The sequence below is a fragment of the Glycine soja genome, chromosome 9 (assembly GCF_004193775.1).
Source record: "Glycine soja cultivar W05 chromosome 9, ASM419377v2, whole genome shotgun sequence".
In the NCBI taxonomy this organism is placed as follows: Eukaryota; Viridiplantae; Streptophyta; class Magnoliopsida; order Fabales; family Fabaceae; genus Glycine; species Glycine soja.
The window spans coordinates 8,039,416-8,094,700 of NC_041010.1; the positions used below are offsets into that span (position 1 = coordinate 8,039,416).

The 55,285-nt window shown below is 33.4% G+C and overlaps 2 protein-coding genes and 1 long non-coding RNA gene across 5 annotated transcripts; 1 reads left to right on the top strand and 2 right to left on the bottom strand.

Moving 5' to 3' along the window:
• The first annotated feature begins 2,866 nt into the window (after window positions 1-2,866).
• LOC114368116 lies at window positions 2,867-5,794 on the top strand. Its single transcript, XM_028325471.1, has 2 exons — window positions 2,867-2,984; window positions 3,237-5,794. Exons 1-2 carry the CDS (start codon window positions 2,867-2,869, stop codon window positions 5,792-5,794), a joined length of 2,676 nt encoding a protein of 891 aa, XP_028181272.1.
• A 1,719-nt stretch (window positions 5,795-7,513) lies between these two features.
• Window positions 7,514-8,004, bottom strand: LOC114367668. The gene is made up of 2 exons (XM_028324857.1): window positions 7,774-8,004; window positions 7,514-7,704 (listed from the first exon to the last, which is right to left on the bottom strand). The coding sequence occupies exons 1-2, from the start codon at window positions 7,907-7,909 to the stop codon at window positions 7,529-7,531; spliced, it is 312 nt and encodes a 103-aa protein (XP_028180658.1). The 5' UTR covers window positions 7,910-8,004; the 3' UTR covers window positions 7,514-7,528.
• Window positions 8,005-29,741: 21,737 nt separating this feature from the next.
• LOC114367424 lies at window positions 29,742-33,402 on the bottom strand. 3 transcript variants are annotated; one of them, XR_003657191.1, is made up of 4 exons: window positions 33,067-33,342; window positions 30,503-30,588; window positions 30,260-30,368; window positions 29,742-30,156 (listed from the first exon to the last, which is right to left on the bottom strand). It is a non-coding gene; the product is annotated as an uncharacterized LOC114367424 (long non-coding RNA). The 3 variants fall into 3 exon arrangements; XR_003657190.1 differs by lacking the exon at window positions 30,260-30,368 and having other exon boundaries at window positions 33,067-33,402; XR_003657189.1 differs by having other exon boundaries at window positions 30,260-30,588; window positions 33,067-33,343.
• Between the last annotated feature and the right edge of the window lie 21,883 nt (window positions 33,403-55,285).

Genomic DNA, 55,285 nt, shown 5'->3' on the forward strand with positions numbered 1-55,285 from the left:
AAGAGTTAGCCAGCGTTCGACGCAAGGCACTTGAATCAATTGATGATTATTTGAACAGATTCAGACTCTTAAAGGCAAGGTGTTTCACCCAAGTCCCTGAACATGAATTAGTCCGAAATGGCTGCTGGTGGCCTAGACTATTCGATTAGAAAGAAATTAGATACCCAGTATTTAAGGGACATGGCTCAATTGGCTGATAGAGTTCGGACAACTCGAACGGTTGAAGGCCGAAAAGGCTAGAAATTCTAAATTCCACAAGAAGGAAAAGGTTGCTTATATCGAAACCAATGACAGTGACCAGGAGTTCGATATTATATATGAAGATATCGAAGACAGTGAGGTTGATTTAGCAGAATTAAAACCTGGACCTCCTTATGTTTGTAAACTCCTTAACCTTTCCAATGGAAAAACCCTGTTGAACCTAAAAATGATAAATTTTTGTCTAAAACTTATACATTTGACATAACTAAATGTGATGAAATATTTGATTTATTAGTCACAGATGGCCAGATTGTTGTTCCTAAGGGCTTGAAAGTACCCCCAATCGAACAACAGAAAAAAGGGGTTATTGTAAATTTCATAATTTCCTTGGCCATAAAACCTCACGTTGTGTTCTTTTCAGGGATTTGGTTCAAAAGGCTCTTGACGAAGGAAGGCTAAAATTTGGTGAGAAACCAAAGGTTGTTCAGGCAAATGCTGAAACATCCAAAGCTGCCGAAACTCTCTATGCGGAGCCCCAAGAAATAATGATGGTCGAAACAATGGAGGTGTCCCATGTGCAAGTTCAGATGTATCTGAAGAGGATTACAACGAACAGATGAAGGTTGTTTATCCTCAGGCTGAGGAGGAGTTAATTGATTTCTTGAACAGATGCAACTCGAAAACAAGATTGTGATGCTCTGCCCTCGCTGCAGTGCAGTATGTGATAAGGAGGCTACTGAGGGCCTCAAGAAATACCAAGTTGTTAACAAGGGGGCAAGGCAGAACCAACGTTTCGATAAAGGCAAAAGAGTTATGGTGCAGTCGAATACTAATCAGAAGTCGGGTCGAAGGAATACTTTCGCTCCTCCTGGTTCAGTGCCGGTCGAAAAATGGATGCACCAGGGACTCATAAGGTTCAACAAGGGATTATGGAAGTAGGTGGTTCGAGTGGAACGAAGCAAATTGGCCCCACAGGAGGCCAATAGGTACTCGTATAGGAACAATTACAAAGGAAAGAATCCTATGACGAGGACCCAATGGCGTAGGTTCCAGCGTCAGAAGAAATTGGCCCAGCAGAACCTGCAAATGGGCCAATATAAAGAAGTATCTAGGAGGCCAGTAAAGGAGAGACTCCTGCCTCCAGTGGATGAAGACAAGATGGAGGATGAAGATCTACTGGATTCTGAGCCAGATTTCGATGTCATCTGTGTGGGTATCTATCTTGCCATCTGAATATGATGTCCAATCTGAAGTTACTGAGATCGGAAAGTGAGTTCGATCATTTTGATATGGGCTGACCCAAAGCCAGTATGTTACTATGTTATGAATAATGGCTGTGTGGAAGAGCAATTAGCTTATTTCGAAAAGCCAGATTTTCAGATGAAAAGTCATCTCAAACCTCTTTTCATCAGAGCAAAAGTTGAGAATGTTGGAATCAACAAAGTGCTCATTGATGGAGGAGCGGCTGTCAACTTAATGCCTCGATCTATGCTCTACAAGATCGGGAAACATGACACTGATCTATCTGCCCACAACATTGTGCTTTCGAATTATGAGGGTAAAATTGGCTATTCTTTGGAGCCATTCAAGTAGATGTTGCTGTAGGCAGTATAGTTCGACCAACTCTTTTCCTGGTGATACAGTCTAAGGCTAATTTTAACTTGCTATTAGGAAGGGAGTGGATTCATGGGGTTGGAGCTGTGCCATCTACCCTTCACCAGAAGCTCATTATCTGGAGGAGGATGGGATTGTGGAAAATATAGAGGCGGATCAAAGCTTCTATAAGTCAGAGGTCGATAATGTTACTGCACAAACCTTTGACAAAAAGTTGGCTAACATAGCACCTTGTGGTGACAAGGAGGCTGTTGTCGAATCGAGTGACAATGTTGTCCACTCTGTCAAACTCCATCCTACCTATGGGTTTATATGGGAGAGGGAGGAAATTGATGTTGTTCCCTCTGAAGATGGAGTCATTCCACCAACTGGGTGGAATATATATGAAGATTAATATGACTGAGGCCACTGCATGGGCCAGAATTACGGCTTATATGGCCGAAAATAGACTAAATACGGCCTTTGAGGCTGAATTTCAACAAAATATGGCAGTTGAAGCCAAGATCGAAGATCTTGAAAACAAAGAAACAAAGGATCGAAGACTGGATTGTATTTATGATGATGAGCCGCTGGGTTTTGAGAAAAATCCCATAAGTGAGGCGCCAAAGATGCAGGCTCAAGATCCTTTGGAAGAGGTCGATATTGGAGATGGCTCGATTAAAAGGCCAACTTATATCAGTGCCAATATCACCTCAAGTTTAAAAGAAAAGCTGGTGCCTCTTCTTAGAGAGTTTAAAGACTGTTTTGCTTGGGATTACCACGAAATGCCTGGGTTAAGCAGAAAAATGGTCGAAATGAAGTTACCTATTAAGGAGGGAAAAAGACCAGTAAAACAACTACCAAGAAGATTCGCACCAGAAATCATGTCCAAGATCAAGGAAGAGATCGAAAGGCTGCTGAGGTGTAAATTCATCAGAGCTGCCAGGTATGTCGAATGGTTAGCAAATATAGTCCCTGTCATTAAAAGAATGGAACTCTTAGAGTATGCATAGATTTTAGGGATTTAAATAATGCTACACCTAAAGATGAATATGCTATGCCAGTAGCGGAAATGTTGGTAGATTCGGCAGCTGGTTTCGAATTTTTAAGCATGTTAGATGGTTATTCTGGTTATAACCAAATATTTATTGCTGAAAATGATGTGTCGAAAACAGCATTTCGATGCCCTGGTGCTTTAGGCACTTATGAATGGGTGGTTATGCCCTTTGGGTTGAAAAATGCTGGGGCCACTTATCAAAGGGCTATGAATTCCATGTTTCATGATTTTATTGACACATTTATGCAAATTTATATTGATGATATAATCATCAAATCCTCCTCAGAAGATAGCCATTTGGATTATCTTAGGCAATCTTTCGAACGAATGAGGAAACATGGATTAAAAATGAATCCATTAAAATGTGCTTTTTGTGTGCGTGCAGGAGATTTCCTTGGTTTTGTGGTGCATAAAAAAGGCATTGAGATAAATCAAAATAAGACAAAGGCTATTCTTGAGACGAAGCCTCCTTCGACTAAAAAACAGCTTCAGTCTTTGCTAGGAAAAATCAACTTCTTGAGGCGATTCATTTCGAATCTAAGTGGCAAAGCTCAGATTTTTTCGCCATTACTTCGACTCAAGAAAGATGAACCATTCAAATGGAATGAAGAGCATCAAAAGGCTTTCGATGAAATTAAAGAATATCTGATCAAGCCTCCTGTGTTAATGCCTCCTAGTCGAAACAAGTCTATGAAGTTGTATATTGCTGCGTCTGACAAGACCATTGGTAGCATGTTGGCTCAGGAAGATGATGATAGCATAGAACATGCAATTTATTATCTTAGTCGTGTACTAAATGATGCAGAAACTAGATATACTGCCATAGAAAAACTTTGTCTTTGTCTGTATTTCTCTTGTGCAAAACTTAAGCAATATATAAAGCCTGTTGATGTTTATGTGTATTCTCATTATGATGTTATTAAGCACATGTTGTCAAAACCGATTTTACACAGTAGAATTGGAAAATGGGCTTTAGCATTAACAGAATATTCTTTAACGTACAAGCCTTTGAAATCTGTTAAGGGTCAAATTGTGGCAGATTTTATTGTAGATCACTCAGTGGTCGAAATGTCGCAAGACTATGTCGATACAGAGCCATGGATTTTGTATTTCGATGGTTCGAAACACAAACATGGAACTGGAATTGGAGTTTTAATAATATCCCCCAATAAAATTCCAACTAAATTCAAGTATAAAATCAAAGGGCTTTGTTCTAATAATGAGGCTGAGTATGAAGCTCTAATTACAGGCCTTGAAATTTTAATTAGCCTGGGGGCAAGAAATGTTAATATAAGAGGTGATTCAGAATTAGTGTTGAGGCAATTAACACAAGAATACAAATGTGTTAATGAACACTTAGCAAAATATTTTGTTATAGCAAGTTCTCTTCTGAATCATTTCGATTATATTAACATTGAGCATGTACCTCGACAAGAAAACCGAGAAGCAAATGATTTATCCCAAATAGCTTCAGGGTACAAAATGTCGAAGGAAAAGTTAACTCAGTTGATCGAAATAAAAGATAAACTGGTGTTACCAGAGCCATTAAGCACTAAATTGCCAATGCCAAAACTTGTGGGGGCAAGTATACCACAAAATAATGAAGATGAAAGTATGAATGATCTTCAGGAAAAAATTCAAATTTTGGCCATTGACAATATGTTAGATAATGATTGGAGAAAGTCCATTATTGAATATTTGGAAAATCCAATAGGCAATGTGGCTCGAAAGATTAAATATAGGGCTTTAAATTACGTGATTATGGGAAATGATTTGTTTAAAAAGACTGCAGAAGGAGTGTTGTTAAAATGTCTAAATGAATCAGAAGCATACTTAGCAGTTTCCCATGTTCACAGTGGGGCTTGTGGATCACACCAAGCAGGCCATAAAATGAAATGGCTTTTATTTCGACAAGGTTTGTATTGGCCTTCGATATTAAAAGACTGCATAGAATTTGCTAAAGGCTGTCAGGAATGCCAAAAGCATGCAGGGATACAGCATGTACCTGCTAGTGAGTTACACTCCATAATCAAACCTTGGCCTTTCAGAGGATGGGCTTTGGATTTAATTGGCGAAATCAAGCCTGCTTCTTCTAAGAACCAGCGTTATATTATAGTTGGTATCGATTACTTTACAAAATGGATCGAAGCAGTCCCTTTGCCAAATGTTGATCAGGAAGCAGTAATTAGTTTCATTCAAAATTATATTATTTATAGATTTGGTATTCCCGAAACAATTACCACTGATCAAGGTTCAGTTTTTACTGGACGAAAAATGAAAGAATTTGCCCAAAAAACTGGCTTTCGATTATTAACCTCAACACCATATTACGCGCAAGCAAATGGTCAGGTCGAAGCAGCCAATAAGATTGTAATTAACTTGATTAAAAAACACATTGCCCAAAAGCCAAGGAATTGGAATAAAACGTTAGATCAAGTTCTATGGGCATGTAGAAATTCTCCTAAGGAATCAACTAATACTACCCCATTTCGACTGACTTATGGGCACGATGCTATACTTCCGGTCGAAATACATTTGCAATCAGCTAGAGTACAAAAACAAATGGACATTCCGATCGACCATTATTGGAAAATGATGTCAGATGAGTTAGTTGATTTAGACGAGGAGAGATTAAGAGCATTAGAAGTCTTGACTAAACAAAAAGAAAGAGTTGCTAAAGCTTATAATAAGAAAGTGAAGTCGAAAACTTTTAATGTTGGAGATTTAGTTTGGAAGGTTATCCTGCCCGTGGATAGTAAGGATCGAGCTTTGGGCAAATGGTCCCCAAATTGGGAAGGACCGTTTAAAATAATTCAGATCTATTCGAATGGTGCTTATGAATTAGAGGAATTAACCCCTCAGAAACGTACTTTGAGTATAAATGGTAAATATTTGAAAAAATATAAACCAACATTGCTCGAAGTTAAAATAAGCATAGAATAGAGAAATAATGGAAACATAAAAATGGCGATAACAGTAAAATTGCCACAAAAGGGCATGTGTCAATATTACATCAAAAGTAGAATCGAAATACAGAATTCGAAATAAAGAAATTATAAGTTCTACTAATGCATGACTAAGTCCTCATATAGTTTCTTCAAGGTGGCCATCTCTTTGCTCAAAACCTGGTCAGCACTCTCCATAGCTCTCGCCTCATCTGCTACCGCTTGAGATGCACTAAAGGCCTTCAGGCCTTCCCTCCCTTTTTCGGCAACCAGCTTCTGAATCGAATCAGCGGCCTTCTCCTGGAGTTCTTTGCGTTTGGCCTGCTCTGTTACAATTTTCTGCCTTAGATCATCGACCTGAGACAGCAAATTTGTAATAGTTACCTCCCAGGAGGAGATGTTATCATCACAGGCTTTGATCTCAGAAGATCCTTCTTTCGCCTCTTTGGTGAGACGCTCGACTTCACGTTGAGCCGCTCGGGCTTTCTCGAGCAGAAGGATATGTGCCTGTTTCTGGGCATCGAGTCTGGCGCCATTTTCGCGTTTTTTCTGCACAGTATTTGCAAATTGATCGATAATGGACTCGATTTGTATAACTTTGCCCAGAATCTCATCAGAAGTAAGGGGGTTATGCAATTTCTTCAAAAAGTTCAGGTGCCCAAAAGCAGCAGAAGGGTTCTCTTCAATGGATTTAAGTACGTCTGCCCGTGCGTATTCCATTGATAACTTCAAAAGCAGGCAATCTTGGCGTACTGTAGAGGTTATATCAGCATCAGATGAGGACGAAGCACCAGGATTCTTTTCACTTGAGGTGTTGGTTTGACTGGTGTTCAGCAGGAGTCGAAGGGCTGCAGCAGGGTCTTCGTCTTGCATTTGAATGAATGTATCCTCTGCGATCCCTATGCTAGCGGAAAGCTTAGATGTCGAAGACGCTGGGAAAATGTCTGAACCTCCAGCTTCAGCCTCTTGTATGGCCTCTTCATCGGAAAAGTGTTCTTCAGATGAACTTCTCTGACTCGATCCCTGAGGACTGCTGGCTCCAATACCTTGACCTTCACCCTGTTCCTCAACATTCACTGCATCCGTCTCAGGAGCAGGAGAGTTTCGAGCACATGAGGGTATTTCTTCTACAGAAACATTTTGTTGTACCTGATTCGAATTGTCATGGAAAAGGTTAACAAATAGTTTCGTATTAGCTATGATTAAAATCATATTAAGAATGATACCTCGACGGTAGGGTGTTCTTGTGGTAAGTCCGGTTGTTCGACAAGGTTGCCCATCTCAGCAATAGAGGGAGTAGTTTCTGTTTCAGCGCCGCCAGCATCAGTCGAAGGTGGTTGGACGTCAACAGGTTGATTCTCACCTTGTTCTTTTGAAGACTTGGTCTTCTTCTTTTTCTTCCTGACTGGCTCACCACCCTCGACCGTCACAGAAGGTTCAGGCTCGATCTGCTTCACTTTCTTTTTCTTCTTAGGCATTTGAGCCTGGGAATCGCCTGCCTCTGTTTGGTCAGCAGATTTGGTCGAAGTCTCAGGTGATTTTCTTTTTCTTACAAGAGGTCTTTCCTCTTCTTCCTGTGTTATGAGGGTAAAGAAATGTCAGAATATAGACTTAAAAGAGAGTTATAATATTGACATTAGAAATAAGACTTGCATCTTTTTCTTCGTCGAATTCGATGACCACACGCTTCGAGCGTTTTGAGGTCGTGGTAGTCTCGGTGCTATCATCTTTCTTATGACTCTGAAAAAATAAAGAAATATGAGGCAAAGACGTTAAGAGTAAAAGATAAGTTCAGAAGAGTTACCTTCTCTTCTTGTTTCCATTCTTGGATCTTCACCCCAGTGGGTTTCTTGGGTCTCACATCAGCTCGAGACGTTTCAGCAATTTTCTTTGTCATGATTGTTTTGCCTGAAAGTAAGAATATTAGAAAAGGCAAAAATACATATCAATTTAGAAAAATCAAAAGTAAGTTAGTACCTCGAGCTTGAAGGTTTGAGCGGATATTCTCGACCGTTGGTTGTGTAAAACCACTCTCAAGTCTGGAGATCATGATAGTTGTGTCTCCAACCGAACGGCCCGAATAATATTTCTCCCACCAGGTAACAAATCCCATGGTGCAGAAGTGGGAATGGTTGAACTCAAAAGGATGCAGGTTATAGTTTTCATCAAGAGAAATCTTCAAAAATTTCTTGAAAGTCTTTTCTGAAAGATTGGCCCCTCTTATGACGTCTCTAGGATCTTCGAGCAAGCTTTTGGGACGGATCTGCGAGAGGCCAAATTGTCTTGAAACCAAATTAGGCTGGTATCCAACCAGGCCTAAATAGTTCGATTGAACACCTGTACGACAGGACAGGATCTGTGGATTCAAGTAAAATGACCATATTTCATTCACTTCTTCTTCATTGTCTGGATCGACAGCAGGAAAATCGTCAGTGAACCAGGCCGGGCCGACCTCTCGACTAATGAATGGAGCATGTTGGGGAAGAAACTTGTCAAAACTCAGAAAAATCTTCATGTACTTGAGGAACAGCTTTTGTGGGTTTTGATCGAAGGTCTTGGGTGTTAATCGAAGTGCTCTCTGGCCTTCGATCGAGCGATTGGCAACCTCTTCAGCATAATCTTGTGGGATTATTAATCCCATTTCTTGTTCGAAAGTGGCATTAAGCCACAACTGGAGAAGCCACATAGGCCCAGATACTAAGAAGGAAGACCCATCCTTCGATTTCTTCAGGTCATCGCATGCCTCACCAAGCGATTCGTATAGTACTGCTAACAAGAGGCGTCCAAATCCAAAGCTCTGACCTTCATGAATTTGTATTGCCATTGGAATAAATCTTTTGGCTACTTGCAAGGATTTTGTGCAAAAGACGTAGTGAGATAGCCATAGGGTCAAGAAGGCTACATGCTCTTCATCAGAGACTTCCTCTTCGACCGATCCTTTGTGTTCAGCTATATATTTGGAAAAGGTGTTCTCCTTATATACTAGCTTAATATTATCACTAGATTTAGTGGGATCATAAGTTTCTCCGCTAGGCCTAAGGCCTGTGAGAGCGGCTACGTCTAAGAGAGTGGGGGTCATCATACCACATTTAAATTGAAAGGTGTTGGTAGAAGACTCGAAAAAATGCATAGCTGCTATCAGCATTTCTGGTCGATATTCAGGACCAAATCGAGAGAATTGTATTAAGTCAAATATGCCATATGTCTTCCAGAAATCCTCATACGCTTGTTCGACTCGATCAAGCCAAGGTATGTAATCCCTATGGGCTATTGACGGGGCGGATCGAAAGAGTTTGTGGGGTTTGCTTAAACAATTGAAGTTGTAAGGCTCACTATCAAAAATCCTAGGTTCGCAAGTTGGGTAGCAGGGGAATACCTTGTTCATTGAACTCGAGAGTGACTCTTGGTCTGGCAGAGGTCCACCGAAAGCGTAAACTGTCCTTTCCACTGCGAAAGGGATCATCACCTCCGATTCCCAGATTTCTGTGTGTTCGGCGTCACCTTGTGGTTCTGGAACCACCTTCTCTTCGTCGTTCCTGACTGTAAAACGGTGCCATTTCCCAGCAAACGGAACTGCTTGTCCTTGTGACATTGTAAATCTGAGAGAGGATGATTCTTACGAAGGGTTTTAACTGATAAAATCAGCGGGTGAGAGCTTGGGTTCACGAAGAACAATGGCAGAGCTCAGAGATTCGGTGAGTTTGATGATGAAAGGAGTAGCAAGTTGTTATTTGAGAATAAGGAAGCCTCGCCGGAGATAATGGATACGAATCAGCAAAGAAGAAGAAAGGTTTCGGGGTTTCGGAAGCAAGGAAGCTGAAGGGGTTTTCTCTGAGGTTTTTTGCGCTATTTATGGAAGTTTCACTTTAAAAAAGGGGGAAAATAATATAATAAGAATCAAGGGTCAGAAATCAATCACATCAGATTTCCCTTTTGACTCCCCAGCGTGACACGTGTCCCACTCTGCCTAGAAAGGTGGAATTAATGATGGGTAATGGAGATCGAGGCGACGGTTACACAGTGAACGTGCGATCGTGACGTCGTTTCAGGAAAGCTGGTAGAAGAAGAGAAAAAATGTCAACTTCTCATCTTCCTTCGATCTCGAATCGAAGCAGACATTTTTTGGGGGCAATTTGTTAGCCCATATGTTCGACGAGCTAAAATATGCTCTAAGTATGCATTGGATGTCGTCTCGAGGTTCGAAGCGTATTACAGAGCAAGAGTCTGGTCAGGACCTGTTCGAATCGAAAAGAGAGAAGAGTCTTTTAAGAAGGAATTCCCAGGTTCAAAGAAGTATTTACGAAGTACAAAGCTAAGACAAGAAAGAGGACTTCGAGCCATTGGGCAATTCGAACTGGTGTATGGACGAGTCAAAGTCGAGGCAGCAAGAGTTCTGGACTTAGCATAATTTCTGAACAAATCTTCACCAAACCAGTTCGACTTCGAGCAAGATGGATAACTGTTCTAAGGAGCAGTTATGTGCATGTAAGATGTACGTGGTAGGACACTTGGCATTCGGATAATGTTCGACCGTTAGGGCAGTTTATTTTCGAATGTCTATATATAGCAGTTTTTAGTTAGATTTCGGGGTCGCAAATCATTTCTACAGAATCCTTATACACTCAAAGTATCCAGCGTAGAGAGAAACGAGTACACAAGGAGAATGTATGTTTGTTTGTGAACCATTTTAAATTTCTGTAAACTTTACATTTCGAATGCAATGCAATTTACGCTTCACTTTAGAATTCCTGTCTTTTAAATGGTTCATTCGATCGAGTGAACTTACTGCTCCTTTACATTCTGCAATTTTCCTCCCTTGTTAATTTACTTCCAGCCTTTCGATTCTGTCAAAGAATTTTCCTTTCCTTGCCTAGTTATTTCCAGCATTTCGATTTCTGTTAAACAATTTTACTTTCTGCAAATTTCGAACCAGTGAGTGTTTGTTGCAATGATGAACATTAACGGTTTTATATTTAAAGCAAACACGCAAATGACATGCTCCTGAGATTCACTAGTTGGTCTCGCAAGCAATTAACTTAGACTAGCGGTTGTTTACCAAATTCCAGCGTAAACAGGTAGGTAGATGCAGTGCATGCTTCCTATGACTCGTGGCTGCGCTTTCTTCCAATTATTTGGTGCACCGCATGGCTACGTAGACCGTTGACTCTCCTATTTTACCATTATTTAATTTTGTAATGAATAAGCATATTTTCATTATGAGAAGCGACAAGACCCAAGAAGATGATTTGGGAAAGTTAGTGGGAAACCTTAAATGAGAAATAGTAGGAACACACCCTTATTTATTAAAAATAAAAAAAAATTATGAATCTCAAATCATATTAAATGATTTTTTCTTCTAATTTTATAATTTTTAATATATATCAACCAATTAAAAAGTAAATATTTAAATAAGTGTGTTAAAAAATATGTTTTTAATACTCTTCAACTTAAATATATTGTTATATATAAATAGATCTAATTGTGAACCACCAATAGGCTTAAATTATCTAATAATTTCCCTTTATGGAAGAACTTGGACCACTACAAGCTAGCATTATTATTTCAAAGTAATTTGTTAAATAATAGTAGTAAAAAAATTAATTAGCTAAAAATCACATATTGATGCTTTTGCATCAGATGCTCGTAAGTCTAATATGATATTAATTTACTGGATTTTGTACCCGTCTCTTGCACGCGTAACGCAATGCGTATTGTTTTGTTCATTGTTATGAATACAATAAAATATAAATAATTTTTAATTTGTGAATATATATATATATATATATATATATATATATATATATATATATATATATATATATTGGTAAACTTTATAAACAATATGTACAGAAATAATATTCTTTGTAGTAATTATTTTATCATAAAATTATAATAAATCATACATCAAACCTATAATTATATAAATTTATAAATTTGAATTACAATAATAATTTTTTAAAATGAAAAACCATATTAAATACTTAATGAAAAAACTTATTGTCCAAATTTATAAAATAATATAGTTTCACCCTAATAACTTAATTGTAAATGTAGTTTTAGGTAAATTGTTACTTCCCCTTGAGTTAAGTGTAAATTTTATACATCATTTAATAAAAAAATATTCATCCAAAGAGTTTGACTTAAAAATTCAGTTTTTCATTACATTAAAAAATATAAATTATAACTAAAATAAAAAATGTTTTAAAAGCCAAAATAATTTAATATATTAATTAAAAAGCTTCTTTCCAAAATTTGTTAAGATAATGTAAAATTTTACAATAAATCATGCATCAAAACTATTTTTTTTTATAAACTTTCCTACTTCATCTCATAAAAAAAATTCATTTCATATTAGATAAAATACATATTCAATAAATTAGTTAAGTCTCATGTCATTAATCAAGAAAATTTATATTTATATTAAAAGTACAATAACAAAAAAATAAAAAAAGTAATTTCACTCTAATAATTTAATTGTTAATGCAATTTTAGGTAAATTGTTCCTTCTTGTAAATAAGTGTAAGTCCTCCTACTTGATTTAATAAAAATGTTCATCCAAAGAGTTTGATTTAAAATTATTTTTTATTATGTTTAAAATATAAAACTGAAATTGTATAAAAAAATTTAAATGCCAAAAAAATTTAAATACTTATAAAATCTTTTTGCCTAAGTTTATAAAATAATGTAAAATTTTACAATAAGCCATGCATCCGACGTATGCTTTCATAAATTTCCCTTCTACATCTTAAAAGATAATGTTCATCTCATGTGTAAATAAAATAGCATATCGAATAAGTTAATTAAATGACATGTTAGTAAACAATAGAATTTTTATTTATATTAAAAGTATAATAACAGTAAATTAAAAAATATTAATTTAACTCTAATAATTTAAATGTTGATATAATTTTAGGTAAATAAATTCTCATTCTTGATTTAATAAAAAAATATTCATCGCAAGAGTTTAATTTCATACGTGATATATATGATTTATATATTACTAAATGTAGATATATAATATCAACCTATAAAGGAAAAAATAAATTTATTCATTTAAAAAAAAACTTTTATAATTTATATAGTACCAGTATAATAATGAATTAAATAAATTTTATTTAATCTAAAAATTTAAATACTTAAAGTTGCAGAGATAAAAAAATCTTCAATAATTATCATAGTTGAAAAGATAATATATAAAGAATAAATAATTATTTATGACAACGAATTTATATTAATACATTCAATAAATGATGGTAAGCAATAAAAACACATTTATATTAAAATTATTTATGAATACAAATCTATAAATTAAAAAAATATAGATTATCTCATCATCTACGTTTTATCAATTGAGAAATTCTAATCCTATTATTCAATTTGAACCCATCACCAATATAATGCCTAGATTATAGATATGAAAGAAGATTTTTACATTAATTTAACTTTAATAATTTAAATGTTAATGTAATTTTAGGTAAATTTTTCCTTCCCATGAGTTAAATGTAATTTTTCATTCTTGATTTAATAAAAAGTGTTCATCCAAGAATTTGATTTTATACATGATATATATGATTTATATATGACTAAATTTACATATATAATATCAACATATAAGGGAAAAAATTAAATTTATTCAGTTTTAAGAAAAAAAATTATAATTTATGTTCTACGAATATAATAATGAATTAAATAAATTTAATTTCATAAAAAAACTAAATAATATGATTTCAGCTAAATTTCTCATTCTTGTGACATAAGTGTAAATATGTCTACTTGATTTTTCAAAAAAAAAAAATATTATGTTGAGTCTAGATGGTTCAATGTTTCATAACTGGATGATTCATCCATACCCAATTTTTTTATAATTACAAATATATAAATTATTGATGGATTAATTGTTTATTCTTAAGTGAAATAGAACTTACTATATATGAGCACATATGGTAATGATATTTCATCTTAATGCTCTTATTAGTTATTGTCCATTCATAGCTGAAACTTATTTTTTAAAAGTGTTATATTCAACATCCAACATCCAACACTTTGTTATAAATAACCATCCAATTATTTGTGAAAACTAGTGTTTATACACTGGGCATTTAAACACATGTCCAAAGGACTTGTTCACTTACACAAGGCATTTTATATTAAGTAAAAGTGACATCCAACCACGTATTGGATTCACATTAACTAAAAAGAGAAGTGCTCATACCAACTCCTTTATACATTCCCAATGCCTCTCTTATTTGAATGTTAACGTTTGAATTTCGAGTATGTAAAAAAAAAAAGAGAATAGAAGAAATCATAAGAGAATATTTCTTAGAAGTCGTCACCGCTGAAGAGAGGAGGACATGCAATTATTGTTGAATCAAAGATTGAAGGCTTGAAGATTAGTCTTAGGTTTTTGTTTTTAATCATTTTACAATGTCAAACAAGTTTTAAAAGATGTGGTGTTTGTATGGGATGTTTTTAGACTAGGCATGATGGATGATTTAGTCTTAGTTTTCTTATATCCATGCTTAGTAGAAATCAAACATGGGAGATTAATGAATTGATCTCAAAGTTTCTCAGAAGCAGTGAGTTCAATATAATGTAATCGATTACAAAGTTTAATAATCAATTACAAAGTGTTAGAATAAGCAACATAACTCCCTTCTACTTGAAATTTGGCAAGAATCACCGAATTAATCAATTACCAGTTTCAATAATTGATTACATATGTAAGTTTCAGTAGAATGAAGACTTTATGGCTCAAGATAATCCATTACTACATTTAGTAATCGATTAGATTTTGTTTGGAAACTTTATTAGGAGTTCTTTGTGTGTTAAAATAATCGATTACCACATTTGATAATTGATTATTCCATAACCACAGAAGCTTGTGAAGTTCTCTGTGAAATGAGATAATCAATTACACGTTTTTGAAAATGTAGAACAAAAATGGATTTTAATGAATTAATCAATTACCCTCACTTGTTATTTCTCATTAGTGACTCTTGATATGATCTTATCTTTTATAAAAACACATTTTAAAGTCATCCAAGGGAATTACTTTGCATTTCTTTAAGAGATTCAAGTTGATCAAGATTCATTCACTCTTCATCATAGGTTGATAATCAAAGGAAGAGCTTGAAGATGTTGTGATCTACACATCAAGATGTATTCCATCCAATTTTGATTTCTCTCGACTTTCTTAATCTTGGTTAGGGTTACCAAGGGTTTTCCGAGTTGATAGGATTTCAACTCTTGGAATTTCTTGTTGTGGGGTTCAACAAGGTTTTAATTTTCTCTTGTAGGGTTCAAGGGAAAACTAGAATTTTAGGAAATTGCATGTGCATAGTGTTTGTACTTGATTCTCTAATAGTCAAAGTTTTAAGGAATCTTAGAACAACTAAATGTAGGCCTTCTTGAGGACTAAATCAGTATAAATTATGTGTGTGATTCTCTTTCTCTAAACCTTAGTTTTGCAAATCAATCTTGGTAATTGATGTAGCTCCATGTGGAGCTTGTAGGCCTTGGATCTTCTTCATCAATGGAGTCCTTTGCTTCTTGAAGATCAATGGCAGCGGAATGGAGAAGGAAAAAAGATGATTGGAGATGCCACTTCAAGGAGAAGATGAGTCAATAACAAGCTCAACACCATAGGAAGCCATGGATAAGAGCTTGAAGGTAGGAGAAGGTGAGTGGAGGGAGAAGGAGAGAAGGAGCACGAAATTTTATGCCTCAAACGAGGTCTGAACTTTGAAGTGTAATTCTCAAATGATCAAAGTTGAAAAAATGCACACATAAGCCCTCAATTTATAGCCTAAGTGTTACGCAAAATTGGAGGAAAATTTGAATTTCTATTCAAATTTCACTTGAATTTGAATTTAAATTTTTGGAGCCAAAATTTCACTAATTATGATTAGTAAATTTTAGCTATGGTTCAGCCCACTAATCCAAGATCAAGTCCAAGATTCTCCACTAAGTGTGCTTAGGTGTCATGAGGCATGTAAAGTATGAAGGACATGTACTGTGACTATATGATGTGGTAATGAGGTGTAGCAAGCAAATGCTCACCTCCCCCTTAGGATGGTCCAAAATTTAATTGGATTGGTTTTCTCTCAGTTCAATTAAATTTCTCTCCCAACACACACACATCAAATAGTGCACTTAATGCATGTGAAATTACAAAACTACCCCTAATATAAAAACTAGTCTCGGTGCCCTAAAATACAAGGGCTAAAAAATCCTACATTACTAGGTACCCTCCCTACACTATGGAGTCCTAAATACAAGGCCAAAAAATAATGAAACCCTAATTTAATATGTACAAAGATAAGTGGACTTATACTTAGCCCATGAGTCCAAAATCTACCCTAAGGCTCATGAGAACTCTAGGGTCTTCTCTTGCATCTCTGACCCAATCTTTTTAGAGTCTTCTATTCAATGCCCTTGGGAGGTAGGATTGCATCAGTAATGGAATTGACGCAAAAAGGCCATAAAACTTTGTTTTCTATGGTATTTTAATATATTGGTTTTATGTATTGTTGATCTTTCTTCAACAAGTCTTTTTGAGAAAACCTTAATTTGTAAAGGGGTATTGATTTTAATTGAATGTAAGAAATAATTGGTAAAATTTCAAAGAATCTATTCAATCCCCCTTCTAGATTCTCAGTTATTCCAATAGTTGTCTTTACTTTTATTCCTTCTTTCACCTCAAGCAAGCGACACATTGCCCAAGCCGCCAGTTCCGGGACAACGATTATATCAAGGAAGGCTCTCATCTTGTGATGGATTTCTTCACTAAAGTCTATAAAAGGCAACTCCAACACTACTATCAAAATAAAAAAATGAAGAGAAATACAATCGAGTGATATTGAAGTATTGAGATTCTGTCGAGTCATTGGACAATACTAGTCTATGTTTAAATAGTTATCCTCCACTTTGCAATGTTATTTGATTGTATTCATGCTTAAGTGCTTATCCACTCTGAGTGTTTTGAATTTTGTTATTCATTTCAAACCTTTGTTGTTTGTGAAAGTCAGAGCTTAGTGTTAAACAATATATGTGTGTTCTTAGATTTAGGGGGAGTTTAAGGTTGTGCCAAAAATGGCCTAAAGAATACTGTTGTAGTCAAGAGTGACAAGACTACTTATTTGTAATCAAGTTTTGATTAGTAAAACCCACATAAAGGAGAACTGGACGTAGCTTAGTTTGAGTGAACCAATATAAAATTAAGTGTTTCTATTTCGCTTGTTTTCTATTTAACTCGTATTCTTTTGTGCGTATTTTGACACACTTTGTCACACAAGTCTTCTTTTGAAAACCTTTGTGAAAACATCTTTTTACAAGAGTTGGACGATATTCTATATTTGCTTTTAACAAAGCTGTGTTTTTATCCATTGGATGATACACTCAAAACTTTGTGTTTGGCATATCTGTTTGTGAAAACCATACTCTTTGCGAAACGATTTTCATATTTATCTAACACACTATTTAACCCCGATACTGGTGTGATATTTGTTATTTCATATTCTTCATTAAATTTGTTTATATATAACTTCTATATTAATAAGTTTACATATACGTATAAAAGAAAACTTAAATTTGCATAGACAAAGAAAATTCTTCAATAATTAACATAATTGAGAAGATAATAAATAATGATTTATAACAACAAATTTATATTAACACATTCGATAAGATGATGACAAGCAATAAAGGACACATTTATATTAAAATGATTATGAATACAAATCTATAATATATTTTAGTAAAAACAATAACAAAGTCATTCAATTTTGAAGACAAATGTATAATGATTATAGTAATGAAAATAATAAAATCATAATTACAAATGTTTCCAAAGAATTATATACACCAAATTTCAACTCTCTGGTATGCAATTAATCTATACAATAACAAATCATTCCATGAAAGTCAAGACATAAAATAATGCTAACAAAAAAATGAAGTAATCAAGAGATACATGAAAAAGGGATACAAAATAATGTTGTCAAACTTAGGTTTTATTCTTTGTCAAATAGGATATGTAATTTGAACAATTTATGAACTCTTTAACCTTTTTGTGCAATTTACCTCCTTTATGTGCAAGTAACCTCAAGAGTTATTGTTCTCAACATGAAAGAGAAGAAAAAAATTAACTAATATAATTAATAAATAAGTTAACTAACAATAAAAAAGCTCAAATCTAACTACATAAAATAAAGAAAGATAATAGTGTTACATATACCTTGCTAGCTATAGGATTCATCAATTCTGCCAGTATCATGACGTGGTGACGATAGGGATATATTAGAATGAAATCAAATGTTAACAAAAAAAGAGAAATTATTATACTTAATTATAGAATGTTGAAGCTCAAGCTTCATGGATAAGTAGCCTTAAGCATTATGATATTTCCTAAAAATTTTCATGAGTATATAATGTAAATGTATGACTACAGGGTTTTGATGATGCCAAAGTATAACCAAACAAGATTGCTTCAAGAAACATTCAAGGTTAAGAAAACAGAGATTGCTTCAAGATTAATTCAAGGTCAAGCAAACAAGATTAAAAGAATCTCATTAGTTGATCAACTTTTACCTCTAACACATTGTTTCCAACAAATCAAGGCATTGGTAATCGATTATTAGGTAGTGTAATCGATTACCAGAAGACAAGTTTGCAAAACATCTTTTCAAAAGGGTTTTGAAATTTGAAATTTGAAAGCTGTAATCGATTACCATTGGTGTGTAATTTATTACCAGTAATGGAACTCCTAAAATTCAATTTGAAAAGTCATGATCCTTCAAAATATAACTATGGAATTGATTACTAGAAATCTATAATCGATTACCAGTGAAGAATTTTAGAAAAAGCTTTTTGAAAAGACACATCTCTTCAAACCATTTTGAAAAGGCACGATGGGCTTATATATATGTGTGTCTGACTTCAAAAAAAAGATAGAGAGTTTTAAAGAGAACTTAATTTTCAAATCCTCTCTAAACAACTCTTGGCCAAACACTTGCAAATCTATTGAGAATTCTTCTAGGAACATCAATTTGTATCATCTACTTTAAAGGAGAGAAATCTTTCTATTCATCTCATAAAATCAGTTGTAATCAAGAGACTAGTTGTCTCTTGGATTTTGAGGATCTTGAACACAAGGGTGAGGGATCCCAAGGTGTGTTCAATGTCTGTAAAGGATTTACAGAGATAGTGGAAAATCTCTAGTGGGTTGCTTGAGGACTAGACGTAGGCACGGGAAGTGGTCGAACCAGTATAAATTGAGTTTGAATTTCTCTCTTCCCTTATCTCATTTATTTTATTGCAATCAATTTTATCTTATATATTTAAGGAACGTCGATTAAATTGATTGTTTCTTCTTCTTCTGCATTCTGAGCCTATCATTTAAAAGGGGGTTAAAGTTTGTTAGTGGGAAAATTTTAAAACTTAATTCACCCCCCTCTTAAGTTATTGAGGCCACTAGTCCAACAAGTGGTATCAGAGCAGGATTCTTGTCTAAAGTTTAAAAACTTCAAGAATAATGATGGCATGTTCTAACTTTCCATTTCCTGAGAGAAATTCTATTAATAGGCCTCTTATGTTCAATGGTGAGGGTTATCACTATTGGAAAACCTGAATGCAGATATTTATTAAAGCCATAAATTTAAATATATGGGAAGCTATTGAAATTGGTCCCTTCATTCCTACAATGGTAGTGGGAAATGCAACTATAGAAAAACCTAGGGAAGAATGAGATGATGATGAAAGAAGAAGGGTTCAATACAATTTAAAGGCTAAAAATATAATCACTTATGCATTAGGCATGGATGAATATTTTAGATTCTCAAATTGTAAAAATGCAAAAGAAATGTGGGATACATTACAAGTAACCCATGAAGGCATAACTGATGTCAAGAGATCAAGATTAAACACTCTCACACATTAATATGAACTATTTAGAATGAATCAAAATGAGACCATACAAGATATGCAAAAGAGATTTACTTATATATTTAATCATCTTGCATCATTAGGAAAAATATTTCCTAATGAAGATCTCATTAACAAAGTGCTAAGATGTTTAAGCAGGCAATGACAACCAAAATTAACAGCAATTGTAGAATCAAGAGATCTCACTAATATGTCTCTTGACACTCTCTTTGGAAAACTTCATGAACATGAAATGGAACTTATGAGACTCTATCAACATGAAGAGAATGATAAAAAGAAGAAAGGAATAGCACTCAAAGCCTCATCATCTTCTATTCAAGAAGAAAGTGATGAAGAGGACTTGAATGAAATAGAAGAAGATGATGATTTCAAATTTTTTGTGAAGAGATTCAATAAATTTCTGAGAAACAAAAGAAATCAAAGGAAATCAAACATCAATCCAAAGAAGAAAGGAGAAGATTCCTCCTTAGGCCCAAAATGCTATGAATGCGATCAACCTGGGCACTTGAGATTCAATTGTCTTCTTCTTCTGCATTTTAAGTCTATCATTTAAAAGGGGGTTAAAGTTTGTTAGTAGAAAAATTTAAAACTTAATTCACCCTGTCTTAAGTTATTGAGGCCATTTGTCCAACATATAACATGCAAACCAATTTTCAAATCTATAGGATCAAATTTGAATTGATAAGAAAGAAAAAACTTTTAACAAACAAAAAGAGGATAAAACTCAACAAATAAAAAAACTAACAAAAACACAACAACAGAATTTCAAATAAAAATAAATTTTGTAATAATATAAAGATATGGTCAAAACATGATAACGAGCAATAAGCACAATATATATATAAAAATCTAAACATTAGCCTATCAATATAAAGATAAAATTAAATACAACAAACCAAGTGTTCCAGTAGCCACAAAGTCCTACATCGCTTAGGAACCGAGGTCAAGAATTGTCTATAAACACATTTTCCTCTTAATCCACCGAGGCACCTTTTACAAAGATAAAACCGTGACAGTCAATTGAGCACCTAAGGGGACAATACCTCGAATATGAGACCCTAACTTTGTCTGCAGACTTAAGGTTGGAACATTAATGCTAGAAGGAGGGCGTAAGTCACTCTTGCCCCTTAGCCTCGACTGGGGACCTTGTTCTAATAGCCACAAAGTCCTACATCACTTAAGAGTCGAGATCAATGGTCATTTATAAACATCATATCCTCTCAAACCACAGAGACGCCTTTTACAAGGATAAAATCGTGACAGTTGATAAAGCCTCTAACCGAACAATACCTCGAATAGGGAAACCTAACGATGTCTATAGACTTGAGGTCGGAACACCAAGTAACGATAAAACACAACTCTATTAATACAACAACATACCACTTGACATTAAATGATATAAAGATAAAATTTGAATTGATAAAAAGATATTAAATTCAATATATAACAAACTAACAGAAGCACATGAGAATTTCTAATAAACAAATGAAAATATTTGAACCTAAAACACATCACAATACTTTTAGATGATGTTTACAAAGGGACAGGTTTATGCTCGTAACAACATATAGAAGTGTATTTTGGAAGCATATCTTGCAAAATATGTAAAAAAAAAGCGTCAATTCATTCACCATATCTTGTTTGAGTAGCCGTCCACAAATACAGTTAGAGAAAGGAACCAATTCACTCACTCGCATTTTTAAAGAAACATGCTTTCTGTATAAAATAAAAAAAGGGTGGAAAAACAAAGGAAAAAAGAATTTCTTTAAGTGGAACGAAAACGAAAATGATAAGTATTTTTATGAGAAAAAAAAACGAAAAGGAACCAAGTCAAGTTTTTGTTTAAAGAAAAAAAGGGAAAGAAGACTTACATAATCATTATGGTAGTGGCAACATTTTGAAATAATGGAATTTATTTATCAATTTATTTATTATCTTGAATCAATCAGTTCGCTTTTTTTTTTAACATGATTATTTGAAATCTTTGTAAATTTGAAATCATGTTCCCTGTTTTTAAAATTTGAAATCATTTATTATTTATTAGATACCAATCAGATTTATTTAAAAAAATTTAAAAACAAAATATTTTTAATTTTTTTTAGAAGAGTACAAAGGAAGAAATTATACTAAAAAAATCACGTCAAAATGAGAAAGAGACAACTGACAGTTTTATAAAATTAACTCAAACTACTAAAAAAAAGTTTTTTAATGGCGGTTAAAAAGACCTTTTAACGATGGGTTTGAGACGTCGTTGTATCCAACGACGTTAAAAATCGAACATGTTTAAGGACGATTCTTACAATAACCGTTGTAATAAACCGAAGGTTTTTAAGACGGTTATTAACTCATAACCATCTTAGAAAGCATTGTCAAACATCGCTTTCTAAGATGGTTATTTTAAATAACCATCTTTGAATGTCTATAATGAAAGACTTTCTAAGAAGGTTGTTTCTTAATAACCACCTTAAAAAGTATACATTTTAAGACGGTTATTTAAAATAACCGTCTTAAAATGTATACAATGAAAGACTTTCTAAGACGGTTGTTTCTTAATAACCATCTTAAAAAAATATACATTATAAGACGGTTGTTTCTAATAACCATTTTAGAAAGTGTACATTCTAAGACGGTTCTTACAAATAACTGTCTTAGAAAACAATATTATATGTCCAAAGATGGTACATACAAACTAAATGTCAATATTAATTCTACAAGTCAAACAAATTAAAAACCTTAAAACTGATCCGTGCATAACTCCCATCTAGGGCAACAAGTTATTTTAGATAACTGATTAGAAGAGTTCAAGATGCTTTACTTCCTAACTCTATTAATAGAGTAACAAAAAATACAAATCAAGCTTTAGTCATTTAAGAACAAAGCAAAATGGGAACATAAAGTAGTTATTATAAATGATTTTGAATGCCTATCAATCATAAAATATCAAGAACATACCTTGTGGATGGTAAAAGGTGGCTGCAAGTATTTGAACCCAAGTAACGGAGCACGAGAACCCAAGTATAAGAAGCATACAACGCTTTTTCGGTTCAAAGCCTTTAATTATCTGTACACATTTGGCAGAAAGCTGAAAATAAATGTAGATATCTTAAAATTGGCATCTGCACAAATAGCATATATAGCATCCGATTACTACGCCTACCCAGCAAGACATGGACTCTTTTGAGCAATATTCACATATACAATATTAGTTATGCCTAAGTAGGATTGCAAATGAACCAGGCTGTCTATAGAAGGAGAAAAATTTTAGGTGTCAAGCCAGCATCAAACCAAGTCAAAATTCAAAAAACATGGATCCTAATATAAAACGATGTGAGTCATTTTGAATGGTCCTGAATCCTGATTAATTTTGGAAAAATATTTATAAGAATGAGATGGAAAACAACATGGATTTGTCTCATGGGTTTACCTTGACATACATAAGGTCTGGATCAAGTGTTGATAATTCATCAAGAAAGTTATATCGTCCCAATAGCTTTTCTACAAAAACATGGGAGAAAGAGTAATCAAGTAATATTCCTTCATATAGATCTTTACCCACTACTCTTCCAAGGAATTCAATCATTTGAAGACCATTCTCCAAATATCTAGTAGATGCAATTGGAATTAGAAGTCTGTTGAAGTCGAGGTTTGGGAAAAGGTCCTGAAAGATAACCAAGAAACAAAAGCAAGAAAGTACAAAATAGCTTGTCAAACTTACTCAGGAGAAAATGTTGCTTTTGATATGTCAGTCAGAAACTCTTTAGACAATCCACCATAGTCCAGGCCAGCCTCAAGAAGACCACATTCACTGACAAATGATACATGGATGGATCCCAAGCGAATTTAATTGCCAAAATCCATCTTCAACAATATGGTCCTGACGTACTACTATCTCAATGGCTCGTGAACCAGGTTCAGAAATTTCACCAGCCATTTTTCGGGATGCTTTATCCATCTTGATAAATTCATGAAACATCTCAACTCTATTTCAGGGATAAAACAACTGATTGAGTACTTTCTATAATCAGTAGTAGACTATATCATGTGTTACATACAAGACAAATGAAATGACAAGTCGCAATCAAATACAATTCAATCACTCTACTTTTCTTAAGAAACAAATCCAATTCAATCACATTGACAATAATACTCTCATTGACAATAGTTCTCACTTTTCAAAGTTAATTTTAATCGCTTTTCTTCAATTATGGCTTCCTAATGCTTAACAAATAATGTAGATAAATAAATGCAACCACTCATGTAATCAAATATCCACTATTTCATAAGATAAACGAGTAATATTCCCAAATGATTTTCCATGAACATATCAAATTTAAAATAGTTTATAAGATAAAGACATGACATATTGACAGTAATCTTTTAAGGTGAACTCATTTATTGATTCTCAAATCTCAATTTGATTAGTCAACTGTAGAATGAACAAATAAAAATAAGGTATGAAGGTACGTTGAAAGTTTTGCTGGATTAAGTTAATTAAGACGACCAGAGTGACTAGATAACCAAATTAAGATTAACTTTTTTTGCAACTTGTACTTTCTACTCACAAAAGAAAACTTGATATATAAATTCAGGCTGGCTGCAGCCCAGGTCATTTAGCTCTTTTTTACATGTATCTTATCCTTCTAAAGATCAATTGAATGTGACAGCTGAAATGTCACAAAGATGTAAAGAACAGAATAGCATAATTGCACAAAACATTTATCTCAAAAAGCAAGAGTCCTCTTAATGGTCATGGAGTTAGTAGTTACCTCTCCTCAAAAGGGAAAACATGAGGAACAATGGTGACAACTGAACCTACACTTAGTGAAGCTGATGAATCATCAGATCTCAGGTTGGTTGCTAAAACTTCCTGAGTTCTGGCAGCAACTGCAATTGGTGGCCGGCTTTTTCTAGCAGGAGAAAGCCACAAAGCAGGAGGGCAAAATAGGTGTCCACAAATTATGATTAAGAAGCTGCCAATTTGATCCACCTACCTTCAATCCTAATATTATGATTAATCTTTCTTTCCAGAACATTGTAAGATGGATCCATGACACATTGTAATACTCAATTTGGACCTTATATTGTGTTTGTGTAAAATAAGGTGAACTCAGCTGTTTCATAAAATAAAAAAGGCTCAATATCTAACTCTCTTGTTCAAAATTAAATAAAATTCTCTCAAAATTTGTTTTAAACCTCATTTATCATTGGATCTGCTATGCAAATGAGTACACACAACTAAGGATAATACAATATAGTTATGATTTTTTTAAAAGAAAAAATGGGTTCAATTGGAAAGATAATGAATCAGTTTAGTGTTTGGCCTAAACAAACTACAAATATGACCTCGAGAAAAATTGATTAAAGAACTAGAAAACCATTAAAATCTGGCCTAAAATCGACAAAACAAAAAAATAGTTCGAAACAATTCCGTTGAAAAATCTTAATACATAATAAGGAGTTTTGATTTTTTTTAAAAAGAAAACAAAATCAAGCTAAGGTATTTTTCATTTTCTTTTTTAATCAAGACTTGAACTTGTTTTTATTAATGAATATTGTATTGTATTTTTTTTAATAGCTATGTTGTGTATTGTAAAAATTAGAGTCTAGTATTTATTATATTGAAATGTTTGATTTCGACCTTTTTTATACGTACAAATTGAATATAAGTATTAGAAAATTTATAATAAAAGTTTGATTTGGATTTTGTTATATTTCTTTGATACTATTTTATGTATTATTTAATTATTACTATTATTTTATTTATACCTACTCGCATAAAAGTTTTCTCAAAAGGTTAAAAAAATTATTATTATTTCTCCAAAATAAGATTCATATGCTTATTTAAATATATATATATATATATAGTCTCAAAAATATTAATAATATTTAAATTATAATATAAATCATTTGGCCTACTTAATTGAGTATAATTTTTCCAGGCTAGCTACAAATACAATAGTCAATAATATTATCTCTTTCATTAAATTGAATTCTTTCATGCAACCTATAAATACAACAACATTTGTTTCTTCACCACTACATGTCCCAAATATAAAATAAACAAAGGATTAAAAATAGGCAAAAACCTACACTAGTTTTGAGTAATAAAAACAAATGATAGACTAAAAATGGGGAAAATTAGAGGGACTAAAAATTTAATATGAAAAAGTAGAGGGAATTAAAACTTAATTAATCTTATATTTTTTTATTAAAAGGAAGGAGTTAAACTCCGATATGAGAGAATTTATCATAGTTCATACATATTGATTAACCAACTGAGATAAATTTTCTTGGTTATTTTTTCTATATTAATGGAGCAATTTTAACTCATTTGTGTTAACATAAATTTTGACAAATAATTACATTTCTTTTTCACATAAATTTTTTCTCAAACAGTTATAAAATATTATTATTTCTTCAAAATAAAATACAACAAATGTACATATACTTATTTGAATATGTATATTGTCTTAAAAATATTTAATAATATTTAAAATATTATATAATCCATTTGACCTCTTTAACTGAGTAAAATTTCTTCCATGGGAGCTACAAATAAAATAGTCAATACCATTTATCTCTTTAATTAAAATAAAAAATAGTCAACAACATCTATCTATTTGATTAAATTGAATTCTTCCATGCAAGCTATAAATACAATAAAATTTCTCTCTTCACCGCTATAAGTCCCAAAGCCTTTCGGGTCTAGTGCAATAAACAAAACTCACACCTTCAAACCATGGGCATCTCCAAGGCTCTGCTAGGTTCAATCCTCACTTTTCAGTCATCCTAAATCTCGTGGAATCAAATGCAATGGTTTCATTTTTTGTTAATTTATTGTTTTATTTTTTTCACGTTACGCACAAATTCTAATTATATTTTTAAATTGTGACAACCTCATTTTTTTTTTTTCACTAGTCAGACTTCAAAATAAAGTATTGATGTATTTTTCTTTAAATATCAGGCAACTATGACCTTGGCGAACGAACCAAGTTCCAGCTCTAGAGATTGGTACTATATAGATCAGATATTTCAATAAAAAGATTAATGTTTGATATTGTATAGATTCGATATTTCAATAAAATGAAAATTTAAATTTTTTTTATTAGTCTCTTAGTTTACAAAATTTTATTCATTTAGTTTTCTGAAAATATAATCTATGTACTTTCACGCAATAAAAAAATATCATATTTTAAAATAATTATTCTAAAAATCATATTTATCATAATAATTTCTGATGTGTAAAAAATTCTAATATCAATAAATATGCATTAAACTCTAATTCTTTTTTACTTTATCCTTCCTTGCCACACACTTTATCCTATTGTTACTTTATAAAAACTAGAATTTAACAAAGTATACTTAAAATATGAGAAATAAAATATTGGACTCATATAATTTGAAGGATTAATTAATCTAAGATTTATTTAATTCCTTCGTTTCTCAGCAATAAAATTTTATTGAACAATAAACTATTTTTTTTAATTTGAAATTATTAATTGAAGTTGGTTCATTATTTTAATGTAATTAATGTAGATTGTGGTGTTGAATGTAATTGGAGATGTCAGTTACAGTGAAGGCCAAATCTATGTAAGAGCATGTGGGACGTGTTATCAAAGGTGTAATTGTGTGCCTTCAGGTACATCTGATTATTATGAAGATTGTCCATGCTATGCGAATATGACCACCCACAACGGAGAATATAAATGTCCTTAATAAATTAAATCTATTTGGTGACTCGGGTGCTTTGGGATTCACATGGAGTTATTGAGTTATTATTTTGATACCTGATTGTTTTGCGAGGTCCAATTGCTATTATGTTATTGGGTAGTTTTTTAAGAGTTAGTTTAAAGTTTTGATATGTTCTTTGTCTTCTTTTTTTGGCATATCATGTGCCTATGGTTATAATGTATTAATAAAAAAAATATTACACTAATTGTTTTTAAGCTAAATTATTATTTTCAACCCTAAATTATTTTTAAAGTTTTATTTGATTCTTTAATTTTAAATGATTTAATTTGATTCTAAAATTTTTAAAAAGATAAATATTTATTTTCGTCCCTGAATGTGTAGAATGTTGACAAATTCATTCTCGAAAGATAAAAATTCAAATTTTAGTCCCCGAAAATGAAAAAAGTATGACAAATTCATCCATCCATTAACTTTCGTCTATTACCGTTAATAAAAGAACTTATGTGACACAGAGAGAAGAAAATATCACAAAAATGATTGCCAACATAGTTGTTGAATAGTTTGGACCAATATGTCAGCAAGTTATCATTAGACTAAAATGTCAGGAAGTTATCATTGAATCAAACTGTCAGAATTTGTCCATTGGATCAAAATGTCAATAATTTTTTTTTTTGGACCAAAATGTCAATATGTTTCCATTTGACCAAAATATCACTAAGTTACCAATGAATCAAAATTTTAGTAATTTTCCATTGAACCAAAATGTCAATAATTTTTTTTTTACCAAAATATTAGTACATTTCTATTAGACTAATTTGTCTGATCTCAAATTTCGTTTCATTTAAAGGTAAAATATAATGTAATCTTCATTCTCCTCCTCTTTTTTTTATCGTTACAAGCATAGCATTATAATAAACACATAAAAAAGAGAAGCAAACATAAGTTAGAACAAACATAATAATAAACATCATATTGATTAATAAGCATAAGTAATTTAATAAATATTGTAACTCAAATGCAACCACAACAACACCAGTGACATATTTTTTAAAATTTGATTAATTATTTTTATTGTTGCTTACAAATTATTTATGTTAGATGTCACGTATTTGTAAGATGAAATTAACTGCTCTCAATCTGCTCCACAAGTTGAACAATCTCCTACTAATTTTGAAAGTACTCCAACTTCTAATGGTGAAAGTGCTTTAGCTCCAACTCCAACTACCACTCAAAGTGTTGTGAGTGACTTTTACACATAACTGATTAGTTATTGTTAAATTATGTTATCCATGACTAGTCACTATTTATAATTGTTGTAGAAAACAAGCTTGATACCTCTATCATTGTCAATTGTGTTTAGACTACCTTCATTTAGGCCTTCAGCACCAATTCGAATTATATTTCTAGATATACACTAAAAAAAAAGTGTATTTTCAATGATCAAAATCTGTCAGAAACCTCAAAAATCTATCGCTAAGTCAAAATTTCCGACGGATTTTCGATGGACCAAAATCCGTCAGAAAAATGGTCGTAGGAAATTTTAACCAACAGATTTTAACTATACGTTGGAAATTTCCGACAAATATTTCCATCGAAAATGCTATTTTATAAACAATGGTTTATATCATTTGTTTTTTTATTTTATCATTTACCATCGATAATTTAACAATTATTGTTTGCATTTATATTATTTAACGTCAAAATTTGAATTAACACATACATGTAATTGATGAAATGTTCAAATTCATAAATCCAAAACAAAGAGTAAAATACATCATTAAGTTAAATTGAAAATAAATGTAAAAGAAAAACACAATGCAATATAATTTTTTTTATTGCAATATAAATTCAAATAATTGATATATCTAAAATATATAATTTGACATATATAAAAATTTAATTTTAAATCAAAATGCTTTATGGTAAATTGCCAAGTTGGTAACTTCGTATGATTAGGCTCACTACAAAAAAAAGGGAATGCAAAGTAGTTAAATTAATTAACAAAGAACCACTCACTTGTCAAGAAACAATTAAACAAATTAATATTCATTCTTCTAAAAAGTTCTAACCCTCTAATATTTTTCTATTTTACAAGTACAAGTGACATTCCCATGGACATGCTACGAAGGCACGCAAGAAAAATTACGCTGCCAAAAACTTCTCGGTTCTTAGAGATACTTTCAATCGTAGACCTATATGCCAAATTTTGATATTTTTCAGTTGCAGTGAGTGGAATTTGATACACCCTAGAACTTCTTATCATGTGTTATGCACACAAAAAAGAAAATCCCTTTTAAATATAACATCAGTAGTTGTTCTCCTTCCCCAATAATCTATTATTTGCATTTTATCTCTTATTGATTTAAACTAGGTAAAATTGTACAATGTTTCTATCAGAAATCGTGCCTTTTCGGCCTAAAAATAATTCTGAAACTACTGGCAATATTCATATTTTACCTCTAACCTAGGGAATGCAAAGGCCCGTTCAGAACCAATTAGAAAATTATCTTTTTTGTGTGTGTGTGCAAAACAATCAAATTTCAAATGTTGGAACTTCAGAACCAAAACCATGTGTAGCTTAGTATAATAGTCGAGGCCCTATACCTCTGCAGGGGTCGCTTTCTCTTTTCTCCTTTAAATAAGCAATGCATCTCTCAACCTCAGATTTCACTTGTAAATATAACTCATGAGATTTTTGTCTGTCGTCTTTAAGTTCTCGTTTCCTCCCTGTCAAAAATATCTCATTAATTTTAAGAAGGAAAAATTATTTTTAACAACATTTTTCAAGGACATTCAGAGCTGTAAATGACTAAATATGAATTTAGCATACCTTCCATTTCCAATGGTTTTCCAAAATAATAGTAGAACCGACCAGGAACTTTAGGCAAAATCAAAGGCATATGCACTGGCTGATTTACCACCTCACCACCAGCATCACTCTTGGATTTCAAATATATAAGGGATATATAATAATGTATATGCATACTTATTAGAAGATGGAAAAGAATGACAGCAAAGATGTATATTTCATGATTTGGTAAGAATAAAAGAAAAACCACACCAAACAAGATACCTTAACTGCATAGCCTCATCTGTGAGGCTTTCTATTTCCGACCTAAAGTAAGGAATCTTCACCAAGTCATCATAATCAAAAACTACCTGAAAGACCAATGTGATATGATGTGTTATGGTAAATCCATGTCCAAGGCATCCATAGATCATGGGAAAATGAAATTCAAAGATGGACATATTCATGCATGTTGGCATAAGAGATTTAAAAAAAAAAAAAACAGAAAATCTTAAAATGCTCTCAAAAGAGACTGTCCAGCACTCACGAAGTTCTCAAAAAAGAGAAACTTGAAATCTGATATTCATACATTCATACATAGGGTGTAGCTGTTTTGATACAAATATATCTTACAAAAGTCAAGACCGAAGTTACTTCTACTAGTCCACTTAATTGCTCTTTCTACCAATCCACATAATACTTGTACTTTCGTCTTAAAGACTTTACTATTGCAGTAAGCATAAAATAAACACACAATCAGAAGATATAGTATAGGACATTAGAAAATTTCAGTAGCATTAACTTAACAAGAGTGTTCTGTTACTTGTAGAGCTGCAGCTAACCTAAGTTCGGTACATAATATGGAAATGTTAGTTTCTAAATATGGAAATGTCATCCTTACAAACTCCAATTGTTCAGGCCAGAATAATTTGTTTTCTTCACCCTGAAAATTATTAAAATGCTGAATATTTTAAACTACTCTGGTGTATTTCAAAGCACAAATAGAGAGACAAACAGATAAAGTGGGCCTAAAAAATAACCAAGCCCAAAAAACATTTCATATCAAGTGGTGTTTCATTTAAGTTACTTTTGAATATTAATCACATCCCTCCCCTTTGCTGCTTCCTGGGAGAGCTTTTGAAAGAAGAGATTATATCTCATGAAAAGTGTTTCCAAACAGGTAATGGATGTGAGAATGATACAATGTGCATTTGCTTTCATTTTATATGTCTGATTTTTTAAAACCTTAAATATACCCCTACATCTTATATGTCTACACTCGGTGTTCCAACTCAAAACTCTGCATGCGTCATGTGACATTAGTGATAGCACATGTAAAATATTGTTGTATCATGTGAAATATTTGCCTAAAATGCTAACCACCAACCACCTCAGCTAAATAAATCCAAGTCCTCTTTTATTCATTATGGAATAAACCTTAAATCTTTTCTGCATCTGCACTAGAACCACAATCCTAATAATATGATGTATTTAGACAATCTTTATAACTGAGTTAGTATTTCTAAATTGTCAAATCACGTCAAAGCTATATCCTCTTGAATTAGAATAAGTAAGAATCTACCTACTACCGAAACTTTATGTTTAAATTTGATTTTAATTTCAGAAGAAAAATCGAACACTCGATCACTAGCTAAAGAAATTTGATACCATCTAAAATATAAACACTTCAACATGTTGAGAAATTCCATAACTAGCTTATTTGATTAACATCTCTGACATAACTGAAAAGTCATCTTCCTAAAAGGTACAACACATTATTAGCAAAAGGAGATTTCTAATAATAGATACGAGGAATAAAGAAAGAGACACTTTCATCCAAAGCTGCAAGATTTTTCTTAACTTCTGCATAATTTCCTGTTTTAGTATGAATTCACCATAAACTCGTTTCCATGAAACAACCATAGACATTCTCATAAGACTTGTAATGGGGTAAGTTCATTTTCTGTTATAAAAAGTGCACGTGCCAATATATAGAACAACCATTAATTAGTTCATTATATATATATATATATATATATATATATATATATATATATAGAGCAAGGAAGTGGTTCAATTTCCCACTAGCTATCCTTGGTTCCTACTGTCATGTATGAACTTCTATTGTAAAGAATGGCCCACTGTAGAAGGCTCTCATTATTGTGGGAGTTTGGAGAGAGTCAAATACATGAACCCCATCAAAGGGGCACTTTCAATGACTTCAACATTTGAACAACAAGTTGAGCTACAAAGTTGGAGAGAAAGCAATGTATGATAATAGTGGTGAAAGAAACGTGGAATGGAAGTAAATGGTGATTGAGAATATTATCACGGAATGTTCAAATAGAATGGGACCACAAAAACAAAACATGTACTGGCACTTGTAAATGAATAATTAAATCGATAACCAGGTGTCTCTCTCGTTAAAAAGTTGGCTCATTTGCCTATAAATTGAACTTCACGAAACTGGTTTTCAAACCACAGCTAACAATCAACCAACACTCACAAATCAACACAATAACTCACTCTTTCCTCAGTCAAACCAACATGGCTTCAAAGCTTTGTTTCTTAATTACTCACTAATCCTACCACTTCTGTCTCACCGGGAACTGCATGCGAATCCACCCTAGATCCATCCTATTGCAAATTCGTTCTCCCTCCCCAAAACAGCAACATTTACGACTATGGTCGATTCTCCGTCAAAAAATTACTCTCACAAGCCCACAAGCTCTTAAACCTAGTTAATAAATAACTCCAAGGCATTGCACCAAGGCTTACCCCAAGCCAGCACTTCTACAATAAATGTAACAATGCATAACAAAATTCTGAAAAGCAAGGTAGAAAAAAACCTGACTTCTAAATTGGAGTGAAAATTGGAACGATATTGGCGGTGTGGACTCAAAGCCGTTGTGCAACAACATTGGTGACAAGACGACAGTGAGTAACGGCGGCACGGGAGGTGCATTGAGTGCGACTGCAGAATTGATATCAGATCGAAACGGGAATGAAAGAGGGCTAAGGTTGGCTTCCTTTTGTTTGGGTATAATTTTAAATTCCGACGGATGCTTATTCCTTAGATATTAAATTTCCGACGAACCTAACCGTGAATAAATTCCGTCAATAATTTATATTTTCCGATAGAAAATATGTCTAGGGAAAATTCCGTCGGAGATTCAAATATTTTCGACGGAATATAATCCTTCGAAAATTTAAATGATGTATCCGACGGACTAAATCCCGTGGAAAATATTATGTCGGTAATAAAGATTTTTCTTGTAGTGATACCATCTCATAGGATGAACCAATCGAATCACATGAACTTTATACTCACATCAGGGTATCTTGCCACCAAGATTCGAAGAAGTGAAACATGACATATGCATGTCTTTTGTTTATAGTAGATTATGAGTGATTATTATAATTTAAATAAATGTGTAATGATTGATACATTGTTACAATATTTATTTTTGTACATTGATAGAATGTTTATTTTCAAAAATTTCTATTGTGACAGCTTTAGGTAGTAACAAAATTAAGTTGAGTTTCATTTTTTATAAGGATTAACTTAATGATTATACTTTTTTGTTTGAGTCTCATATTTTGGGTAAAGTACTGTCACATTAGACATCTCATAACAATAGACAAATTATGCTTATTAGTCAATATTATGCTTATTATTGTGTTTGTTCTAACTTATGCTTGCAACGATAAAAAAAGGGAGAAAATGAAGATTAAATTATATTTTACCTTTAAATTAAATGAAATTTTGGGTCTGACAAATTAGTCCAATGAGAATTTACTGACATTTTGATCCAATGATAAGTGACATTTTAGTCCAAAAATAATTACTGGCATTTTGGTCCAATGAAAAAATTACTCACATTTTAGTTTAATGATAACTTACTGACATTTTGGTCCAACGGAAACATACTGACATTTTTGTTCAATTGTAGCTTAGTGACATTTTGGTCCAATCTATATCAATAGTCATGTTGACAATTATTTTTGTGACATTTTCGTCCCTCTGTGCCACATGGGCTCTTTAATTAACGACAACGGATGAAAGTTAACGGATGAATGAATTTGTCGCACTTTTTTCACTTTTGTGGACTAAAATTTGAATTTCCATCTTTCGGGGAAAAATTTGGCAGTGCCTTACACATTCAGAGACGAAAATGACTATTTACCCTTTTAAAATTGATTCAATTAAGTCTTTCTCCAAATTAAAACTAATGTAGTTAACATAACAACAACTTTTTTCCTCCACAACACAACACAAGCACTAATTTCACCAAAAGCTCACTAGAATTCATAATTTTGGTTCTACAAATAACACTCAACCCAAGTTCAAAATTAAAACTCAAAACCCCTCTGCAATTGAATCGTACTAAACCAAACCCACTCAAATATTCAATGGGTTTGGGTGGGGTTAAAGAGAAAGATGTTATTGTTTAGGGTGTCGAGGGTGACTAATTATTATAATTTGGATAAATTTGTAATGATTGGTACACTGTTATAATGTTTAGTTTAGTAAATTGATAGAATGTTTATTTTGGATAATTTTTATTGTGACAGACAAATTATGGTTGTCAATCAATATTATGATTATTATAATGTTATACTTAAAACGATAAAAAGGCAAAAATTTACCCTAAAATTATATTATACTCTTAAATAAAATGAAATTTGAGATCTAACAAATTAGTCCAATAGAATCATACTCATATTTAGGTCCAACAAAAAATTATTGACATTTACGTCCAATAAAAAATTACTAACATTTTGATACAATGAAAAAATTACTGACATTTTGGTTTAATAATGGTAACTTACTGACATTTTGGTCCAATGGAAACGTATTGACATTTTCGTCCAACAAAGAATCACTGACATTTAGGTCCAATAATGATAACTTACTGACATTTTCATCCAATTTATTAAGCATGGTCACGTTGATAATTAATTTTGTGATAAATTCGTCCCTCTGTGCCACGTAGACTATTTTATTAATGGTAACCGAGAAAAGTTAACAGACGGATAAATTTGTTGCACTTTTTACACTTTTGGGGACTAAATTTTGAATTTTAATCTTTCAGGGATGAATTTGTCAGCGAATTATACATTCAGGAGCAAAAATGACTATTTACCCATATTATTTTTCTTACTGTTTAACAATTTGAAGGAAAATTATTTTTTGTCAATAGTTGTTGGTTATTATTATTTGCACTTTGTTGTATATGTTGAATATTAAAAACCGATAAGATTATTTTTAAAAAAAAAATTAATTTCATTTAGTTATGATATTGTATTTATTTAATAGTTTTTATGCATAATTGTTCACATAAAAAAATTCTTAAAAGGTTGAAAAAATTATTATTTCTCCAAAATAAAATTCAAATATATATATATATATATATATATATATATATATATATATTCTAAACAATATTTAATAATATTTAAAATGTAATATAAATCATTTGACCTACTTAATTGAGAATAATTCTTCCATATCAGCTATAAGTACAATAGTCAATAGCATTATTTCTTTATTCATATAATACCACCCAAAAAGTATTCACCCCAATGAGATAAAATATTGTTCGTGATAAGAAATCGATCCCACGAATCGATTTTTCAACTGTAGTTTTTTTTTATGCACTTTAGAAATCGGCTCCCAAGGAACTAATTTTTAAAGTATTTTTTTAACCTAGTTTAGAAATCATTTCCTAGGAAATCGATTTTGAAACTAGTTTATTTTATAAAAAAAAAACTCGGTTTAGAAATTGTATTTTTCTAAACTGAGTTAATTTTTTTAATTTTTGTTTTTTGGTTTTTTATTTTTTTTGTTATTTCTTTTAAATTTTTTTCATTTTATTTTTTTTCCTTTTTAATTATCTATATGTTGTTATAGACAAAAAAAAAAACTATCATAAGTTGTTAAATGAAATTTTGTATAATGTTTGCACTTTTTTCTTAATACTACATTGTTATTCTATTACCTTGGATAATTCAAATCACTTTTTTTATTTTACTAAATTGTAATTATTCATGCCTAAAAAATGTAACTATTCATTATATATGAAATTTAATTAATTCTCTTTTTCTTTATCTTAGTCAGTTAGTCTTTTTATTACTTTTAGGTTTGCTTAATTTTAATATCATAGACATATTTAGGCACAAAAGATCAATAGAAATAGAAGCAAAATTTAAAGCAACATCATTCACCAAGTTTCTTTAAAGAAAAAAGTGCAAGATTTATGAATTAAAAATGTTAATTTCATTGTTATATTCATTCTATATAAAATAATGTGATTGAAGTTATAAAATGCTTACCGATAAAAAAGAGTTACAATATGCATAATATACTAACAAAATATTTTGATTAATTAATTACATATAAAATAAAACACGCTCACACAATCTTTTTATATACAATTAAATATCAAATAAATTATGATTATTTATTTTAAATAATAATTAAGGATATAAAATAATAGGTAAACTATTAGACACACTTACACATATTATGTTGAACAAATTCTTTCATATATTTTATTTTAAAATATTTTACTAATTTAAAATAAAGTTGATTTAAAAATAGTTTAGTTAAAAATAGCAATATTTAGTATTCAATTAATTTTACATTTTTAAAATAAATAAAATTGGACAACACCTCACCCTAACATATATTTCAATTCCTTTGTATTTTCATTTTATTTGATTATTAAAATACATATTTGAAATAAGAAAAATATATATGTAACCAACAAGTTGAATTGAACTAAAATGTTTAAATTACAAAATATATATAAAATTACCAACAATAGAATAAAATGTTTAAAATACAAAGGATATATATGACATAAATTTAACGTTGTTGGTTTGAGCCTATACGGTGGGAGCAATTTTTTTTGAATGACCTAGGATGTGACACACAGAACATCGCTTTGGTAGACCCAGTTCTCAGATATCCATTTCAGTGTGGATATGATAAGAGATAGAACGACCCTTAAAATTTCTTTTCTTGTCCTAGTCGGGGAAGATCATTGGCTCGTGACACGGTGGCCAATATACTTCATTGCGCAATTCTCCAAACAATCATCTGTATATGTTGGAGACACTTTTGAACGTATACACAGGATGTATGTAGTTCTAGTACTCATGGTGAGCATGCTTACAAGCAGCAACAATATGAGAACAAGGCATGTGCAATTTTCTGGAATTTGCCACAGACACACCATTTTAAATCTAGTCTGACCATGAAATCTTCAGCAGGTCAAACCTCTCTAGGTTTATTGTCTCCTGGACCAAGAACAATGTGTTGTGTCGATCGAACTCAAGAATAGTGTTAGAGTTTAGGACATTGTGCAAAACTAAATTTATCTCCTTTTTGAATTGGAATGGGGATGTTGAGCATTTTTCCATCGTGAATCTCTCTAGTACTTTATTGATATATTCTTTTTAAGACAAGCCTAAAAATCCTTGTGATCTATTTTGGAATATTTCTATCCCTATCACATAGTTTTCCTCACCCATGTCTTTCATTTTAAAGTTGCTAGAGAGAAGCTTCTTAGTCTCATGAAGAAGACCAAGATCATTAGTTGCAAGTAAGGTATCATTAACATACAGAATTAGAAAAATAACCATACTTTCACTGACCTTCAGATATATACATTGATCAATAGTATTTTTCTTAAATCCAAAGGAAACAATGTTATCATTAAACTTCAAATACCATTGGTGGGAAGCTTACTTAAGATCATATATTGATTTCTTTAATTTGCGCACCATGTGTTTCTTTCCTTCAACTGATAACCCCATTGGTTGGTCCATATAAACATTCTCCTTTAAATTAGCATTAAGAAAAGTAGTTTTCACATCCATCTAATGTAGCTCCAAGTCATAATGGGCTACAAATGCCATGATAATCCTGAAAGAACCCTTTCATAAGATTGGTGAAAATGTTTCTTTATATTCAATGTCATCTTTCTGAGTAAATCCCTTAGCAATAAGTCTAGTCTTATAACGCTCAAGGTTGCCATGAGAGTCACGTTTAGTCTTGAAGACCCACTTACAACCAACTTTCTTACAACCCTTTGCCAATTCTACAAGGTCCAAAACACCATTATGTCCCATGGAATTTAGCTCTTTTTTCATGGCATCTAACAACTCAAAATTATCACAACTAACAACTTGTGAAAACGAAACTAGATCATTATCATTGATGCTTAAGTCTGTTTCTGTTTCATGTAGGTATACTACATAGTCATTCGAAATAACTAGTCTTTTTTTCTCTTTGAGACCTCCTTAATGCTACTTCTTATGGTTCTTCCATAATAGGTTCATTATATATCATGGGCTCATTATTGTGTTGCTCTTCTTCATTATTGTTTGGAAGAACAACTGAAGGAGAAATCACCTTACTTCTAAAGGCACAAGTTAAAGGGACTTGCACTCTAACTTCTTTAATTTCCTCATCTCATGGAACTGTACTCCCACTGATTTCACCATTTTCAATGAACCATGCATTTCCAGTTTTGACAATTTTCATACTATGATTAGGACAGTAAAACATATACCCCTTTGACTTTTATGGATAACCAATGAAATATCCATTGATTGTTCTTGCATCCAATTTTCTTTCTTGTGGATTTTAAATCTTTATTTTTGTCTAGCAACCCCAAACCTTCAAGTGTCTCTTACTAAGTGTCTTATTCGTCCACAGTTCAAAAGGTGTCTTTGGAACTGCCTTACTAGAAATCCTATTCAACAAATACATGGTCATTTTCAAGGCATACATCCACAAAGATACGGGTAAAGTTAAATTGCTTAACATACTCTTAACCATATACATTAAAGTTCTATAACACCTTTTTGATACACCAATTTGCTGTGGTATATTAGGCATTATGTATTGCGCACAAACGTTATGTTTCTGAAGGAGTTTACCAAATAGACTTGGGTGTTGCCTAATTTCATCGTATCTTCTGTAATACTCACCACCTCTATCATACCTAACAACTCTCACCTTTCTATCTAATTATTTTTTCTATTTCTTTCAAGTAAATTTCTAAGGCATCCACTGCATGAGATTTTTCATGCAATAAGTAGACATAATTGTAACGTGAATAGTCATCACTAAATGTGATAAAGTATCTTTCCTTTCCAAAAGAATTAACATCAAAAGGCCTACAAATATCAGTATGCACAATTTCAAGAAGCTGAATGCTTCTTGTAGCTCATTTCTTCATATGTTTTGTTTGTTTCCTTTAATACAATCCACACAAATATTTAGATCCGTAAAATCTATATCAGGAAGAATTTCATTCTTTATTAATATTTCCATCGTTTCTCTAGAAATGTGACCTAAACATTTATGCCATAAGAAAACAAATTGTTCATCCACTAAACCACGTTTAGTGTCAACATTATGATACAGAGTTAAAATGGTTTCAGCATACAAACCATGATGTAAGCTCCATTGGAGCTTGTAGGCCTAGGATCTTTTTCATCAATGGATTCCTTTGCTTCTTGGAATATGAATGGCAGCGGAATGGAGAAAGAAGAGAGAGAGGAGACGCCACTTCAAGGAGAAGATGAGTCTAGAAGAAGCTCACCACCATAAGAGGCCATGGATAAGAGCTTGGAGGAAGAATGAGATGAATGAAGGAAGAGGAAAAGAAGAGCACGGAATTTTATTCTCTAAAAGAGCTCTAAAATCTGAAGTTTAATATTCAAATGATCAAAGTTGCAAAAATACACACATGGCCTCTATTTATAGCCTAAGTGTCACGCAAAATTGGAAGGAAATTTGAATTTCTAGTCAAATTTTACTTGAATTTGAAATTGAATTTGTGGAGCCAAAAATGCACACACATGCCCACTAGGTGTCATGAGACATGTAAAGCATGAAGGACATACACAAAGTGTGACTATATGATGTGACAATGGGGTGTAGCAAGAAAATGCTCACCTCTCCCTCTAAAATTTAATTGTATTGGGCTTCTCCCAATTCAATTAAATTTATTTACCAACACACACATCAAATATTCACTCAATGCATGTGAAATTACAAAACTACCCCTAATACAAAAACTAGTCTAGGTGCCCTAAAATACAAGGGCTGAAAAATCCTACATTTCAAGGGTACCCTACCTACATTATGGAGCCCTAAATACAAGGCCCAAAAATAATGAAACCCTAATCTAATATGTACAAAGATAAGTGGGCTCATACTTAGCCCATGGGCCCAAAATCTACCCTAAGGCTCATGAGAACCCTAGGGCCTTCTCTTGCATCTCTGGCCCAATCTACTTGGAGTCTTCTATCCAATGCCCTTGCGGGGTAGGATTGCATCATTCCCTCCCCCTTGAAAAGGATTTGACCTCAAATCCTGAGGTTCTTGAAACTCTGGGCTTTTTTCCTCAACACCTGTAAAAAGAACAAAAACATATGTATTAGTGGTGTTTGGTATGTTGAAGTAAGGTAAGGTCTGAAAACCCATTTCGTGGGCATCTTCCCATGAAGGAACATGGTTCCTCACCAACTCAATGAGTGATGCTACAAGTATAGAAAAATATGGAACAAACCTTTTGTAAAAGTTTGTTAAGTCATGGAAGCCCCAAATTTTTCTTACACTTGGTGGAGTGGGCCACTCAGGAATGACCTTTATTCTCTTAGGGTTCATGGGAACCCCATGATCACAATTTAAAAAATTAAGAAAAGTAATACAATAGAACATACCTTTTTCTGTATTTTCATGTTGATTATTCCTACCAAAAAGTATGACAAACCTAAGGTGTCCCATATGAGTACCTAAGTTTGTATTGAAACTAAAAATAAGAACAAACCTACCTAATGAGTCCCTATGTACACAAATCATGAAGATGTTGGGTGCACGAGTGATTTTACAAAAGAGTGTTGCACCACTCAAAGCATTCATCATACCACCTATTTTAGGGATTTGGCGCCTAATAGTACCTATTTTGGGCACCAACAAAGCACAAGGATTTAAGCTCTTACGAACCAAACCCTCATCCAACAACTTCTTTACTTGGGGAATAAACTCAAGCCTAAGAGGTGAGGCAATGCTAACAAGTGTCTTTTTACAAAGGAGAAAATGTGGAGGTTGTCTAAGAGGGGAAATTTCTTTAATATTTGTCTTTATTTCAAAATGTCTTTCCTTCTTAGCTAACCTCTTGGAGGAGACACTTACCTCCTTACACTCCTCCTTAACCATTAAAGGTTGTCCTTCTTCTTGAGGGTAGATCTCTTTACTAGATTCTTCCCCTTTTGCTTCTTCACTTTTACTAGAGGAAGGTGAAGTAGTAGCCTTATCTTGGCTACTATAAATGTCTTGGCCCCTCATAATCATGGTTTTCTTGGTGGGGCATTGAGAAGTAATGTGCCCTCTTCCAAGACATTTAAATTGTTAGACAAGTGGCCTCAGATATCTTAAGAAGGGGGGGGGGGTTGAATTAAGATATTCCAAACTACTTCCCCAATTAAAAATCTATTTCACTTTTTATTCAAGTTATAAATTCCCTTAATAATGAACTTCTTAAATATTGATTCAAATAAAACAATTTGAATATGAATATAAAGCAATAATAAACAAAGGAGATTAAGGGAAGAGAAAGTGCAAACTCAGATTTATACTGGTTCGACCACACCCTTATGCCTACGTCCAGTCCCCAAGCAACCCGCTTGAGAGTTCCACTATCTTGTAAATTCCTTTTACAAGTTCTAAACACACAAGGACAATCCTTCCTTTGTGTTTAGAATTCCTTTACAACAAGAGACCCACAGTCTCTTAATCCCTTAGAGAATGAGGAGAAGAAGAAGAATGAATCTCTCTAGAAAGAGATAGAATTTACAGATTGAGCACTCAAATAATGCCTTAATGAATTGCAATTGAATTGGCCAAGGAATTTTTAAGAGGATAAAATGATTTTTGCTCTTTGAGAGGATAAACACTTGTTGTTCTGAAAAACTCTGAGCAAATTCGTGTTATAAGTCACATATATATAGACCAATGGTAGTCATGAATAAAGCCTTTGAAAAGTTGTGACTCTTAGAAATATTTTTCTGAAAATCCTGTCTTGTAATCGATTACAGGAATTGTGTAATCGATTACAGCTTTTAAAATTTGAATTAAAACGTTTATTAACTGCGGGTAATCGATTACCAAAATTGTGTAATCGATTACACAGTCTAAAATTTCGAATTCAAATTTTAGTAGCTGTTATAAAACATATTTGGCCACTGGTAATTGATTACATCCTCTGGTAATCGATTACCAGAGAATAAATTCTTTGAAAAACACTTTTTAATTTAAATTACTTGGCCAAACCTTTGCTAATTCAATTAGGAATTCCCTTCCTAATATACTAGTGATCATCTTGATGTTGTGACTTGTAATCTTGAAGTATTGTCTTGATTTTAATCTTGAAAAGCCCATTTACATCAATTGCATCATATCATCATGATCATCATCAAAACATCAAAGGCAATTGCATCTACATAAATCACTTTATGGAGCTAGTCTTCTCTTGCATACTAGCCTTAAGGGGTTGCTTTTCTATTGTCTTCCCCTTATCATCTTTGGGCTTAGAAGGTGTCACCCCTAAGATGCCTTAACCTTGGTCTTTCTTTGGATAAGAGTGAGAGCCATAAGATTTTGAAGTAGACTTCCTTTTAAGTTGTTGCTCTACCCTTATTTCCCAATCTAAGTTAGCCTCTACATTGTCCTTCCTATGGAAGTATATGAGGTTAATGTTAGCCTCTTGAGGCTTTCTTTCCTTTCCTCTCGAATGGGAGTGAGGTCTAGGATGTGCCCTATGCCTTCCTTCATAATAGTCACGAAGTTCTTCACTTAGGTTCTTACAAGAGTTATGACTACTATAGGAGGCATGTTTTTCTTTTCTTAACTCTTTTAGTATTTTCCTTATTTCTTCTTCCCTTATTTTCTCTTTTTCATCTTGACTTATTTCTTCCACTCTTTTTTTTCCTTTTTCTTTTCTCTCTTGTTTTTCTTTCCACAACTTAAGGGATCTCAACTCATCTAATATCTTATACAAGGGGTCCTTAGGAGTAGAACCCTCACCGTTAAAACTAGATGAAGAATGAAGACTCATGTTGGTTCCTAGGTTATGGTTCTTTCTTGTTGGGGGTTTGAAAACAAAAGGTAAAAGAAACTATGGTTGAAACTAGCCAAAATAAACACTAAAAGAGGGGTGAAAGATAAGGTAAAAACTAATTGGTAAAAGGCAAGCTATCTAGGCGGTTTAACAATGGAAGGTAAAGGAAATAAGCTATGAAAGTAAGCAAGAAATTAAAGTGCAAGAAATGTAAACTAGATGGATCCTAAGAGTGTTTGGATGACCTCATTTAAGGTTCCCAACAAAACACTCATTATCCTAAGGGAAAATTGCCTAAAATTATTACACACAAATGGAAGTAGGGTGACCTATTGGAGGCTCCCAACTTACTTCCAATGAAAGGCCTTTTTGTTACAAAATTTGAAAGCAAAACAAATTGCCAATTACAAAATTAAAAAAAAAAGTCTTCAATTTTGGTGGCTATTCTCTTTGTGGTGTTTCACTCAATTTGGAGTGCTTCTCAGTCCAATAGCTCATAAGGTGGTTGGCTCCTTGCTTCTTGACTCAAATTCTTCAATGGATGACACCAATCCTCCTTTCCAATTCCCTATGTGGCAACTCACAAACAAGGAAACAAAGAGACAAGCAATAACCAAAGACCAAAACAATGAAATGAAAGTTAAACCAACAGAGTTTTAACAAGACAAATTTCAAGGATTATTCAACAATTAAAGCAATGAAAAGCACATAAAAGCAAGCTAGAACTCAAAGAGAAACTTAGAATGGCTCTAGAGTAAAGTAAAAAAAAACTAAAAAAAAGACTCAAGAAACCTCTAGTTTTGGAACTTGTTTTCACACTAATTTTCAATTGAAATTTCAGAACTAAGATTGGTATAAAATAGGCACCAATTATAGAACAAATTTTGAGCCAAAACAACAAGCACACTTCCATTTCACTTTTTTTTCCTGGACACTGATTTTTCTGCCAACTTGTGTGATTTTTCTTATTTTTTTCCTTTTATCCAAATCGCTTGGTTCTTTTTTTATAATTTTTTTTCCAGATGTCCAGAAATTTCAGTAAAAATTTTAGCTCAAAATTAGTAGTTACCAATTCTCAGTAATTTATACAAGTTCGTATGTTCAAGCTGCCAGCACCAACGATTTCAACCTAGAAATCAAGAGTAGTGTTTATGTTGCTTAAGGCTTGGATAGTTACAATTTGTGTTTGCTTATGCTCAATTATCTTGAATAACACAATTCAAGAGAGCTTAAGACTTATTTTGATTCACAAACCTAGCCACAACTCAACTTCATCATATGCATCATGTAGGAAACTTAGAAAACAAAAAAAAAGAGTTCAACAACAAGACTACTTCTAGGAATTGATTTAGAACATGTTATGAGTTAAATAACATGCATGAATTAGACTCAAAATTCAAAATATAGGCTAAGAATGACAATAATACATGAACAAATATATCTAGAATTCAATAAACAAAATAAAAATTCAACACAAACTTAGGACATAATGTGACAATTACTATGACTAAACATGACTCTAAGACAACATGGATTAAGTGATTTACACTTAGATTTTTGTGTTTTTTTTTCTAATCAATATTTTGGAAGAAAATTTAGATCTAAAGGTTCAACACAAGAATATTATGAATGAAAAATGATAGAACCTAAAATCAACACAAAAACATGATTCAAGAGTAGATCTACAAAATTTGAACCATAGAAATGCAAGAACAAGTGTAGATCTAAGATTTAATCGGTTGATTTTTTTTTAATCTACTCTAAACAGCACCAAACCACAAGATAATGGAGGATATACATGGAGAATAAGATGAAGAACAAGGAATTAAAGAGAATTCACCGAACAAAAAGATAGAGGAAGCAAAAGAACATCACCTAGATGAAGATGCTCTTGATACCACATGATGTAAGCTCCATTGGAGCTTGTAGGCCTAGGATCTTCTTTATCAATGGATTCCTTTGCTTCTTGGAATATGAATGGCAGCGGAATGGAGAAGGAAGAGAGAGAGGAGATGCCACTTCAAGGAGAAGATGAGTCTAGAAGAAGCTCACCACCATAGGAGGCCATGGATAAGAGCTTGGAGGAAGAAGAAGATGAATGAAGGGAAAGAAATAGAAGAGCACAAAATTTTGTGCTCTAAAAGAGCTCTGAAATCTGAAGTTTAATATTCAAATGATCAAAGTTGCAAAAATGCACACACATGGCCTCTATTTATAGGCTAAGTGTCACACAAAATTGGAGGGGAATTTGAATTTCTAGTCAAATTTTACTTGAATTTAAAATTGAATTTGTGGAGCCAAAATTTCACTAATTACGATTAGTGAATTTTAGCTATGGTTCAGCCCACTAATCCAAGATCATGTCCAAGATTCTCCACTAAGTGTGCTTAAGTGTCATGAGACATGTAAAGCATGAAGGACATGCACAAAGTGTGACTATATGATGTGGCAATGGGGTGTAGCAAGAAAATGCTCACCTCCCCCTCTAAAATTTAATTGTATTGGGCTTCTCCCAATTCAATTAAATTTATATACCAACACACACATCAAATATTCACTCAATTCATGTGAGATTACAAAACTACCCCTAATACAAAAACTAGTCTATGTGCCCTAAAATACAAGGGCTGAAAAATCCTACATTTCATGGGTATCCTACCTACATTATGGAGCCCTAAATACAAGACCCAAAAATAATGAAACCCTAATCTAATATGTACAAAGATAAGCGGGCCCATACTTAGCCCATGAGCCCGAAATCTACCCTAAGGCTCATGAGAACCCTAGGGCCTTCTCTTGCATCTCTGGCCCAATCTACTTGGAGTCTTCTATCCAATGCCCTTGCAGGGTAGGATTGCATCAAACCATATAATTTCAATATATATAAACCATCACAAAGAACACCAGTACCAATGAGACGATTATGCTTAAATAAACTAAAAAATCCATGACCAAAATTAAAAGAGAATCTAGTAACATCAAGTTTAGATAATGAAACTAAATTCATAGATAAACTAGGTACATAAAGAGTTTCCAATAAATCTAAATGGCGTTCAGTGTCGAGTTTTAAATGATAAGTCCCGACTGCTTCCATTGGAGCTTTCACTTTATTCCCTATAAAGACGAACTTCTCATTTGGGCTTAAGGTTTGGATTGTATGGAATCCTTGCATTATCAGTCTTAGGGAGAGCTATCTTAATACTGTCTGCAACAGTCATTCTCATGAACATTAGATTGAGTCTGTTAGATCTTTCCCAAGCTTTATAATGGGCTTTCTCATTATTGCTACTAGAATCAGTAATAGCTGCAGGTTTTTCTTACAATATAGCAAGATCAAGATCCATACACCAAGGTGAAATTGGACTTGCTCATTCTAGTTAAAGAAGTTAAGCCCATTAAATATTGGCACAAATGATGTTCTTACCAAAATCTAGAACCGTGACACGTCAGGGTGGATGTGGTTGAAATGGGGTCTCGGACTTCACACGTTGGCTTAGAGAGGTACCTTTGATAGGAGGGGGGACTTGCAAAATAGAGGACTCTGACCCTCAAGTAATAATATGAGCTAGGAGAATAAAGCAATTATATGCTTAAGTAAGGCTCAAGTGAGCCAGAGAGAGAGGCACAAGCTTGTTGCTCATTTGCTGAGTATGTGATGGGATCTTGTAGAGGGTTCGATGGAACCTGTATTTATAGTAGTTGAGTGTGACTGTTGGTCCTTGTTTGTAGGGGCTGTTGTAGCCTTTGCAAATAATTCTTCACTTGTAGATAATAGCCAGGGAGCTTTAAGATAATGTTAGAGATAAACATTTGGTTATAGATCAAAGGTAGAAGATAATCGCATCTTGTAGATAATGTGTGGCCTTATAGATAATTAATTACCTGCCAACAGATAAAGTTATTCAAATACAGTTGAATATTAATAGGTTAAGGATAACCTATTTGTTAGGGAGTCCGACTGCTAAGGGTCGAGCATTCGCGCTCCTATAACAAGACTGCTTGGAGGGTTGACACGTGTCATAGAGTGCCATGTTGGATGCCACATGTGTTTTGTGGCTCCTGGACAGTACATAAGCCCCCAAGCTCTGAGTCGGTTTGTGAACGAACAAATTGTTCAATGTTGAAGGAGTTTTTCCCATGTCTAGGGAGTTTGTCTGATGTCTGGGGTAGTAGTCTTGACAAGTAAAGGGTGACGAGTTTGTCGAGCCCCCAAGTGTGGATGAGTATTGTCTAGTGTCGGGTGTGGTAACCTCGACAAGTGAGAGAGTTGCAGGTTGATGTAGCTTGTCAAGCACCTGAGCCTGGACAAGTGTTGTTCAGGTTGCTTTTGTCAAGTTGTCTGTGATGGACATATCTTTGGCGTGTCAGATAAGGTAAGTCGTCAAATTTGACAACTATGCCTTTTTTTTTACCATTAAAAAGAACATTAAAGACAGGACGTAACGTCCGTCTGTTGCTGCAGGCGTGTGCGGCACACATGCAATACTCTTGCATGTGAGTCACTCACAGAGTAGGCATGTACTAGAGTCACGGTTTGTGCGTGAGTGGGGAAGCGTCGTGGTTCAAAATTTTAGGGCACCACTTCAGCTCCCACTAGTTACCGAAGAGTTCGACTCCCCTTTAAATGGAGTGGACGCTTGATTTCAGGTCACTGTTCATTGCCTTCTTACTTCCTTACTTTCTTGCTCTTGTGCTTTCCAGCTTTCAATTTCCTTTTCTTCTTCGTTTTATTTCTTAAGGTACTCCTATCTTCCATCATGTCTTCGTTTTTGTCTGATTCTGCCATTGAAATAGGTGGCAACGACTTTGGGGCTCGATTGAGCAGCCCATAATGGACCGCAAGGTCATCTTGATAGGCAATTCCTTGTTTGAGGATACCCGCTGAGGTGCCTCTGACACTGATTCCTCCTCTTCAGAGAGGGTGAGTGCCTCACTTCTCGCCCCCGCGGAATGGCATGAAATTCTGTTGTTATCGGGGAGCTAGTCCCGGTCACTGTGATCCTTCCCTCTTCTACTTTTGGGATGTGAGGAGAGATAGTGGCTGTGGAGATGTGAGGGTGTCTCCCTATGTGCGACGCCAAGTGAGAGACGTACTAAAATACAAGTGAAGCTGTGAATCAGTGAGGGACGACGTACTAAAATACAAGTAATGTCTCACCTCTACGGCGAGTGTCACTACGCTTCAACGCCAAGTGAAGCTGGAAAACCCTAAAAACTCCTGTAAGTTGGCCGTTCAGGCTTGCAGGAGTGGTGATTTCCCGTTTTTAAGGACAACGCCTGGTCAAACGCCCTTCTTTTTTATGTATCAATGTTTGTTTGAGGTCCTGAGTCTCATTCTACTCTTAATCGCTTTTCAGTGTGCTCTGTTGGAGCACTTGAATGTGGCCCTTTCTCAACTTCACCCAGACAGTTGGACAATGGTGAGGGCCTTTGAAATTTTGTGCCCTTTCTTCAACATCCGGCCTAGTGTGTTAGTCTTCTTGTTCTTCTTTCAAATGAAATTGAGTGGCAAAATTGGATGGGTTTCCTTGAACAGCATATCCAAGAAGCTGTTTGAGTTTGACTCAAACATCTTTCGTCGTTTTAAGGACCATTTCTTTAAGGTCTTGGCTACTGGCGTCGTGACTGATGGTATGCCACTGATGTTCAATAGGGATAGGGTGTCTCGTTTCCCGTTCTACTGGCAGTCTGACCCTACTAGATTCAAGTCGTATGGCGAGGACCTGCTGACCCTTGCGGAGAAGGTTGAGAAAGCAATTTTGGAGCAGTTGCCTACCTCGCTGGACATGCGGGCCATTTTGTCTCTTCCTTCGATAAGCGATCCACTCATTTCCTTGGATGGTAAAGTGCTTAACCTTGCCCTTGTTTGTGTCTGAGGTCGGTGTCGACCAATGACTAACACTTGTTTGTGTTGTTGTCTTGCTTGTTTTGTAGGTATTATGGGTGACTTTGCCTAGAGGCCACTTGTGAAGCAGGTCAGACCTACAGGTGGAATCGTGCCGTCATCTGCCATTGCTCTGGATGTTGGAGAAGGGGGTCAACCTATTGGTGAGGTTGGCTCTTTTGCTGTTGTGACTAGACATGGCAACGGGGCGGGGCGGGGATGGATATTGCCTCCCTAGTCCCCGAACCCGACTCCCCAAAATATACCTGTACCCGTCCCCGATACCCGACGGGTTAAAATTTGTTACCCCATCCCCGTACCTGTTGAGTATCGGGTTTCCTCGTTGATGCAATCCTACCCAACAAGGGCTAAGTATGAGCCCGCTTATCTTTGTACATATTAGATTAAGGTTTCATTATTTTTGGGCCTTGTATTTAGGGCTCCATAATATAGGTAAGGTACCCTAGAAATGTAAGATTTTTTAGCCCTTGTATTTTAGGGCACCTAGACTAGTTTTTGTATTAAGGGTAGTTTTGTAATTTCACACTTGTGCATGTCCTTCATGCTTTACATGCCTCATGACACCTAAGCAAACTTAGTGGAGAATCTTGGACTTGATCTTGGATTAATGGAATGAACCATAACTAAAATTCACTAATCATAATTAGTGAAATTTTGGCTCCACAAATTCAATTTCAAATCCAAGTGAAATTTGAATAGAAATTCAAATTTCCCTCCAATTTTGTATGACACTTAGGCTATAAATAAAGGCCATGTGTGTGCATTTTTCAACTTTGATCATTTGAAAATTACACTTCAAAGTTCAGACCTCATTTGAGGCACAAAATTTCATGCTCCTTCTCTCCCTCTCCCTCCACTTATCTTCTCCTACCTTCAAGCTCTTATCCATGACTTCCTATGGTGGTGAGCTTCTTCTTGACTCATATTCTCCTTGAAGTGGCGTCTCCAATCATCTTTCTTCCATCTCCATTCTTCTGCCATTGAACTTCAAGAAGCAAAGGACTCTATTGATGAAGAAGATTCAAGGCCTACAAGCTCCACAAGGAGCTACATCACCCATCCCTGCCCCGTCCCCGATTTAGATTTGTAAAAAAATATTGTAAAAAAATTATATTGAAAATCTGATTTAAAAAAATTGATTGTTACACATTTATTTTTAGCTACTTGTATTTGTAGTGTATTTGTCTACAAAAATCATCAAGAAAAGAATCTTAAATTATGCAAAAATTATAAAAAAAATTAACAAGTAATTAATAAAATTTTAATAATTTCATCATCGGGGAGGGTACGAGAATGGGTATGGGACGGGTAGTGACATTCTTGTCCCCGACCCCGACCCCGATTAAAAAAGTCTGGTAATCCCCAAACCCAAATCTGTACCCGGTCAATTCGGGTATTTCCCGTCAAAATTGGGACAAGTTTGGGTGGATACCCATGGGTACGGGTTTCATTACCATGCCTAGTTGTGACTAAGGTTCCCCACAATGCTCCTTCCTCTATTTTGGAAAAGAGGAAGAGGGATGATGGTGTTGGGTCATTTGGCTGCAACAAGTCGAAGGCCCCTATAAGCCTTCGTGCCCTAAGGCAGGCTGCAGGATTAATGTCCGGTGTGATCGCCCTTCAATTGCGCAAGATGTGCCTCAGGCTCCACCAACCGTCGAGGCTCCTGTTGTTGTTGCTACTTATGCTCCTTCGCCTCTTCTTGTAAAGAGAAGAATGACATGAAGTCATATTAGGTTTGATTTCAACTTGGTTAAAGGTCTTGTCACCCATCTGGTGGGGCTTCTGTTGTGCTTTGCGGAGCTTCTCCCCTGATGCTTGTGGGGAGTACATTTGACTCACCCCTAGTTGAAGGTCTAGTTAAAGTTCATAGAAACATGCATCTAAACACAACAACAAAAGGTATATAGGAAATAGGGGTAAAAAGCAATTTAATTGACCTGTCTCAATTTCAATCCCTTTCTTAAGCATTTCATCGAACTCCTTGCATTTCAAAACAAAGTTGTTACTGTTAAGGAAAAAAAGTGAAAAACAACACTATGAGCTGTGATTGTGAAACAAAAATAAATAAAGGGAAATGATGAGAAACAAACTTACCAGAGGCAGGGGAGAGAGAAAACAGCTACACACGCGATGGAACGAAGAGTGAAGTGAAATGAGAAACGAGAGCGACACAGAGTGCATAGGACAGTGAGCGACTGAGCGTTACAATCACAAATTGAGAGAATGATAAATGAGAGTCAATTGTCGAGGCGCAAGAAAGATTGAGAGAGTGCAGCTGTTCAGGTCACTCGTTCTTTTTTGCCGAAAAGGGTCCGGTCCAACCTAACCAACTACAGAATGGGGAAGTTTTTTTTTTTTTTTTTTTCTTAACCCAATTCGAATATGCAACTGGTTCGGGTCGGGTCAGTTACAATCTGGTTTGGTCTGATTTGGTTTTTTTGCACACCCCTACTCACAAGGACGGGGGTTAGGGTTGAGATCAAGCCGACGATGTGGGTGATGTTGCGATTTGCAAAGGTGGCCCCAAATGAGTTTTTTGATAGCGAAGCATTCATTGAAAAGGACGCATAACATGGTAAGGTGGAAAACTTAGGAAAAGAGAAACATGATTGTCAACTTAGCAAATACAAGATGGGATGAAGTTTTTTTTCCCTTTCAAACATTCATGTACCAACAAAAATTATTAGTTTTTTTCCTTGATTGCTCCCCTTTTCCTATCTCCTACAACTAATTTAGCCCTTTCTCTGTTTGCCTTTAGTTAATTTGCATTTTTGGTTTGGATATGGATTTTTTTGTCTATCAAATTTGTTTGTATATCAAATTTTTTTATGTCTACTTCGCAGTGACCATGGTCAAAGAATTACCCATGATTAACAAAAACAAACAACCATTGTCAGCGACATCAAATAAAACATGTTCCAACAACTAAGTGTGCTAACCCTTGTTCTGAACCGATCTCTTCATGAAAACAACGATGAATCCTTCTAGGTTAACACTTAATAGTGTCACACAATCACAAACAATAGCCAATGATGGTGATACAGTAACCCCAAAATTACTATGTGCAAATTGACATTCGAAATAAGGGTGTTTTAGACATTCACTAATATAGTATTTTTTTAATTTAAATAATTACACTATAAAAAATAATCAAAAATCAAATTAACATATCAAATCTTAACCGTTGTTTTCTTGTAATTATATCTAACAGTCCTGAAATGTTGGAGCGTTGGTGAACCACTTGAGAAGTTATAAAATGAAGGTTGTTCACCGGTGGGGCAAATTTACACAAGGGGTTTTTTTTAGAAACATTTTACGTAATAGGGTCTATTTTAAAAGAAATTCGAGGGGGGGGTCTCTTTTATAAGTGGGTGCCGCCATTAACACTGGCGGGAAGCTTGAACCGCCAGTGGCAATGGCGGTTAAGGGGGGTACCGCTAGTCATAGTGGCGGGACAGGCTGACTAGGAGAGAGGGGTGAGGGTGTGCCGCCATTGCTGCTGGCGGGATAGGATGAGTAGGAAAGAGACGAGGGTGGTGCCGCTACTGACTTTTGCGGGACAATTTCAGGAGGGTGGTGCCGCTACTGACTTTTGCGGGACAATTTCAGGAGGGTGGTGCCGCCAATGGTATCTGCGGCACCGTAATGTTTTCAATTTCTGGTGCCGCCAATGGTATCTGCGGCACCGTAATGTTTTCAATTCACACTTTTTTTGTGGTTAAAGGCTGAATACATTTAATCAGTCTCAAATTGCACTTGCACTTTCCTTTGAAGTTTCTAGCTGTCAATTGTTATTTTACAAAGCACATAATTACTTATCATTTGTGTAAGCAAGTTGTGTTTTTTCTCAATCGGTATTATTAAATTAAATCTCAACTCTTTCTTTCTTTTTATCTATCAACTTATAAGAAAATAAGATAAATCAAGTTAAGCAATTAATTTTGTCTTTTATAGTAAACTTATTTTTCATTTCTTAATATGACGACCTTTATTGTTATTTCCCTTTTATTTATGATACGTGTATATATACAACATTAAAATTAGATAGTATTATTCAAGATAATGTTAATATTGTCTTTAATATATACGCAGATACCCACATAATTTTATACTTTTAAGTTTTCAAATTTTATTTTGTTATAGATTTTTTTTTCTTAATTTCTATAACAAAATAGCAATTAAAAAGCATTGATTATTGATAAATCATAAAATTATTTTGTTATAGATTTTCTTTTTCTTAATTTCTATATTAGAATTCTATTTTTTATAAATGAGAAAAAAATTATTTAATTTGTGCATGAAAGAATACATTTTTTCTGTTTTCCATCTTCTATGTTTTAACAGAATAATTTTTTAGTTTGATTCCCACAAAAATGTTTTCAGTCTTCTAAATAAAAAGCTAAACCATGAAAAAGATAAAGAGCCTCACCTTTTTCTCGTCATTTGCCTTTTCACTGTGAAATGAGATTTGATTTTCCAATTTGCAAAGGAAACGTAATAGGAGAGAGAAATACCCCTATCCCGCCAGCTCCAAAGGCGGGATTGTCCACGTAGGCATGTCCCGCCAGGAGAAATGACGATATGCACTGAGAAGTTTTTCGTACCCTTGCCTGTCCCGCTGCTGCCATTGGCGGTTCACCCTTCCCGCCGGTGCCAATGACGGCACCCACATAATAAAAAGACACCCTCTACAATTTGTTATAAATCAGACCCACTTCCGTAAATTGTTTCTAAAAGAAACCATGTACAGTAAATTTGCCTCACCGGTGGACCATTTAACATATGGGTCCACAAAGCGCCTTATGACAAAGCTTGCAAGTTGCTACTTTTCGTGTTCATCCTCTATCACGTTATGAGTGTACTATGGGTGTGGAGAACAATTGCTTTTGCTGATTTTCTTTAGTGTGAGAAATCCTAGAAAAAAGTTTTGGAGGCGTTCAAAAATTGAAGGTAGACTTAATTTAGTAACGTGGGTTTATGAAACTTCACGAGGTTTTTGTTTACGGTTTTACTATATATAGTTTTGTTTTGCACAAAAAAGTATTTGATTTCTAACCAAACACAAAAATAATAAAAGTTTGATTCGATTTTGTGATTTTTAAGATTTTAAATTTTTTATATAATTTGCATTGTTATTTTTTTAATCTGAGAACTAAATAACCAATTGTTGAAATGATTAACCTTTTAAAATATCATTTATATAACCCCAAGTAATAGAGTTATTAAATATTGCTCTGATAATAGCTACATTACAAACCTCCAATTAAAAATATTATATTATTCATAGTGAATGGATCATATATTGTGAATATCATAAACTAAAATAACCAGAATGTTTAAAATAAAAAATCATATATTATTAATATTATTATTTTATCAAAAGTTGAAAATATTATTAAATAATTTTATATTAAAAAATAATTTAAAGTAACATCACATCTCAATATAATTATTTATCATAAATTTAAAATATAATTTATATGTTACAATAATATTTATAACAAATTTACTTATGATATAATTTTTATATTTAACAATATTTATTTATTGTAAATTTTAATTATATTAAATAATACTTTTTTTTCAATGCTATAGAAAGTTCAAAATATTACTATATTAGTACTTAGGTTATGTTAAATAAAATTAGTCTAATAAAATTAACTTATTAAATTATAAGAGTTCCATAAAATTAAATATTGAAATAATTAAAAAGTATAAAATAATATAAAAAATAATAAAAAAATTTAATAAATATATTAAAAGTAAAAAATAATACATATAAAAAAATTAAAAACCAACTATAGAAACTACTAAAAACAAATTGATTATTGAACCATCACACAAACTTTTTAATTAATAAAAAAATAGAAATTAACTATAAATATCTTAACTTACATAACTTAAAACAATTTTACACATTAGTTACCTCAAAATATACACTAGCTATTAGATTCAATTCTATTTAAAAGAAAAACTGAAAAAAAATTAAAGTGCAGTAAAAGTAAATACAGTTTTTGA

Excerpts from the sequence above, each read along its gene's own strand:
- LOC114368116 (XM_028325471.1), top strand. The coding sequence starts at position 2,867 with ATGTTGGTAGATTCGGCAGCTGGTTTCGAATTTTTAAGCATGTTAGAT. Across the intron at positions 2,985-3,236 it reads AACAGCATTTCGATGCCCTG|GAGATTTCCTTGGTTTTGTG; the intron begins GTGCTTTAGGCA and ends GTGTGCGTGCAG.
- LOC114367668 (XM_028324857.1), bottom strand. The coding sequence starts at position 7,909 with ATGGGATTTGTTACCTGGTGGGAGAAATATTATTCGGGCCGTTCGGTT. Across the intron at positions 7,705-7,773 it reads CTCAAACCTTCAAGCTCGAG|GCAAAACAATCATGACAAAG; the intron begins GTACTAACTTAC and ends TCTTACTTTCAG.